Source organism: Anomaloglossus baeobatrachus, chromosome 7 (genome assembly GCF_048569485.1).
Source record: "Anomaloglossus baeobatrachus isolate aAnoBae1 chromosome 7, aAnoBae1.hap1, whole genome shotgun sequence".
Taxonomy (NCBI): domain Eukaryota; kingdom Metazoa; phylum Chordata; class Amphibia; order Anura; family Aromobatidae; genus Anomaloglossus; species Anomaloglossus baeobatrachus.
The window spans coordinates 9,339,607-9,411,695 of NC_134359.1; the positions used below are offsets into that span (position 1 = coordinate 9,339,607).

Consider the following 72,089-nt stretch of genomic DNA (forward strand, 5'->3'; position numbering starts at 1 on the left):
CGAGCCGTACATCACCGAGCCGAGCCGAATATCACCAAGCACAATGCCGAGCCCTACATCACCAAGCACAATGCCGAGCCCTACATCACCAAGCACAATGCCGAGCTGTACATCACCAAGCACAATGGCGAGCCGTACATCACCAAGCACAATGCCGAGCCGTACATCACCAAGCACAATGCCGAGCCCTACATCACCAAGCACAATGCCGAACCGTAGATCACCGAGCACAATGCCGAGCCGTACATCCCCGAGCCGAGCCGAATATCACCAAGCACAATGCCGAGCCCTACATCACCAAGCACAATGCCGAGCCCTACATCACCAAGCACAATGCCGAGCCGTACATCACCAAGCACAATGCCGAGCCCCACATCACCAAGCACAATGCCGAGCCCCACATCACCAAGCACAATGCCGAGCCCTACATCACCAAGCACAATGCCGAGCCGTACATCACCAAGCACAATGCCGAGCCATACATCACCGAGCACAATGCCGAGCTGTACATCACCAAGCACAATGCCGAGCCGTACCTCATCAAGCACAATGCCGAGCCATACATCACCAAGCACAATGCTGAGCCATACATCACCAAGGACAATGCCGAGCTGTACATCACCAAGCACAATGCCGAGCCATACATCACCGAGCACAATGCCGAGCTGTACATCACCAAGCACAATGCCGAGCCGTACATCATCAAGCACAATGCCGAGCCGTACATCACCGAGCCGAATATCACCAAGCACAATGCCGAGCCATACATCACCAAGCACAATGGCGAGCCGTACATCACCAAGCACAATGCCGAGCCGTACATCACCAAGCACAATGCCGAACCGTAGATCACCGAGCACAATGCCGAGCCGTACATCCCCGAGCCGAGCCGAATATCACCAAGCACAATGCCGAGCCCTACATCACCAAGCACAATGCCGAGCCCTACATCACCAAGCACAATGCCGAGCCCTACATCACCAAGCACAATGCCGAGCCCTACATCACCAAGCACAATGCCGAGCCGTACATCACCAAGCACAATGCCGAGCCGTACATCACCAAGCACGATGCCGAGCCGTACATCACCAAGCACGATGCCGAGCCATACATCACCGAGCACAATGCCGAGCTGTACATCATCAAGCACAATGCCGAGCCGTACATCATCAAGCACAATGCCGAGCCGTACAGCACCGAGCCCTACATCACCAAGCACAATGCCGAGCCCTACATCACCAAGCACAATGCCGAGCCCTACATCACCAAGCACAATGCCGAGCCCTACATCACCAAGCACAATGCCGAGCCCTACATCACCAAGCACAATGCCGAGCCCTACATCACCGAGCACAATGCCGAGCCATACATCACCAAGCACAATGCCGAGCCGTACATCACCAAGCATAATGCCGAGGCGTACATCACCGAGCACAATGCCGAGCCGTACATCACTGAGCCGAGGCGAATATCACCAAGCACAATGCCGAGCCCTACATCGCCAAGCACAATGCCGAGCCCTACATCACCAAGCACAATGCCGAGCTGTACATCACCAAGCACAATGCCGAGCCCTACATCACCAAGCACAATGCCGAGCCGCACATAACCAAGCACAATGCCGAGCCGTACATCACCGAGCCGAATATCACCAAGCACAATGCCGAGCCCTACATCACCAAGGACAATGCCGAGCCCTACATCACCAAGCACAATGCCGAGCCGTACATCACACAGCACAATGCCGAGCCGTACATCACCAAGCACAATGCCGAGTAGTACATCACCAAGCACAATGCTAAGTGTCAGATGGAGCAGTGTAAAGCCACCACCATCGGCAGCTGTACATCATCTTAATCTTCAGCACAAGACATTGTGAACAATTTTAGATTCAGCTTTGCGGGACCAGTTTAGGGACCGGCCTTCTCTGTTCCCCATGACTGTGCCCAATGCACGAGGTTCATAAAGACTTGGGGGGGAAACATGACGCCACACAGGGTCTGGACTCCAGCATCATCCAGCACGTTAAGGATTATTATTATAGCATAATTTATTCCATGGCGCTTTGCCTGTGAAAGGGGTGTACATAATAGGGACAAGTACAATAATCATAAACAGTACAAGGCACAGACAGGTACAGGAGGATAGAGGTCCCTGCCCGCGAGGGCTCACAGTCTACAAGGGATGGGTGAGGATACAGTAGGTGAGGGTAAACTAGATAAACTAGACCTACATAGAGAGCGCGGCCCCCCAACATCAGTGTCTGACCTCACAAATGCTGTCCTGGAATCCTTCCTAGAAGATTTGGAGCTGCTATATCTGCAGAGGGGCTGACTCCATATTAATGTCTATGGATGTTGTATTCCAGGTCAGTAAAGCTCCTATAGGAGGAATGTGGTGGGGGCACATACTTTTGTTCAATTATTATACCCCCATAGAACCAGAATTGCTTTATACGGAAGCTTTGTTCATTTGTGTATACCCCTGGAAGTCTGTGAGGGAATACACTGGAAACACGTTCTTCCACATTCCCTCGGGTTCACTTGCGGTGCACTATGTAGCCAGAGTCTATAGAAGGACCGGGGCAGAAGTGACAGCCGCCGGTCAGTAATTCAGCACCAGTGCCAGGCAACAGGAGACAGGACTCCTCCGAGCAAAGCCTCATGGTCAGCCATGTAAACAGAATAGGACATGTCCCCGCTGCCCACTCCAGACTCATCCACTAAGAGGGGTCTCGCCACAGCCGGCCCGACACTGACCAAAAAATGGAGGGAACAGCCGCGTTTTGGGGGTCAGTGGCATCCAGAGAGGTTCGGTGGGATACAGAGGACAAAAAGCAGCACCGTCCCCTCCAATGTAAAGCTCCGCAGTCCTACAGATGCTTCAGACATCTTACTGACATGAGATTGCCTTGCTGTGATGCTTTTTGGATTTTCCAGGTTTCTGCACCCGTTAGACCTGAAATGTTTGTTCCCCTGCCCCGGTCATTGTATCCGGCCCTGTTATCATAGAGCGGCTGCGCCGTGATCGCCACAATATCCCACATAATAAGCCCTCTCTTCAACTAACCACTGTGCAAACAGATCGGGGTGAGAGGAAGCAGCGGCAACCGCGCAGGGTGAGAGGAAGCAGCGGCAACCGCGCAGGGTGAGAGGAAGCAGCGGCAACCGCGCAGGGTGAGAGGAAGCAGCAGCAACCGCGCAGGGTGAGAGGAAGCAGCGGCAACCGCGCAGGGTGAGAGGAAGCAGCGGCAACCGCGCAGGGTGAGAGGAAGCAGCAGCAACCGCGCAGGGTGAGAGGAAGCAGCGGCAACCGCGCAGGGTGAGAGGAAGCAGCGGCAACCGCGCAGGGTGAGAGGAAGCAGCAGCAACCGCGCAGGGTGAGAGGAAGCAGCAGCAACCGCGCAGGGTGAGAGGAAGCAGCGGCCCCAGCAACCACGCAAGGTGAGAGGAAGCAGCAGCAACCGCGCAGGGTGAGAGGAAGCAGCGTCCCTGGCAACCGCTCAGGGTGATAGGAAGCAGCGGAAACCGCGCAGGGTGAGAGGAAGCAGCGTCCCCAGCAACCACGCAAGGTGAGAGGAAGCAGCGGCAACCGCACAGGGTGAGAGGAAGCAGCGGCAACCGCACAGGGTGAGAGGAAGCAGCAGCAACCGCGTAGGGTGAGAGGAAGCAGCAGCAACCGCGCAGGGTGAGAGGAAGCAGCAGCAACCGCGCAGGGTGAGAGGAAGCAGCAGCCCCAGCAACCACGCAAGGTGAGAGGAAGCAGCAGCAACCGCGCAGGGTGAGAGGAAGCAGCGGCCCCAGCAACCACGCAAGGTGAGAGGAAGCAGCAGCAACCGCGCAGGGTGAGAGGAAGCAGCGTCCCTGGCAACCGCTCAGGGTGATAGGAAGCAGCGCAACCGCGCAGGGTGAGAGGAAGCAGCGTCCCCAGCAACCACGCAAGGTGAGAGGAAGCAGCAGCAACCACTCAGGGTGAGAGGAACCAGCGGCCCTGGCAACAGCGCAGGGTGAGAGGAAGCAGCAACAACAGCACAGGGTGAGAAGAAGCAGCGGCAACAGCACAGGGGAGAGGAAGCAGCGGTCCCAGCAACCGCGCAGCGTGAGAGGAAGCAGCAGCAACCACGCAGGCAGGGTGAGAGGAACCAGCGGCCCTGGCAACAGCGCAGGGTGAGAGGAAGCAGCGGCAACCGCTCAGGGTGAGAGGAAGCAGCAGCAACCGCGCAGGGTGAGAGGAAGCAGCAGCAACCGCGCAGGGTGAGAGGAAGCAGCAGCAACCGCGCAGGGTGAGAGGAAGCAGCAGCAACCGCGCAGGGTGAGAGGAAGCAGCGGCCCCAGCACCACGCAAGGTGAGAGGAAGCAGCAGCAACCGCGCAGGATGATAGGAAGCAGCGGCAACAGCACAGGGTGAGAGGAACCAGCGGTCCTGGCAACAGCGCAGGGTGAGAGGAAGCAGCAGCAAGCGTGCAGTGTGAGAGGAACCAGTGGTCCTGGCAACAGCGCAGGGTGAGAGGAAGCAGCGGCCCTGGTAACCGCTCAGGGTGATAGGAAGCAGCGGCAACAGCAGAGGGTGAGAGGAAACAGTGGCCGCGGCAACGGTGCAGGGTGAGAGGAAGCAGTGGCCATGGCAACCGCGCAGGGTGAGAGGAACCAGCGGCCCTGGCAACAGCGCAGGGTGAGAGGAAACAGTGGCCACGGCAACCGCACAGGGTGAGAGGAAACAGTGGCCACGGCAACAGCGCAGGGTGAGAGGAAACAGTGGCCACGGCAACCGCGCAGGGTGAGAGGAAGCAGCGGCCCTGGCAACAGCGCAGGGTGAGAGGAAGCAGCGGCCCCAGCAATTCCGCAGGATGAGAGGAAGCAGCAATCGCGCAGGGTGAGAGGAACCAGCGACCCTGGCAACCGCTCAGGGTGAGAGGAAGCAGCGACAACATCACAGGGTGAGAGGAAGAAGTGACAACGGCGCAGGGTGAGAGGAAGCAGCGGCTGCGGCAATGCCGCAGTGTGAGAGGAGGAAGTGAACCCGGCAACTACGCAGCGTGAGAGAAAGCAAAGGCAACGGCGAAAGGTGTCAGGAAGCAGCGGACATGGCACTGGCACAGGGCAAGAGGAAGCAGCGGCCCCAGCAACGAAGCAATGGGTAAGGAAGCAGCGGCCCCGCCAACGGAGCAAGGGGAGAGGTAGCAGCGGTCCCAGCAACAGCGCAAGGTGAACGGCAAGATAAATATCCATCAGAAAGGCAAATCCTGCCGGAAACTGTCGGAGAGCAACGAGCCGAGAGGGGGAAGGGTTAATACAGGGATGCAGCACATCAGGGGTTACACAGAGGAAAGAAAGGGAAAGTTCATGGACCAACTGATAATATAAGTGTGCAAGTCAGTGATAAGGGGCAGGGCTGACAACCTCACACATGGTAGACAAACTGGTTGTCAGAAGCAGAGATGAGCTTGGACTGAAATTCAGCCCTGGCATCTGAAAGCACAGGGGCTCGTGCGGTCCCTGCCCTGGGCTGGGGGTCTCTATTACTAATATTACCCTGCCTGGAGGAAAGCAAGATTTACTACAAGACTAATATTTCTCATAATACCGCTCTATAGGATTTCATAATAATACTGCAACATAACAAAAATACCACCAGAGCATAACCACATAATGCCAGCTAACACACGTTATAATACCGCCATACTGATGTTAACGCCATACAGTGACCACATCATGATATCACTTCTACCCCAATATACTATACTCGCTGAGTCCTCGCGTTCATTTTCCCTTCCACTCGGCCCAGACTTCTTCCATCCATAACTTGGCACTGTAAGATGAAACACATGTTCAGCTTTACTTTTCCATCTCCCTCCTCACATTCCCACCTCTACACAAACCATATAGTGCTATAACCAGTGACCCAGACCTCCATACAGTATGATGGTCCCCTCACACAGATTTCCACAGTACAGTGGTCCACCACAGCCACCAAACAGTATGATGGACCTCTATAGTCCCATTACAGCATGGTGGTCCCCCCACACAGCCCCAAAACATTATGGAAGTCCCTCACAGTCCCAATACAGTATGAAGGTCTCGCACTCACAACCAGTTTGATAGTCCCCCACACAGCACCAAATACAGTAGGGTGGTCGCCCAGGCGCTCGAGGAGCAGGAGAGGTTGCCCAGGCGCTCGAGGTTCAGGAGAGGTCACCCAGGTGCTCGAAGAGCAGGAAAGGTCGCCCAGGTACTCGAGGAGCAGTAGAGGTCGCCCAGGCGCTCAAAGTAGGAGAGGTCACCCAGGCACTCGAGGAGCAGGAGAGGTCGCCCAGGCGCTCAGGGAGCAGGAGAGGTCGCCCAGGCGCTCAGGGAGCAGGAGAGGTCGCCCAGGTACTCGAGGAGCAGTAGAGGTCGCCCAGGCGCCCAAAGTAGGAGAGGTCACCCAGGCACTCGAGGAGCAGGAGAGGTCGCCCAGGCGCTCGAGGAGCAGGAGAGGTTGCACAGGCGCTCGAAGAGCATGAGAGACCGCCCAGGCGCTAAGGGAGCAGGAGAGGTCGCCCAGGCGCTCAGGGAGCAGGAGAGGTCGCCCAGGCGCTCAGGGAGCAGGAGAGGTCGCCCAGGCGCTCAGGGAGCAGGAGAGGTCGCCCAGGTACTTGAGGAGCAGGAGAGGTCGCCCAGGCGCTCGAAGAGCAGGAGAAGTCACCCAGGCGCTCGAAGAGCAGGAGAGGTCGCCCAGGCGCTCAAGGAGCAGGAGAGGTCGCACAGGCGCTCGAAGAGCAGGAGAGACCGCCCAGGCGCTCGAAGAGCAGGAGAGACCGCCCAGGCGCTCAGGGAGCAGGAGAGGTCGCCCAGGCGCTCAAGGAGTAGGAGAGGTCGCCCAGGCACTCGAGGAGCAGGAGAGGTCGCCCAGGCACTCGAGGAGCAGGAGAGGTCGCCCAGGCACTCGAGGAGCAGGAGAGGTCGCCCAGGCACTCGAGGAGCAGGAGAGGTCGCCCAGGCACTCGAGGAGCAGGAGAGGTCGCCCAGGCACTCGAGGAGCAGGAGAGGTCGCCCAGGCACTCGAGGAGCAGGAGAGGTCGCCCAGGCACTCGAGGAGCAGGAGAGGTCACCCAGGCACTCGAGGAGCAGGAGAGGTCACCCAAGCGCTCGAGGAGCAGGAGAGGTCGCCCAGGCGCTCGAGGAGCAGGAAAGGTCGCCCAGGCGCTCGAAGAGCAGGAGAGGTCGCCCAGGCGATCGAGAAGCAGGAGAGGTCACCCAGGCGCTCAAGGAGCAGGAGAGGTCGCCCAGGCGCTCAAGGAGCAGGAGAGGTCACCCAGGCACTCGAGGAGAAGGAGAGGTCACCCAGGCGCTCGAGGAACATGAGAGGTCATCCAGGCGCTCAAGGAGCATGAGAGGTCGCCCAGGCGCTCGAGGAGTAGGAGAGGTCACCCAGGCACTCGAGGAGCAGGAGAGGTCACCCAGGCGCTCGAGGAGCAGGAGAGGTCACCCAGGCGCTCAAGGAGCATGAGAGGTCGCCCAGGCGCTCGAGGAGCATGAGAGGTCGCCCAGGCGCTCGAAGAGCAGGAGCGGTCACCCAGGCGCTCGAGGAGCAGGAGAGGTCACCCAGGCGCTCAAGGAGCATGAGAGGTCGCCCAGGCGCTCGAGGAGCATGAGAGGTCACCCAGGCGCTCGAAGAGCAGGAGCGGTCACCCAGGCGCTCGAGGAGCAGGAGAGGTCACCCAGGCGCTCGATAAGCAGGAGAGGTCACCCAGGCGCTCAAGGAGCAGGAGAGGTCACCCAGGCGCTCAAGGAGCAGGAGAAGTTGCCCAGGCGCTCAAGGAGTAGGAGGGGTCACCCAGGCGCTCGAGGAGCATGAGAGGTCGCCCAGGTGCTCGAGGAGTAGGAGAGGTCACCCAGGCGCTCGAGGAGCATGAGAGGTCACCCAGGCGCTCGAGGAGCATGAGAGGTCGCCCAGGCGCTCGAAGAGCAGGAGCGGTCACTCAGGCGCTCGAGGAGCAGGAGAGGTCACCCAGGCCCTCGAGGAGCAGGAGAGGTTGCCCAGGCGCTCGAAGAGCAGGAGCGGTCACTCAGGCGCTCGAGGAGCAGGAGAGGTCACCCAGGCCCTCGAGGAGCAGGAGAGGTTGCCCAGGCGCTCAAGGAGTAGGAGCGGTCACCCAGGCACTCGAGGAGCAGGAGCGGTCACCCAGGCACTCAAGGAGTAGGAGAGGTCACCCAGGCGCTCGAAAAGCAGGAGAGGTGTTACGGGGGAACCGGCAGATTAGGACCAGGGGGTATATATCCTAATCGCCAGTCGGGGCCCACCGTGCTCCAGATGACAAAGGAGCTGCTGGCACCTGAGGGTTAGGCGGAGACTATAGAGCTGGATGGCTCTGAGATAACCCTGGAACTCTGGGAACCGGTCACGTGTGTTGGGACACGTCAGACCGGACGACAACCCGATTAGCGTTTTGGTGCACCTAGCGCTACACCAACCACGTGTGCAGGAAACACGTCAGGCCGGGTGGTAACCAGGTAGCGTTGACCGGAAGACCGCCACGAAAGCGCCCTGTCGGCCACGTGTGTAGGACACGTCAGGCCGAGCGGTCCTCCGATTAGCGTTTCTGGCCACCTCTCGACTGGCCACGTGTGTGTAGGACACGTCAGGCCAGATGGGTACACCAGTAGCGTTGACCGGGAAGCCGAGAGGATAAGGAACACCCTGTTAACTCCACAGGGGTCCTGGGGTACGCTGTCCGTGCGCGTAGGGGGCACAACCGGACAGGTGGTGCAGCAGGTGCGTTGTCCGTGTGCGTAAGGGGCACAATCGGACAGGTGGCGCAGCAGGTGCGTTGTCCGTGTGCGTAGGGGGCACAATCGGACAGGAAGCACAGCAGCCGCAGCCCAGTTAACGCCACTGGGCTGCTATAGCAAGACTGGAACGGCAGGAGGGAAGCACGGCGCCTGACCCTGATGTGCCGAGCCACGAATCTTGGCGTGACAGGCACCATTCGCCTAACCCTACCTACCGCTTCCCAACATAGGCTTATGCAGCAATGAGGCTCTAACATGGAGGTGTGCTCTGACTGAGCAAATGTGAAGACTGCGCCCCTCCATGTTGTCTCCAGCCCCTTTTATAACCTGGGTCTGCCCCAAACCCAGGGTGGAACCACCAAGGTCCAATAGCAAAGTGCCATGTCATCAGTGACGTCACATGCGACCTATCCGGAACCGCCACGTCATTGATGACCTCATGGCAGCCACGCCCCAAACACTTCACCAGTCATCGTCTGACGACCAATACTCAGGTGCCAGATCATCGGGGCGGGCCTCTGCGAGCCAGTCCGGAGTTGCCACGTCATCAGGACACCTGACACCCTCTGCCCTATCAGGGCCTGCCACCTCACGGACATGCTCATTGAGGTCCTTACCGGACCTAGCCTCTGGTGCACTAAGTGCCTGAGCATGCCCAGTAGCCTGAGCAACAGGCTCAGAAAGCAGACTATCAGTTTGAGCATGCTCAGTAGGCACATCCCAGAACTTAGACACAGCACGAAGTCCAAGTACCTGTGCAAAGAGGCTGTTAGGGTTAATTGTGGGAGCATGCTCAGTAGCCTGAACTGAGGACTTAGTCTCAGACATAACACAATCAGGCTGAGCATGCTCACTGGGCAAAATACCGGGCTTAAACTCTGGCTGGGGTAAATCGGCGCACGCATGCGCACTAGCCGCCTCTCCACACTTAGACGTGGTGGAAGGAACAGCCAACTGGATGACCCGAGGCACGGCCAAGAACGGCAGCCGGCGCCTGGGCGCAACAGGAACCGCAGCAGGCTGCTTGCGGCTATGGCGGCGCCGGTTCGTAACAAGAGGTCACCAAGGCGCTCAAAGAGCAGGAGAGGTCACCCAGGCACTCGAGGAGCAGGAGAGGTCACGCAGGCCCTCAAGGAGCAGGAGAGGTTGCCCAGGCGCTCAAGGAGTAGGAGAGGTCGCCCAGGTGCTCGAGGAGCAGGAGAGGTCGCCCAGATGCTCGAGGAGCAGGAGAGGTCGCCCAGGCGCTCGAGGAGCAGGAGAGGTCGCCCAAGCGCTCGAGGAGCAGGAGAGGTCGCCCAGGCACTCGAGGAGCAGGAGAGGTCGCCCAGGCGATCGAGAAGCAGGAGAGGTCACCCAGGCGCTCAAGGAGCAGGAGAAGTCGCCCAGGTGCTCAAGGAGCAGGAGAAGTCGCCCAGGAGCTCAAGGAGTAGGAGAGGTCACCCAAGCACTCGAGGAGCAGGAGAGGTCATCCAAGCGCTCGAGGAGCATGAGAGGTGGCCCAGGCGCTCGAGGAGTAGGAGAGGTCACCCAGGCACTCGAGGAGCAGGAGAGGCCACCCAGGCGCTCGAGGAGCAGGAGAGGTCACACAGGCCCTCGAGGAGCAGGAAAGGTCGCCCAGGCGCTCGAGGAGCAGGAGAGGTCACGCAGGCCCTCAAGGAGCAGGAGAGGTCACACAGGCCCTCAAGGAGTAGGAGAGGTCGCCCAGGTGCTCGAGGAGCAGGAGAGGTCGCCCAGGAGCTCGAGGAGCAGGAGAGGTCGCCCAGGCGCTCGAGGAGCATGAGAGGTCGCCCAGGCGCTCGAGGAGCAGGAGAGGTCACCCAGGCGCTCGAGGAGCAGGAGAGGTCGCCCAGGCGCTCGAGGAGCAGGAGAGGTCACCCAGGCGCTCAAGGAGCAGGAGAAGTCGCCCAGGCGCTCAAGGAGTAGGAGGGGTCATCCAGGCACTCGAGGAGCAGGAGAGGTCACCCAGGCGCTCGAGGAGCATGAGAGGTCGCCCAGGTGCTTGAGGAGTAGGAGAGGTCACCCAGGCGCTCGAGGAGCATGAGAGGTCACCCAGGCGCTCGAGGAGCATGAGAGGTCGCCCAGGCGCTCGAAGAGCAGGAGCGGTCACTCAGGCGCTCGAGGAGCAGGAGAGGTCACCCAGGCGCTCGATAAGCAGGAGAGGTCACCCAGGCCCTCGAGGAGCAGGAGAGGTTGCCCAGGCACTCGAGGAGCAGGAGAGGTCACCCAGGCGCTCGAGGAGCAGGAGAGGTCACCCAGGCGCTCGAAGAGCAGGAGCGGTCACCCAGGCGCTCGAGGAGCAGGAGAGGTCAACCAGGCGCTCGATAAGCAGGAGAGGTCACGCAGGCCCTCGAGGAGCAGGAAAGGTCGCCCAGGCACTCGAGGAGCAGGAGAGGTCACGCAGGCCCTCAAGGAGCAGGAGAGGTCACGCAGGCCCTCAAGGAGTAGGAGAGGTCGCCCAGGTGCTTGAGGAGCAGGAGAGGTGGCCAAGGTGCTTGAGGAGCAGGAGAGGTCGCCCAGGAGCTCGAGGAGCAGGAGAGGTCGCCCAGGCGCTCGAGGAGCAGGAGAGGTCACCCAAGCACTCGAGGAGCAGGAGAGGTCATCCAAGCGCTCGAGGAGCATGAGAGGTCGCCCAGGCGCTCAAGGAGCATGCGAGGTTGCCCAGGCTCTCGAAGAGCAGGAGCGGTCACCCAGGCGCTCGAGGAGTAGGAGAGGTCACCCAGGCACTCGAGGAGCAGGAGAGGTCACCCAGGCGCTCGAGGAGCAGGAGAGGTCACCCAGGCGCTCGAAGAGCAGGAGCGGTCACCCAGGCGCTCGAAGAGCAGGAGCGGTCACCCAGGCGCTCGAGGAGCAGGAGAGGTCGCCCAGGTGCTCGAGGAGCAGGAGAGGTCGCCCAGGCGCTCGAGGAGCAGGAGAGGTCGCCCAGGCGCTCTCATGTGCTGTCTGATGCGCTTGGGAAACATGAGACATTCAATGAATTTGTGGAAGTAGGAGCCCCACAATCGGGCATGGCCTGTGCAAGACATCAGTGATAATGCACCTCAAGACCAGGCGGGGAGATGTGTGCACCCTTCTTTCTTTCTCTTGGGCAGGTTAGTTGCAACACAATTGTATAATAAGGCCCATAAGAGAAATGTGGAAACCAGATTGCAACGTGGAGTACAAGGGGACAAAGACCTTACGGCCATTTTATTGCTGCACATAATCCCCAAAACACTGACCACACAACTACTACAGCAGCCGGAGCCCCAGAAAGTCAAAGAAATCCCATACTTCCCTCTGTGTAGTCAGCTATTACCTCCCCAACCAGCGCACACTCACACACATCTCTGCACGCACACTCACACACATCTCTACACGCACACTCACACACATCTCTGCACGCACACTCACACACATATCTCTGCACACACACTCACACACATATCTCTGCACACACACTCACACACATCTCTGCACGCACACTCACACACATCTCTGCACGCACACTCACACACATCTCTGCACGCACATTCACACACATCTCTGCACGCACATTCACACACATCTCTGCACGCACATTCACACACATCTCTGCACGGACATTCACACACATCTCTGCACGCACATTCACACACATCTCTGCACGCACATTCACACACATCTCTGCACGCACATTCACACACATCTCTGCACGCACACTCACACACATCTCTGCACGCACACTCACACACATCTCTGCATGCACACACACATCTCTGCACGCACGCACACACACACATCTCTGCACGCACGCTCACACACATCTCTGCACGTACACTCACACACATCTCTGCACGTACACTCACACACATCTCTGCACGTACACTCACACACATCTCTGCACGTACACTCACACACATCTCTGCACGTACACTCCCACACATCTCTGCATGCACACTCCCACACATCTCTGCACGCACACTCCCCCACATCTCTGCACGCACACTCCCACACATCTCTGCACGCACACTCCCACACATCTCTGCACGTACACTCCCACACATCTCTGCACGAACACTCCCACACATCTCTGCACATACACTCCCACACATCTCTGCACGCACACTCCCACACATCTCTGCACGCACACTCACACTCAAAATATTCAGGTTTTTTTATCTTCAGGGGTGACAGATTCTGGGTTTGTACTTTATTTCTGCGATTCTCACATGGAATTGACCTTGTCTTCTGTTCTCAATGCTAAATGATGGAATTCAAGGCCCCGTGAACTGGTGGAAACCATCCCTGCACACGGGCACAAGCGCTGCTCATCCCTGACAATCCTGTGCAAGTGTCAGTGTTAACTCTTTGTACCTGAATAATCATGACGCCAGGAGGAAACAAGGAGTCACCGTACGTTGCGACCATGGGGATCTTCTGTGGTCAATCCGGTGTTTCCATCCTGCAGAGAGAGCACAGCCATCACTTGGCACTGCGGAGCCTTCCTACAGGTTTATACGGTGTGTGGTGCAGGACTGCACATAAGATCGTTACAGAGCACTCAATGCCAGTCAGCAGCTCCGCAGCATAAAGCCTTTCTCAATTCTCAAATTATTGTAAAGATTTTGTTATTTCCACATATACAGAAAGATATTTTGCTTCTTATATTAAGTAACGACCACTTCTGTAAGGCATAAACATGATCCAATCACTTCCCTTATTACTCCACAAACAAGAAAACCCTGTGCCCCATCCTGACACCAGAAGAGTCACAGATTTCGGGTATTGACACCTGTCCACCCGAGGAAGAGACACTTTGCTCTGTGAATCTGGGAAGATTATTGTGGGACATTTTCTGTTTCTGATGCTCATCAGTGCTTGGTGCACGTCCCCCGCCCCCCAAACATTAGGGATCGATAATTGCATTGGGCAGGTAAGTCTGGCCCTCCATGGCCAGCCCATATCAGATAAAGCAGCTGTGGGGGAGGGGAGCGCGGACCCAGAAAGCTGTCCTTATCCACAGGTTCCTAAAACTGCCCATTGTTAACCCTCAATGTAGCAATTACTAAAGATCAAAGCACAGAATCTCAGACAAAAAAAAGAAAAGCCATAAAAGGAGGATTATCAGCAACCAAGACCCCAATCACCTGTAATAGGGCGGACCCGAGACCCCTGGGGTCAATGATTTATCTGCTGCAGAACAAAGGCAACTGGCAAGTCCACCTTATGTCCCAGGCTGGGTATACACATCAGATACACAGCAGAGGGCGCAGCCTACAGATATACCCCACCCGGACACATGCATGCTCACCTCAGCCAAGTGTGCATGGGTTTTGTATTGACTGTGCCAGACTTCTGTACCCACCAGACACTGTTTTCCCAACCACACCGCTTTTGCTCTGACAATATCCTCCAGACCCTCCGTCCTCCTTCTCATCCAGACTCCTTCTTCCATCTCCTCCTCTAGACCCCTCTCACTCATCTCCTCCAGGCCCCTTTGATCCCTCCAATACCGTCTTCCAAACCATTCTCACCCTCAATCCTTGGGCCACTCTCTTCCCCAACCTCCAGGCCACTCGCACACCCACCTCCGGGCCACTCTCACACCCACCTCCGGGCCACTCTCACACCCACCTCCGGGCCACTCTCACACCCACCTCCGGGCCGCTCGCACACCCACCTCCGGGCCGCTCGCACACCCACCTCCGGGCCGCTCGCACACCCACCTCCGGGCCACTCTCATACCCACCTCCGGGCCACTCTCATACCCACCTCCGGGCCACTCTCATACCCACCTCCGGGCCGCTCGCACACCCACCTCCGGGCCGCTCGCACACCCACCTCCGGGCCACTCTCACACCCACCTCCGGGCCACTCTCACACCCACCTCCGGGCCACTCTCACACCCACCTCCGGGCCACTCTCACACCCACCTCCGGGCCACTCTCACACCCACCTCCGGGCCACTCTCACACCCACCTCCGGGCCACTCTCATACCCACCTCCGGGCCACTCTCACACCCACCTCCGGGCCGCTCGCACACCCACCTCCGGGCCACACGCACACCCACCTCCGGGCCACTCTCACACCCACCTCTGGACCACTCTCACACCCACCTCCTGGCCACTCTCACACCCTTCTACGGGCCGCTCTCACACCCACCTCCGGGCCGCTCGCACACCCACCTCCGGGCCGCTCGCACACCCACCTCCGGGCCACTCTCACACCCACCTCCAGGCCACTCTCACACCCACCTCCGGGTCACTCTCACACCCACCTCCGGGTCACTCTCACACCCACCTCCGGGTCACTCTCACACCCACCTCCGGGCCACTCTCACACCCACCTCCGGGCCACTCTCACACCCACCTCCGGGCCACTCTCACACCCACCTCCGGGCCACTCTCACACCCACCTCCGGGCCACTCTCACACCCACCTCTGGGCCACTCTCACACCCACCGCCGGGCCGCTCTCACACCCACCGCCGGGCCGCTCTCACACCCACCTCCGGGCCGCTCTCATACCCACCTCCGGGCCGCTCTCACACCCACCTCCGGGCCGCTCGCACACCCACCTCCGGGCCACACGCACACCCACCTCCGGGCCACTCTCACACCCACCTCCGGGCCACTCGCACACCCACCTCTGGGCCACTCGCACACCCACCTCTGGGCCACTCGCACACCCACTTCTGGGCCACTCGCACACCCACCTCTGGGCCACTCGCACACCCACCTCTGGGCCACTCGCACACCCACCTCCGGGCCACTCGCACACCCACCTCCGGGCCACTCGCACACCCACCTCCGGGCCACTCTCATACCCACCTCCACCTCCGGGCCACTCGCACACCCACCTCCGGGCCACTCGCACACCCACCTCCGGGCCACTCGCACACCCACCTCCGGGCCACTCTCATACCCACCTCCACCTCCGGGCCACTCGCACACCCACCTCCGGGCCACTCGCACACCCACCTCCGGGCCACTCGCACACCCACCTCCACCTCCGGGCCACTCTCACACCCACCTCAGGGCCACTCTCACACCCACCTCCACCTCCGGGCCACTCTCACACCCACCTCCGGACCACTCTCACACCCACCTCCGGACCACTCTCACACCCACCTCCGGGCCACTCTCACACCCACCTCCGGGCCACTCTCACACCCACCTCCGGGCCACTCTCACACCCACCTCCGGGCCACTCTCACACCCACCTCCGGGCCACTCTCACACCCACCTCCGGGCCACTCTCACACCCACCTCCGGGCCACTCTCACACCCACCTCCGGGCCACTCTCACACCCACCTCCGGGCCACTCTCACACCCACCTCCGGGCCACTCTCACACCCACCTCCGGGCCACTCTCACACCCACCTCCGGGCCACTCGCACACCCACCTCCGGGCCACTCGCACACCCACCTCCGGGCCACTCGCACACCCACCTCCGGGCCACTCTCACACCCACCTCCGGGCCACTCTCACACCCACCTCCGGGTCACTCTCACACCCACCTCCGGGTCACTCTCACACCCACCTCCGGGTCACTCTCACACCCACCTCCGGGCCACTCTCACACCCACCTCTGGGCCACTCTCACACCCACCTCCGGGCCACTCTCACCCACCTCCGGACCACTCTCACACCCACCTCCTGGCCACTCTCACATCCTTCTACGGGCCACTCTCACACCCACCTACGGGCCACTCTCACACCCACCTCCGGGCCACTCTCACACCCACCTCCGGGCCACTCTCACACCCACCTCCGGGCCACTCGCACACCCACCTCCGGGCCACTCGCACACCCACCTCCGGGCCACTCGCACACCCACCTCCGGGCCACTCGCACACCCACCTCCGGGCCACTCTCACACCCACCTCCGGGTCACTCTCACACCCACCTCCGGGTCACTCTCACACCCACCTCCGGGTCACTCTCACACCCACCTCCGGGTCAATCTCACACCCACCTCCGGGTCACTCTCACACCCACCTCCGGGTCACTCTCACACCCACCTCCGGGCCACTCTCACCCCCCCCTCCGGGCCACTCTCACCCACCTCCGGACCACTCTCACACCCACCTCCTGGCCACTCTCACACCCTTCTACGGGCCACTCGCACACCCACCTCCGGGCCACTCGCACACCCACCTCCAGGCCACTCTCACACCCACCTCCAGGCCACTCTCACACCCACCTCCAGGCCACGCTCACACCCACCTGCAGGCCACTATATTTACACTATACTAACACCATCATTATAACCCTGGATTTGAGTCAGCTCATTATACTTGAGTGGAAAACATCTCATAGTTCCTTCCATGTTGAAGGTGGCCTCTGCGGGCTATGGATGCCCCAGTGCTTGTAGGACGGTCAGTCGAGCCCTCAGGGCAGATATTATAATTTATTATTTATGTATTAGGACACATTACAGGGGGACTCCTCTGTATTAGGACACATTACAGGGGGCTCCTCTGTATTAGGACACATTACAGGGGGGCTCCTCTGTATTAGGACACATTACAGGGGGGCTCCTCTGTATTAGGACACATTACAGGGGGGCTCCTCTGTATTAGGACACATTACAGGGGGGCTCCTCTGTATTAGGACACATTACAGGGGGACTCCTCTGTATTAGGACACATTACAGGGGGGCTCCTCTGTATTAGGACACATTACAGGGGGGCTCCTCTGTATTAGGACACATTACAGGGGGACTCCTCTGTATTAGGACACATTACAGGGGGGCTCCTCTGTATTAGGACACATTACAGGGGGGCTCCTCTGTATTAGGACACATTACAGGGGGGCTCCTCTGTATTAGGACACATTACAGGGGGCTCCTCTGTATTAGGACACATTGCAGGGGGACTCCTCTGTATTAGGACACATTACAGGGGGACTCCTCTGTATTAGGACACATTACAGGGGGGCTCCTCTGTATTAGGACACATTACAGGGGAGCTCCTCTGTATTAAGACACATTACAGGGGGGCTCCTCTGTATTAGGACACATTACAGGGGGGCTCCTCTGTATTAGGACACATTACAGGGGGGCTCCTCTGTATTAGGACACATTACAGGGTGGGCTCCTCTGTATTAGGACACATTACAGGGGAGCTCCTCTGTATTAGGACACATTACAGGGGGACTCCTCTGTATTAGGACACATTACAGGGGGACTCCTCTGTATTAGGACACATTACAGGGGGGCTCCTCTGTATTAGGACACATTACAGGGGGGCTCCTCTGTATTAGGACACATTACAGGGTGGGCTCCTCTGTATTAGGACACATTACAGGGGAGCTCCTCTGTATTAGGACACATTACAGGGGGGCTCCTCTGTATTAGGACACATTACAGGGGGGCTCCTCTGTATTAGGACACATTACAGGGGAAGTACCCCTGTGTTATGACTTTACCTCTCCGTGCTCCGCACGCTCCTGTGGTTGCTCTGGTAACGACGTTGTTAGCGCTCTCCCGCACGTCTTACGTGCCGCTTGTGGGCAGGACTTGAGTGATTGACGTTGGATACCAGACCAATCAGCGTTTAGCAGGCGTGTTGCTATATAAGCGCGGTGAGTCGGCGGAGGGGAGCAGTCGCTTGGTGTCCGCGCTCTGGGTCGGTTCTGTGGCTCCCGGGGCGGCAGCGGTGTCCGTGGTGCTGTCCTCGGTATGACCGGCGGGACGGCGCTGCTGTAGGAGACAGTGTCGGGGGGCGGCGGCATGTCCCGGGGTGTCCGCGCCTGGTAGAGGCTCCGTGCTGATCCTGGACCGCAGCTCATCCGCGTCTGCTGAAAATGCTCTTCTGGCACTCGCAGCCTGAACACTACAACCAGCACTCGGGCGGCAGCTACCTGCGGTGAGTGCAGCGGGGGGGGCAGCTACCTGCGGTGAGTGCGGGGGGGGGCAGCTACCTGCGGTGAGAGCAGCGGGGGGGGCAGCTACCTGCGGTGAGTGCGGGGGGGGGGCAGCTACCTGCGGTGAGTGCGGGGGGGGGCAGCTACCTGCGGTGAGTGCGGGGGGGGGGGCAGCTACCTGCGGTGAGTGCGGGGGGGGGCAGCTACCTGCGGTGAGAGCAGCGGGGGGGGGCAGCTACCTGCGGTGAGTGCGGGGGGGGGGCAGCTACCTGCGGGGTGAGTGCGGCGGGGGGGGCAGCTACCTGCGGGGTGAGTGCAGCGGGGGGGGCAGCTACCTGCGGGGTGAGTGCAGCGGGGGGGGCAGCTACCTGCGGGGTGAGTGCAGCGGGGGGGGCAGCTACCTGCGGGGTGAGTGCAGCGGGGGGGGCAGCTACCTGCGGGGTGAGTGCAGCGGGGGGGGCAGCTACCTGCGGGGTGAGTGCAGCGGGGGGGGCAGCTACCTGCGGGGTGAGTGCAGCGGGGGGGGCAGCTACCTGCGGGGTGAGTGCAGCGGGGGGGGCAGCTACCTGCGGGGTGAGTGCAGCGGGGGGGGCAGCTACCTGCGGGGTGAGTGCAGCGGGGGGGGCAGCTACCTGCGGGGTGAGTGCAGCGGGGGGGGCAGCTACCTGCGGGGTGAGTGCAGCGGGGGGGGGCAGCTACCTGCGGGGTGAGTGCAGCGGGGGGGGCAGCTACCTGCGGGGTGAGTGCAGCGGGGGGGGGCAGCTACCTGCGGCGGGGGGGGGCAGCTACCTGCGGGGTGAGTGCAGCGGGGGGGGCAGCTACCTGCGGGGTGAGTGCAGCGGGGGGGGCAGCTACCTGCGGGGTGAGTGCAGCGGGGGGGGGCAGCTACCTGCGGGGTGAGTGCAGCGGGGGGGGCAGCTACCTGCGGGTGAGTGCAGCGGGGGGGGCAGCTACCTGCGGGGTGAGTGCAGCGGGGGGGGGCAGCTACCTGCGGCGGGGGGGGCAGCTACCTGCGGGGTGAGTGCAGCGGGGGGGGCAGCTACCTGCGGGGTGAGTGCAGCGGGGGGGGCAGCTACCTGCGGGGTGAGTGCAGCGGGGGGGGCAGCTACCTGCGGGGTGAGTGCAGCGGGGGGGGCAGCTACCTGCGGGGTGAGTGCAGCGGGGGGGGCAGCTACCTGCGGTGAGTGCAGCGGGGGGGGCAGCTACCTGCGGGGTGAGTGCAGCGGGGGGGGGCAGCTACCTGCGGCGGGGGGGGCAGCTACCTGCGGGGTGAGTGCAGCGGGGGGGGCAGCTACCTGCGGGGTGAGTGCAGCGGGGGGGCAGCTACCTGCGGTGAGTGCAGCGGGGGGGGCAGCTACCTGCGGTGAGTGCAGCGGGGGGGGCAGCTACCTGCGGTGAGTGCAGCGGGGGGGGGCAGCTACCTGCGGGGTGAGTGCGGCTGGGGGGGGCAGCTACCTGCGGGGTGAGTGCGGCTGGGGGGGGCAGCTACCTGCGGGGTGAGTGCGGCTGGGGGGGGCAGCTACCTGCGGGGTGAGTGCGGCTGGGGGGGGCAGCTACCTGCGGGGTGAGTGCGGCGCGGGGGGGCAGCTACCTGCGGGGTGAGTGCGGCGCGGGGGGGCAGCTACCTGCGGGGTGAGTGCGGCGCGGGGGGGCAGCTACCTGCGGGGTGAGTGCGGCGCGGGGGGGCAGCTACCTGCGGGGTGAGTGCGGCGCGGGGGGGCAGCTACCTGCGGGGTGAGTGCGGCGCGGGGGGGCAGCTACCTGCGGGGTGAGTGCGGCGCGGGGGGGCAGCTACCTGCGGGGTGAGTGCGGCGCGGGGGGGGCAGCTACCTGCGGGGTGAGTGCGGCGCGGGGGGGCAGCTACCTGCGGGGTGAGTGCGGCGCGGGGGGGCAGCTACCTGCGGGGTGAGTGCGGCGCGGGGGGGGCAGCTACCTGCGGGGTGAGTGCGGCGCGGGGGGGCAGCTACCTGCGGGGTGAGTGCGGCGCGGGGGGGGCAGCTACCTGCGGGGTGAGTGCGGCGCGGGGGGGCAGCTACCTGCGGGGTGAGTGCGGCGCGGGGGGGGCAGCTACCTGCGGGGTGAGTGCGGCGCGGGGGGGCAGCTACCTGCGGGGTGAGTGCGGCGCGGGGGGGCAGCTACCTGCGGGGTGAGTGCGGCGCGGGGGGGCAGCTACCTGCGGGGTGAGTGCGGCGCGGGGGGGCAGCTACCTGCGGGGTGAGTGCGGCGCGGGGGGGCAGCTACCTGCGGGGTGAGTGCGGCGCGGGGGGGCAGCTACCTGCGGGGTGAGTGCGGCGCGGGGGGGGCAGCTACCTGCGGGGTGAGTGCGGCGCGGGGGGGCAGCTACCTGCGGGGTGAGTGCGGCGCGGGGGGGCAGCTACCTGCGGGGTGAGTGCGGCGCGGGGGGGCAGCTACCTGCGGGGTGAGTGCGGCGCGGGGGGGGCAGCTACCTGCGGGGTGAGTGCGGCGCGGGGGGGGCAGCTACCTGCGGGGTGAGTGCGGCGCGGGGGGGCAGCTACCTGCGGGGTGAGTGCGGCGCGGGGGGGGCAGCTACCTGCGGGGTGAGTGCGGCGCGGGGGGGCAGCTACCTGCGGGGTGAGTGCGGCGCGGGGGGGGCAGCTACCTGCGGGGTGAGTGCGGCGCGGGGGGGCAGCTACCTGCGGGGTGAGTGCGGCGCGGGGGGGCAGCTACCTGCGGGGTGAGTGCGGCGCGGGGGGGCAGCTACCTGCGGGGTGAGTGCGGCGCGGGGGGGGCAGCTACCTGCGGGGTGAGTGCGGCGCGGGGGGGCAGCTACCTGCGGGGTGAGTGCGGCGCGGGGGGGCAGCTACCTGCGGGGTGAGTGCGGCGCGGGGGGGCAGCTACCTGCGGGGTGAGTGCGGCGCGGGGGGGGCAGCTACCTGCGGGGTGAGTGCGGCGCGGGGGGGCAGCTACCTGCGGGGTGAGTGCGGCGCGGGGGGGCAGCTACCTGCGGGGTGAGTGCGGCGCGGGGGGGCAGCTACCTGCGGGGTGAGTGCGGCGCGGGGGGGCAGCTACCTGCGGGGTGAGTGCGGCGCGGGGGGGCAGCTACCTGCGGGGTGAGTGCGGCGCGGGGGGGCAGCTACCTGCGGGGTGAGTGCGGCGCGGGGGGGGCAGCTACCTGCGGGGTGAGTGCGGCGCGGGGGGGGCAGCTACCTGCGGGGTGAGTGCGGCGCGGGGGGGGCAGCTACCTGCGGGGTGAGTGCGGCGCGGGGGGGCAGCTACCTGCGGGGTGAGTGCGGCGCGGGGGGGCAGCTACCTGCGGGGTGAGTGCGGCGCGGGGGGGGCAGCTACCTGCGGGGTGAGTGCGGCGCGGGGGGGCAGCTACCTGCGGGGTGAGTGCGGCGCGGGGGGGCAGCTACCTGCGGGGTGAGTGCGGCGCGGGGGGGGCAGCTACCTGCGGGGTGAGTGCGGCGCGGGGGGGCAGCTACCTGCGGGGTGAGTGCGGCGCGGGGGGGCAGCTACCTGCGGGGTGAGTGCGGCGCGGGGGGGCAGCTACCTGCGGGGTGAGTGCGGCGCGGGGGGGGCAGCTACCTGCGGGGTGAGTGCGGCGCGGGGGGGCAGCTACCTGCGGGGTGAGTGCGGCGCGGGGGGGCAGCGGATCCCGCACACAGCCATTGGGGAAAAAAAAGTTTTGAAAAGACAAGGTTTGTTTTTTTTGTCGGTATTTTTTTACATGGGAGTCTGGAGAACGGATCTGTTACCTGATCGCTATTTAGTTTTTCCTTACTTGATCGTTTCAGATGGAAGATAAATGGCAATCAGTTACGGGATCCGCTCTAGATAGACCCCAATGTTTAAAAAAAAAAAAAAATGGATCCTGCAGAAATCGGTTATTTAAAGGGAATCTGTCACCAGGTTTTTGCCACCTAATCTGAGAGCAGCATAATGTAGAGACCCTGACTCCAGCGATGTGTCACTTACTGGGCTGCTTAGTGTAGGTATGATGAAATCACTGGTTAATCAGCAGTAGATTATCATTACAGGACTACTTGGCGTGCTGCAGGTAGTCCAGCACATTCATGAGCTCTGAATAACTGCTAGATCTGCAGCAGAGGAGACCGCAGACAGCTCTATAAGTGACACATCGCTGGAATCGGGGCCTCTGTCTCTACAAAAGAGCAAAAAAACCTGGTGACAGCGTCCCTTTAATAACGAGTTGTTTGCAGACCTTTTTTGCCAATGGCTGGTTGCAGGATCCCTTCTAACGAAGGATTACAGGACTTGTGAATTCGGCCTTAGGCTAGGAAGCTGTGAACATCTTGTTATAAGGTAAAAACATGTAATTGTTTAATACTTGGCACAGCTGAGGGCGCGTTGCAATGTGTCAGTCCAGATGGTCGGCTCGGACTCCTCGTTCAGCCTCTGGCAGCAGGTAGGGTCCTATTCAATGACTGCAAATAGAGGAAGGAGCGTGCAGAGGCTTGTGACTGCCCCTCTGTGGGTTCTGGACTGGCAGGCTGCCTCTTGCTGGGTTCCTTGACCTCTGCCCCGCTGGAGGGTCTGGGCAGTCAGTCGCCCCCTGCTGGGACCCTCTGGCCTCAGCCCCTCTGTACACTGCTGTCATTATTTCTGTGATTGGCTGCAGTGTTTCTTTTGGTTGTTGCAGTGCAGCACTTGTAGTTTGGTCCATGATGGCAGAAGCACAGGGATAGGACCTGCAGGTTTGGAGTTTTAATAATCGCTTTCTATAGCACCAACATGTTCTGCAGCGCATTACAATTCAGAGGTTCATATACAAACATAAGTAAACTGTTATAGAGGATGCAAAAATAAAGACACCCCTGATCGGAAGAGCTTACAGCCTACAATGAGGTGGGGGTGACGCGGTGCAGGGGCTTATTTACAATGTCAGTTCAGCCATCTCGAAGAAATGTGGGATAGAAAAAGGCTGCATGAGCCGGTCACCAGCCGATCTTTGTATATAATTATTATATTTTTATTTTTTTTTTGGGTCCGGTTAAGTTTAATGGTGAATTATGTTCTAAGAAATAGTGGAGGAGATATATATGAATGGACTTCAATAAGGAGGGTGATTGGCCGCTTTAAAAAGATGATGTGTTTTTTGAGGAGCGTCATAAACTGTAAGTAGTGGTTTGTCCGAATTTTTTGGGGTAGAGCATTCCAGAGGATTGGTGCAGCTCAGGAGACGTCTTGGAGCCAGGAGTGGATGGTTCCAGTTAGTCAAAGGTCGGTCTTAGTTTTGGGGGTTTATGTGCCACAATTAACTTCATGTCGCCCAGTCTTACCGATCATCTGGGGGTTTGAAGCAGATCCTCAAACTGCTTCACAAATTTCTGAAGTGGGAGCCCACTTTGGTGGTCAGAGCTCCAGAGTTTTCAGGGGTTTTTGTGTTTTTTTTTTTTTATCACTTCTGCTTTTGGAAAAACTGTCCGGGGGGGAAAATTCATGATGCTAATTCGAAACAGATCCTGAAGGAAACCTCTCCAAACAGGATTCTGCAAAGAATTCAGGAAAAATCCCCCCCCCCAAAAGGGAGCACTTCTGCTTGAAGAATGTGGTGTCTTTGCCTCAAAACACCTCCATATGCAGCTGTTGCGGGGACTGCCTGGCTGTTGCGGGGACTGCCTGGCTGTTGCGGGGACTGCCTGGCTGTTGCGGGGACTGCCTGGCTGTTGCGGGGACTGCCTGGCTGTTGCGGGGACTGCCAGTCTGTAGATGCTCGGCAGCCCCTAATCATCCTCATTAACAGATGTTGTTTGGTTTTTTTTTTTATTTTTTTTTTTCTTGATGTGACTATAGTGGAAATGGGGACCCTGACCCTCCTAAGCAAACACATAAAGCAGCAGGTAATCAGTGGCCCAGATGTCCAGGGGTCAATGGGGCAAGTTTGTCCAACACACATGGAGTCTGATTACGCTGTGAACATTGCTCCTGGTGGGCTGCAGCAGGTGAATTGGGGCGACCACTGAACTTACCGCAATGCCTCTTCTCATGATCGGCCACAGCGATCACCAGAAATTAGAGTCCGGGACGCTCAGGAGCGACGTTCAGGACCCCACAACCAGAGACGGCCTCTGCGATAACGGAGCCGAAATAAGTCTCCATTAGAGGCCTTTATGTTGGGGTCATTTATCTTGTCAGTGCGGGGTGCTGCAGACACTTGTACAGGGTGAATAAAGACTCCGCTCCCTTCTGTTACTTTTTTCGCCACCAGTTCTATGTTCTCCATCACTATATTACCCACAATGCCATTTGTTGAGACAAGCTTCCGGCCAATGTTAGTTTCTGCCATTAATACAGCTTGTGGTTCGCATATACCCCAGTCAGACTACTCGAACTGCAAAGAACACTTTCCTTTTAGCTGCTTGAATCTCCTTTCCCCAACATGTACTGTAATTCATGCCCCCAGGTCCTTTTGTAAGGTCCTCAGAGGGAATAAATTATGTACCATCCTTTGTATTTATACATGTAAATGAAATCTGAGGTGGTACGCGTGGGGTTTTCCCCTCCCCCAACCTTTCATTATAGGGGAGGCCTTCCATGCCATGTAGTAATCTACTTGCCACCTTTTGACTTTCCAAGTTGACCCATTTCAAATGTAGAGCCCTAACTTGAGTCCAATATTCTAGGAGTGATTTATAAAGGGGTAATTATGAGTGGAATCACAGGATTTTGTGTTTTTTTTTTTTTTTTTTTTTTTTTTTGGTTTTTTTTTTGTTTGGTTTTTGTTTTGTTTGTTTTTTTTTTTTGTTAAATACACCCTAAAATGTTTGCCTTTGCAGGGGCTGCCTGGCATTAGGCTGCTGCTCAGCTTCTAATTTCATACTTATCATGTTTTGTAGTAAATCTGCAATAATCGTGAATTTGCAGTTCGATCCTTTCTGACCCTCGTGGTTTATTTAATTTTGAGGGGCGGGAGGACGGATGTAAAGCATGTACTGCAAATGAGGTGATCTCTTTACAAATTCAGGATTGTATTCTGCAACTTTCAGTCACTGAAATGGAACACACATGAAAAACAGTTCTATCGGTTATTCACAGATCGGGCCCTTTACCCATTATTGTCTATAGGGCCATGTGGTCTGGAAAAAAGATCACGGTGAAATGTCCAGATCAAAATCACTCATGCAAGTCTGGCTGTGAGAACCACGAATAGCGCATGGATGGCATCAGTGGGCAATCAATGGATGCCGTCCAGTAGGAGGCCACAGATTACAGATGTGGCTGTTTGACCAGGCGCTGTGATTCGATCAGTACCAGTTATAATCTCTGTACACTAGGCCTCTTTCACACATCTGTATTGAAAGGGGTTGTCCACTGCTTTTACACTGTTGACCTATCCTAAGGACACACCATCAATGTCTGATCTGTGGTGGTCTGACAGCCGGCACTCCCACCAATCAGCTGACCTTCGGTGCTGGCAGCAGCAGCAAACTGCTGGAAATGCTCCGTTCCAGAGCTGTCCTGTCTTCTGATGGCGGTTGGCTACTGCACAGCTGCCTCCCATTCAGATCCATAAGGGACAGAAGTGCAGTACCCGGCCCTGGCTGCTATCAGAGGATGGGGCAGCTCTGGGAACCGAGCGTTCCCTGCTGCCGGCATTCGCGTGGAGAACAGCTGATCGGGGGTGGTGGGGCATGTGTCAGACCCCAGAAGCATAGGCCATCAATGTAAAAGTAGTGGACAATCTTTGAACATGAACCATACACCTTATTACCCCACTATCACCCCACCTCCCCATCTTCAGATGTGTTTTTACCATGAGTGTTTTTTATTATGGATGGATCAATAAAAGCAAAGCGTTTCTATTCCTATCAATGTGAAACCTGGTCTGTACTGATGCTATCCAGGTGTTTTTCATGGACCCATAGACTTGTATTGGCCCTTGTCATTTGAGCTGCCTGGAAAAAAACATGAATAGCCTCATAATGGGGATGTGTGGTATCTGTGGAAAAACAGGTGCAACACGGACGTGTGAATGAGGCCTTAGCGTACAAGGTGAGTTACAAATGCAAAATTCTAAATCGTCCAATGTTTTATAATGACTTTATTGCAAAAAGCTGTTTGCAGTTGAAAATGCATCCATCTGAGCAAAAAAGGAGGCTTTCCTGTAACAGTCCTGTAGACTTGTCATTGCTGCATCTGTGATTGGTATTCTCCTGAGTAGCAGTACATGGTATTGAGACTTCTATACGGTCACAACTGACGACTTAGTATATGGGGACTGGGTTCCAGAATGAGTCTCAGAAGTGCACATTTCTTCTAGGTCCCTTATACTAAATCAGACACCCAGCCAATGTGAGCTTAATGCCGGGGCCTGGGTGACACGAGCCCTTCACTTTGTGTCTGTCGGTGGTCTCTTTCCAGGGTAGAGGTCTTTATGCTTGCTGTATCCTGCAGTAATCCTTGCGTCCGGCCATATAGATCTGACCCAGTGCTGGTCGCCGCTGATATCTCCTGGTTATTGGCTGGGTAATGGGCCGGTGCAGCTGAAGCCTGACTTTTCCATGCCTATTGCCAGCTCTATTTCTGTCCTTCATCCTCCGTTGATGCTGAGGAGTCCTGCCAGGGTTGTGTGCTGCCAATGTGTGTCCTGATCTAGCACGAGCTGAAATGCATGGTGACCTCCTGTCACCTCCTGCGTCCCGCAGATGAAATCTGGCTCCAACAGAGGCAGATCTGTGTGATAACCGCCCCGTCACCGTGTAATGGTTCTTGTTAATGTTTCCGACATGAAAGGACAATAATAGAACATTGTGGTGAGGAGCTCGTTGAAAGCCGGGGGCTGCGACTATCCCAGATCTGCGGGTGCAGGGATCCCAGAATCTTATTATATGGAAGTCAGCCGTCCTGTGTTCTGCTCAATCTTTGGCTCTTATTCATCTGAGCAATCTCCTGGTCCTGCACGCTTCACCGGGAAGGCTCAGACTTGGCTGTCAATCACACCGTGCATACCGGAGACCCTGTCCATCCTCATTGCAGGTGATGCCCAAAGACCACTGTGCTGTATAGTGACGTTAGTATCATGTAATGTGGGTAGAAAAATCGCATGTATGTGCAGGGTGTCTTTAGGCTATGTGCGCACTGAGCGTTTTTTTGACACTGCCTTTTTGTGCAGTTTTAGCTGCAAAAACACACCGGTAAACGCATGCGTTTTTACAGCGTTTTTGGCTGCATTTTGCTGCGTTTGTGATCACTGCGTTTTATCAATGCATTGCATGGGTGTAAAGTCAGGAAAAAATTGACATCTCCAATTTGTTTGTGGGGGTTTTTTTTTGTGTTAAAAAATGCAGCTAAAAAAAAAAGTTGTGTGCGGACATCAAAAATAAAGTCATACTTAGCTGGGGAAGCAAAGTCATTCAGTTTTGAGCCCAAAAAATCCACCCGAAAAACACTCAGTGCGCACATAGCCTTACTTGTCTTAAGTTTAAGGGACTGTCCATTTTCATACATTAGTGCTACTGATTGCCGCTTCGGCACTGCTTCTCCATTGCTTTGTCTGAGCATTGAGATCTCATCACGCCCTGATGCCCATTGCTGGGGTCATGGATAGCATGTAGGGGGCTTGTGGTGTTGGGGGCATATCTTCTCTACAGCTGCCAACCAAGAACTCTGGGGCACATCTGCAAAGCTGGGAATCTGCACATTTCGACCCATAAAAAGCTAAGTAGTGGCTGTGTTTGAATGCAGACCCACGATGAACACCGGACCATTGCTCTAGAGAACTGTTCTGGAATCACTGGGTGGATTACAGAGAATTGGGCGCGTTATCACCTGTCCGGTCACGTCTCTGGGCATTCTCCCTCTGTCCGGTCACGTCTCTGGGCATTCTCCCTCTGTCCGGTCACGTCTCTGGGCATTCTCCCTCTGTCCGGTCACGTCTCTGGGCATTCTCCCTCTGTCCGGTACTGGTCTTGTTTTGGAGTTTAGTTCCGAATTGTAATTTATTTTCTCAATTCTTTTTGAAATTTTGAATCCTTGAAATGAAACGTTCCTCTGAGTCGGCCGTCTTCCTCATCTTGTGCTCGTCACCTTTAACGCTATGTTGCGTGTTAGACCTTCGTGTGCCGCCCCAGAGTCAGGGAGTGCGTTCCCGCCTGCATTCTGTGTAATATATTCATTTTCAGCTCTTGTTTGAACCGGATTGTTCCTGACAAGCGGAGTCACATTTTGTGAAATGTTTCATTTATACATGGGCAGCCAACATCAATCTTCACAATGCTCTGGATTATACAAGTTATGCGGAAAGTCAACTCTCTGCTAATGTCGCAGACTTCGGAAAGTTAAAGGGGAGAGCAGGAAACGTAAAGCCGGGATTTTCTGCACTTGGATCCAGCAGAGGGATTAATGCTGTGAATGTTTCTTGTAGCATTGGATCTGCATAATTAAGTGGATTAAGGATTTTGCTCCTGGCGTGTTGCTGAGTAAGGTCCTGGCAAAATGAAATTTTGAGAATTTGGGCTGAGCTATGATGTCATTAAGTCTGCAGGTATCTGGGTGTATTGGGTCAGGAGCAGCTTTTTGCCCGATCTGCAGTCTTGGCCCGTTATTCCGCTGTTCTGTTTTTATCACTTATACAATGAATGAAAAATATAAACTTATGTATGTTTGTTTGCTTTTTGTTGTGTTTTTTTTTTTTTTTTTTCCTTCCGTGAGCTGAACTCAAAATTCTAAGGCTTTTCTATGTACAAAAAGCCTTTTCCTCACAAATTTGTGTAAATCTACTAGTGAGCTCTTCGCTGCAAAGATATTCCATTCACCTCACAGGTGCGGCATATCAAGATGCTGATTAGACAGCAGGATTATTGCACAGGTGCGCCTTAGGGGTGCTTCACACATAGTGAGATCGCTACCGAAATCGCTGCTACATCACGGTTTTGGTGACGCAACAGTGACCTTATTAGTGATGTCGCTGTGTGTGACACTGAGCAGTGATCTGGCCCCTGCTGTGAGATCGCTGCTCGTTACACACAGCCCTGGTTCGTTTTCTTCAAAGGCGCTCTCCCGCTGTGAAGCGCACATCGCTGTGTGTGACAGCGAGAGAGCGACGAAATGAAGCGAGCAGAGAGCAGGAGCCGGCGTCTGGCAGCTGCGGTAAGCTGTAACCAAGATAAACATCGGGTAACGAAGGGAAGCCCTTTCCCTGGTTACCCGATATTTACCTTCGTTACCAGCCTCCGCCGCTCTCAGCTGCCAGTGCTGGCTCCTGCTCTCTGCACATGTAGCTGCAGTACGCATCAGGTAATTAACCCGATGTGTACTGTAACTAGGAGAGCAGGGAGCCAGTGCTAAGCAGTGTGCGCGGCTCCCTGCTCTCTGCACATGTAGCGACGTTATGAACGCTGCTGCGTCGCTGTGTTTGACAGCTAAGCAGCGATCATAACAGCGACTTACAAGGTCGCTGTTACGTCACAGAAAATGGTGACGTAACAGCGACGTCGTTGTCGCTAGGTGTGAACCCAGCCTTAGACTGGCCACAATAAAAGACCGCTCTCCAATGTGCAGTTTTATCACACAGCGCAATGCCCCAGATGTCGCAGGTTTTGACGGCTCAATTGTCGTGCTGACTGCAGGAATGTCACCAGAGCTGCTGCTCGTGACTTGAACGTTCATTACTCTACCATAAGTCGTCTCCAAAAGCATTTCAGAGAATTTGGCAGCACATCCACCCGGCCTCACAACCGCAAACCACGTGTAACTGCACCAGCTCAGGATCTCCACATCCAGCATCTTCACCTCCGAGATCATGGGAGACCGGCCACCCGGACAGCAGCTGCAACAAAGGGTTAGAAACCATCTTGGGGAAGATCTGCAGCTCATCCTCCACATCCGGGGTCTCCCCCTGACTGGAGCTTGTCGTCCTCCACATCCGGGGTCTCCCCCTGACTGGAGCTTGTCGTCCTCCATATCCGGGGTCTTCCCCTGACTGGAGCTTGTCGTCCTCCATATCCGGGGTCTCCCCCTGACTGGAGCTTGTCATAACCAACTTGAATGTGTAAATGCTCACATTCGATGGTATCTGGCATGTTGGTAGGGCAGACTGACGAATGGTCAAACCAGAAACTGACTGGCTTTGGCTAGTTTCACACTTGCGTTCAGCGGAGTCCGTCACTATGGAGAATAGCGCAGTCCGTTAACGTACTGCGCTATTCTCCATAGACTTGTATGGATGACTCACTGTAACGCAAGTATCAGCGTTGCATCCGCCGGATGACGCAGCGTCGTTATTTTGACACTGCGTCGGGCGGAAGGAACGCAGCATGTAATGTTTTTTTTGAGCAGCGGAATCCTTTGGATTTCACTGCGCATGCTCTCTCTGGCTCCCTCCACCCGTAACCAGGGTACACATCGGGTAACCAAGGAACCCTGGTTACGTGCGCCGAGACACACACACACACACACACACACACACACACACTGCAGTCCCCGCGGCACTGACGTCCTCTGCCATGGCTCAGCTCCACCCACTTCGCACCCCGCCCCCCGCACACATTGTCGGCGACCGAACGATCGGCTGATCACCCGGTGGCCGGCTACTGTGAGCGATCGGCTGATCGTTCACAGTAGTCTGCCGACGGTAAAACTATAAAAAAACCAAAACTAATTGCGTTGTTTTGCAGCATCCATTGCATCTGTTGTGCCACTATATGTAACACATCCATTGCATCCGTCACACAACGCAATGCAACGGATACCGTTCAACGCAAGTGTGAAACTAGCCTTTCTGAATCCTCCCCTGGGTCACTCAATACTGTAAGGCTAGGACCGCACTTTGCGTTCACCTACTTGCATTTCTAAACGCACGTTTTGGAATTAATGGATTTGGCCAAAGTTGTCTTTTTCTGAAATTTAGCGCTAAAAAACACATGCGTATTAGATGCGGTTTCAGCGCTATTTACCTGCTTTTTCACCTGCGTTTTGACAGATGCAATTTGAACATCTTGACACTGCTAAATAAAGATTAAATAGTGAAACAGAATGGGGGGAAAAAAAGCAAAACATATATAATTTTTGAATTATTTAAGAAAATAGTTATATTTCATGAAAATTATAGCTGTTTTATAATTATTGCTAAAATAGCAAAATCATAACTTACAATAATTTGTCGGACTGTGTGTAAAGGGACATATTATTTCATTATTTTAATGTCTGAAAAGCATGCATTTTTGAAGTAAAAAAAACGCATCATTTCTTCACCTAAAACGCTGGAATTTTGATGTTTTGTTGCTTTTGCGACTTCAATGTTAGCAAAACGCTGCAGAAATGGCAAAAACAATTGACATGCTGCTTCTTTGAACGCATGGTTTTTGCCACAAATTATGCAAATTAAACGCAGCGTTTTAAAACTGAAAGTGCTGTCTAGAAATCTATATTTTCCATAGACTATTATGGAAAATCAAAACGCATGCCTTTTGGCATAAAAACGCTGCTGCTCAAAACGGACCTAAAAAGTAGCTGAAACGCAAAGTGCGGTCATACCCTAAGGCTCTGTGCGCACTAGAAATGTGAAGTTTCTCAAGAAAATTTCTTGAGAAACTTCTGGGAGTGAAAGATTTCCGGACCTCCGGAAAAAATCCGCACCAAATCCGCATGCGGATTAGCCGTGGAATTGCCGCGATTTTCCCGCGGGTGGTTCCCTGCGGATTTTTGCAGGCTGTACTGCCGAAATCCGCAGGGTACCTGCGGAAATAATGGACATGTTCATTTTCTCAAGAAAGTTTCTCGAAATTCTTCTCAAGGAAATTTCTTGAGAAAAATCCGCACAAGTGCGCACAGCGCTTTTTTTTTTTTTTTTTTTTTTTATTTTCCATAGAAATGTCTGCACAAAGATTGCAGACATTTCTCAAGAAATTTCCGCGGCAAATCCGCAGGTAAAATGGTGTAGTGCGCACATAGCCTAAAGCTTCAAATTTTCGAGTGGCCTTTTATTGTGGCCAGCCTAAGGCACACCTGCGCAGTAATTATGGTGTTTAATCAGCATCTTGATAGGCCGTACCTGTGAAGGTGGATGAATTATTTTGGCAGAGAAGTGCTTACAAACACAAATGTAACCAAGTCTGAACAATATTTGTGAGAGTAAGGCCCTTTCTGCACATAGGCTTAGATCTGAGTTCAGCTCATGAAAAATGAGAGCAAAAACAAGTTTGTGGGTTATTTTTGGTTTGTTTTTTTTTTTTTTACTTGTTAAGTATATTAAATGCTGCTGCCATTAAGATAAATAGGACTTATTACGTCTTTCATGTGAAATAAACTTTAATGTGAGGTTCTGAGATTTGACACTTTTCTTTCTTTTCATTAGTGACGTCTTAACTTTACCGATTTTTAAGCAAGAGGATCATCATCCTCACCTCTCCCCGGGCACCGAGGCAAAGCTGCCCCCCTTCCAGTATGTCCTATGTGCAGCGACGTCTCCTGCTGTCAAACTGCATGAAGAGACTTTGACGTATCTCAACCAAGGTAAGTGGCCGGTGTGCCCCCTGCCGTAGGTGCGTGCCGTACAGGACCGTGTTCACTGGATAGAATGTATTGACTTGTGTGAAATTAATAATTTTTATTACACCTCTGCAGGATTTAAGTCTTTTTATTCACGAGTTATTGAAGGAAAAGGATGCTCACACCCTCTAGGGTGGATGGGACAGAAGCCGACCTTCAGGAATTGATCTCCCAGCCTCCCCCTTATTGCAGTAGTATTCATTATAAGGGGGTCTACCAGCCCCTCTGCCATTCCAGCATTTTGTGTGCTCCTATTTTGTGTTAAGAAATAAAGTCCAAATTGTATTTTTTTTTTTTTTTTTATTTATTTTTTTTTTGTTATACGCTCATTCTATTTAACTAATGCACCAACAGGACTGGAGGTGTCTGCGGTTTGTATTTTGGGTGCCTATCTCCTTATCGTCTCCCTTTCAGCAGGTCTCGTGTTAGGATGCATTTCTAAGTGTGGCTCTTGCAAAAAAAAGTATTGTGACTGGAGATGCTCAATGTCTTAAGTTTAACTGTAGTTGTGCTTAAAATCCTTTAACCTTAATATTTCTTCCCTTACCACCATGTAACGCGGCCTATCGTCAGCTTATTGGCTCTTCTCATGCCTACAATCATCCATACTTAATCCTGCCATGAGATACATTGCAGAATCGGTGTGCAATTCTATCAGATGTAGAGACCTCACCTGCCATTGCCCCACATACTGATCATATTGATCCATCCACGCGCAGCCTGTCTTGCATATGTCTCCACTTACACTGTTAGGAGGATTAACTGATCAGATTCACAAGTCTTTGTTCCAGTTCTTGTAAGAAGTAATATTACATTTGTTCAGCAGAACATCAGGGCTGTAATAGTGTCCACATTGTATTGTCCTGAGCGCTTCCCATAACGTGTGGTGTCTGCCTTGTGTGTCCCTCTGCTTTATAAACCGCTTCCATGGCTTTGTATCTTCAGTGTGTGTGAATGCTGCCCACGTTTCCCCTCCAGCTGCTCGTCTGTCTGATGCACCATTGTAACGAAGCTGCTGCAGTGCTGATCCCTAAAGCTACAAGTCAACCTAATGTTCTGCAGAATCTGTCAGTGTTGGAAGCCGCCGCTGACAGACTGAATCTTCATGGTTCATGTGTTTTGTCTTATTGCTTTCTTAACTTTTAGCCAATATCAACATAAACTAACTTGTAACCGGTGAAGATCTTTCCAGACTTCAGTCATGAACATCCTGTATTAAATATCAATACTTGTGTTGGGCCGAGGAGACAGACACAATACTAAGTGCAGTCATCACATGATACAAGCAGGGCTGCCCTTTAGGACGCCGCGGACGATAGAGGGATTTTATTTTTTTCTTTAGGTCTATCCCTAGATGAAGCGTTTCCCACTTTGTGTGGAGCTTAATTGTCACATTATGTAGCATAGAGCGTTCTACAGGTCCACATGCTACATCATAGGGATGGGATGGAGAGTGACCGATACAGAGGGTATGGAAAGTATTCACACCCCTTTAAATTTTTCACTCTTTGTTTCATTGCAGCCATTTGGTAAATTCTCATTAATGTGCACTCTGCACCCCATCCCCCATTTTGACAGGAAAAAAAAAACAAATGTAGAAATATTTGCAAATTTATTAAACAAGAAAAACTGAAATATCCCATTATTATTATTTATTTATAGAGCACTATTAGTTCCATGGTGCTGTACATAAGGGGGTTACATACAAAATACATATACAAGTTACAGTAGACAGACTAGTACAGAGGGAAGAGGGCCCTGCCCTTGCGGGCTTACATTCTATAAGATTATGGGGAGGAGACAGTAGGTGGTCATAAGTATTCAGCCCCTTTGCTCAGTATATTCCATGGTGATAAGTATTCAGCCCCTTTTCTCACACACTCATGTAGGTCCCATGCTGTCCATTTCCTTGTGATCCTCCTTGATATGGTTCTCCTCCTTCATTGGGGTCCAGCTGTGTGTAATTAAACTGATAGGACGTGATTTGGAAAGGCGCACACCTGTCTATATAAGACCTCAAAGCTCACACTGCATGTCACACCAAATGAGAATCATGAGGTCAAAGGAACTGCCCAAGGAGCTCAGAGACAGAATTGTGGCAAGGCACAGATCTGGCCAAGGTTACAAAAGAATTTCTGCAGGACTCAAGATTAGTGTTGAGCGGACCCGGATTTGAAAAATCCGGATCCGCGCAGTTTCAGCGGAAATCCGGGTGCACGATCTGGATTCGATGTTGGTTTTTTCTCCTCTTCTCTCCTCTCCAAATGGAAAAAGTTTGGGACCAGTAGAACTCTTCCTAGACCTGGCCGTCCAGCCAAACTGAGCAATCATGGGAGAAGAGCCTTGGTGAAAGAGGTAAAGAAGGGCCCCAAGATCACTGCGGCTGAGCTCCAGAGATGCAGTAGGGACATGGGAGAAAGTTCCACAAAGTCACCTATCACTGCAGCCTCCACCAGTCGGGCCTTTATGGCAGCGTGGCCGGACAGAAGCCTCTCCTCAGTGCAAGACATATGACAGCCGCATAGAGTTTGCAAAAAAAAAAACAAAACAACACATGAAGGACTCAGACTTGGCCAAAGGTTCACCTTCCAACAAGACAATGACCCAAAGCACACAGCTAAAATAACAAAGGAGCGGCATCACAACAACTCTGTGGCCATTTTGACCGGCCCAGCCAGAGCCCTGACCTAAACCCAATAGAGCATCTCTGGAGAGACCTCAAAATGGCGTCCACCAACATTCACCATCCAACCTGATGGAACTGGAGAGGATCTGCAAGGAAGAATGGCCGAGGATCCCCAAATCCAGGATCCCAAGAAGACTCATGGCTGTACTAGCTCAAAAGGGAGGGAGCTTCTACTCAATACTGAGCAAAGGGGCTGAATACTTATCACCATGTGATATTTCAGTTTTTCTGGTTTAATAAATTTGCAAAACTTTCTACATTTGTTTTTTTGGGGGGATGGGGAGCAGAGTGTTTATTAATGAGAATAAAAATGAACTTTTTTGAATTTACTAAATGGCTGCAATGAAACAAAGAGTGAAAAATTTAAAAGGGTCTGAATACTTTCTGTACCCACTGTATTTTCTGAATAGGAGCTTCAAGTCTTCAGCAGCTCCTGGAGGTCTCGCTATAAAGATGGAGCGGGATCACATGTTATGGGGGAGGGGAGGATCCTTTTTAAGTGTTCAGAACGTTTGTTTTCTGTGGTTTTCACAGTTAAATTCTGAGCTGCCAAGTAGTTGAGATCTTCCATGGTGGAGACGACTGACGGATTTCTCCGGCCTCCTTATCACTGCCCAGAAACTAGCTGCCATCTTGGTTGCTGCTTTCCAGTATGCATCGGAAGCTTCTGCCTCATAAGGCTCCATGTATGACATCTACATCGACTTCCATATCACCAATGAAGCCATTCTGTCTGTGAACACTTGACTTATAGTTAATAAGGCTGAAGAAAATGCGTGTTCATTAAATCCAATATCACAATCTTAGTGTTGATCCAGTGATGGGCAACAACCTCTGAGAAAGGTGTTAATTGCCCCATATTAGTGCAAAACATTCCTTCCTGACTTCACATTTGCCAATTAAAATAGATCCCAGGAACCACGTCCCATCTTCAGACATATCGTGACCGTAACTTGTGCTATGCCTCTTGTAGAAACTCCCTGGTGAATAACCGTGTGCCGTGAATTAACCATTGGCGATGGGTGTTGCAGAATTGCCTCTGCGGCTAGCCGTTGCATTCTGTACCCCACTAAAGATGCGGGGAGTCCTGGGCCGTCTGCTTGTTCTACTTCTCGGAGTGTAACCCAATCGTTTCTTGCAGAGTTCCTCATGAGATGGAGCGGATGTGCACGAGTTGGTGATGAGGTGAAGACAATCCTTGTTGTTTCCTGCTCTGAGGTTTATATGCAGGAGATTCCATCTTAACACCAAGTTGTCACATCCCGTTCTGGCATTCCTGATTGTACTGCGCCTGTCGGTAACAAGTACAGTATATCACAAAAGTGAGTACACCCCTCACATTTGTGTAAATATTTTATTATCTCTTCTCCTGGGACAGTACTGCGGATCTGACCCTGTGATACAATGTGCAGTGTCAGTGTGCGGCTTGTATAACAGTGTAAATAACTCATAGACATGAATGTCTAAACCGCTGCAACAAAAGTGAGTACACCCTTAAGTGAGGATGGCCACATTGTGCCCTTGGTGTGAATATTTTGCCTGGCCGCCATTATTTCCAGCACGGCCTTACCTCTCTTGGGCCTGGAGGTCACTAGATCTTCACAGGAGCCGCTGGATCCTCTTCATCCTCCATGACAACATCCCAGAGCTGATGGATGTTACCGACCTTGCACTCCTCCACGTTCCATGTGAGGAGGCCCCACAGATGCTCCATAGGGTTTAGGTCTGGAGACACTCGGCCGGTCCAGCAGCTTTACCCTCAGTTTCTTTAGCGAGGCAGTGGTGGTCTTTGAGGTGTTTGGGGTCATTATCATGTTGGTATATGAAGGGAGGGGATTCTGCTCTGCTTCAGTGTCACAAGACATGTCGGCATTCATGGTTTCCTCAATGACCTGTAGCCCTCACAGCCAGCAGCACTCCCGTAGCCCCCAAATCGTGACCCTCCACCACCATGCCTGACTGTAGGCAGGACACATTTGTCTTTGTGCTCGTCACCTGGTTGCCTCCACATGCGCTTGACACAATCTGAACCAAATAAGTGTATCTTTGTCTCCTCAGACCCCAAGACAGTTCCAGTAGTCCATGTCCTTAGTCTGCTTGTCTTCAGCAAACGTTTTGTCTTTCTTGTGCATCATCTTTAGAAGAGGGACTAAAGAGATGCAGAGCAATGTGACACAGTGGGCGGTGTATGGTCTGAGCACTGACATGCGAACCCCTCCCCACCACTGTAACCGCTACAGTGTGCGCAACGAATGGTCTCAGCACTAACAGGCGGACTCCCTCCACCCCTGTAACCTCTGCAGTGTTCGACATATGGTCTGCGCACTGATAGACTAACCCCCCACCCCTTTAACCTCTGCAGTGTGTGGTGTATGGTCTGAGCACTGACATGCGAACCCCTCCCCACCACTGTAACCGCTGCAGTGTGCAACGATATGGTCTGAGCACTAACAGACGGACTCCCTCCACCCCTGTAACCTCTGCAGTGTTCGACATATGGTCTGAGCACTGATAGACTAACCCCCCACCCCTTTAACCTCTGCAGTGTGTGGTGTATGGTCTGAGCACTGACTGGCGGACCCTCCACCCCTGTAACCTCTGCAGTGTGTGGTGTATGGTCTGAGCACTGACTGGCGGACCCTCCACCCCTGTAACCTCTGCAGTGTGTGGTGTATGGTTTGAGCACTGACAGGCGTACCCCCATCCCTGTAACCTCTGCAGTGTAGGTGGATCCCCCCCATCCCTGTAACCTCTGCAGTGTAGGTGGATCCCCCCATCCCTGTAACCTCTGCAGTGTGCGGTGTATGGTCTGAGCACTGGCAGGCGGACCCTTGTAACCTCTGCAGCAATGCTGGCCACACTCATACGTCTATTTTGAAAAGACGACCTTTGGATATAATGCTGAGCATGTGCACTCGGCTTCTCTAGTCGGCCATGGCGAGGTGTGTGCTGAGTGGAATCTCATTGGTTATACCGCTGTATGGTCTTGGCCACGTGCTGCAGCTTAGGTTCAGGCTGGTGACAATCTACTTATAGCCTCGGCCATCTTTATGTAGAGCAATGACTTTATTTTTTTTTTTCAGCTCCTTAGAGAATTATTTCCCATGAGGAGCCATGTTGAACTTCCAGTGACCAGTATGAGAGTGTGGGAGCGATTTAACACCGAATGTAACACACCGGATTGTACCGGAACACCGAATGTAACACCCCATTCACACCGGAGACCTTGTAACACTAATGAGTCACCTGACACCGGGGAGGGAAAATGGCTAATTGGGAACAAATTGGTCATTTTCACTTAGTGGTGTATTCACTTTTGTTGCCAGCGGTTTAGACATTAATGGCTGTGATGAGTTATTTACACTGTTATACAAGCTGCACACTGACACTGTACATTGTATACAAGCTGCACACTGACACTGCACATTGTATACAAGCTGCACACTGACACGGTACATTGTATACAAGCTGCACACTGACACGGTACATTGTATCACAGGGTCAGATCTGCAGAGTTGTCCCAGGAAAATATATAATAATATATTTACAAAAATGTGAGGGGTGTCCTCACTTTTGTCATATAGTGTATTCAATTCCCCAGCAATGACTGTCTCCATGGGATCATGAAGTCTTTTACAGCAGCTCCACAAGCCAAGGGAACTTCAATATTATGACTTGTGGCTCCAAAACTGGTGGAAGGCCACAGGCGGGCAGCTGTGCGTGAGGTTGAGAAGCTTTTCCCCACCATTGTATCTTCTAAAAGTACATTTATCTAAACCAGAGTTTCTTCAGGGTTCTAAGTAACAACAGATTTTCAATTTTTCTATCTGACCAAGTACAATATTTGTCAGGATATGGCTGGCTCCAAAAAATCTTAACAAAACCAAATGGTAGAATCTAAAATGAGCAAAACCTTCTCCTCTCCCTGCGGCTCCTGGCTTAGCGCTGAGGGGACTAGTGCCGTGAATGTTTGGCCTTCAGTGGGCTCTGAAGAAACGGACATGTGGCCTTTCTTGGGGATTAGACTTCCAGAGACTTGCCAATTGCTACAATGCAGTCATTCCTGGGGATGGCGTGTAATGTGTATGACCTGACCACGTCTCTCTGCAGGACCGTTCTCCATCGTCCGCTCTTTATGATTTGTGTCTAGTTGTGTTCGCATATCTGAGGGAGTCTTTTGTTTTCCCAGTTCTGACCTGTTTTCTTTCACCTGTTTCCCTGTGGAGAAAAGCTTGTACTTGAGAAAGAATTGGCCTGCTTGAGTGATACTCAGAAACCTGCACCCTACTACCTTTGTGTAGGTGGGTGGGTAGAGAAAGTCCTGATGTACAACATATGGAGGTGGTGCTAAAATTACTCCCTTCTCACAGGTATCTATTTTGCTTTTCTCCCTCTATTTGCATTGAGACATTTACCGGAGGAGGGTCCATTCTCATGTACCAGCTCGTAGGATCCAGAGCTATATGATTATCCCTCCCATGCTATGGGAATAGATCATGAGTAGAAATCAGTAACTTTGTATATATTTTTTTTTTTTCTTTTAATGTGTTTGTATGTCCAGCTGATTGGAGAATCATGGTTGCAGTGTGGGTGAGATGAATGTCGTAACGGAGCCCCTCCAGCCCGGGAAGGGGGGATCTAGTTCGGCCTGATTAGTGATTGGACGTGTGACTAAATCCTGATGTGATTGCTTTTGCTGTGTGATTCCTGGCTCTGTCATGTAATTAGTCCAGTGCTTTGTAACGTCCTTTATCCATGTAGATGACACTGTTCTGTGTCTGCCACCTGAGAAGTGATTGTTACAATGTATCACAGCAGTCAGATTGTCAGACAGGACCGGCTGCTCTCTGCGGATGGCCGGTGTGAAGCCCCCGGGTTGCAGGCCCCATCCCAGGTCACTGTATAAATTTAGGTGGAGATTCTCTAAGAATGATCTGGTACTTCTGAGAATTTCCTCTGTCCCGTGCCATCCTTCTGGCTCCCGAGGTGAGGTTCTACCACGCAGGTACTAGTATTACGCTACTGCCACATTGTCTTGATTACAACACTTGGCAAAAAACTTGCCTCCTGATCTGGAAACACAGTAATTGCACAGTACTAGTTTAATTACTAGGCATCGAGCATTTTATAGCCAACTGCTTTGTCATTGATGGGTGGAATAGCCTGTTACCTGGAACACTGTGATCCGCAGGCTATTTACTGCTGAGTGATGAAGGGTCACACGTGTGCCCTGGCCCGGGCTGCACCCGCTATGTGTGGAGGATCTGACTAGCGCCCTCTCATAAATAAACCATTTCCTGGCTGGTTGGGTGATTTGACGTTGTGTGTACAGCATCAGTCTGAGGAAATGTGTGTCCTCGTCCGTGGCCCCTGCAGCCCTGTGTAAGATACTTTATCCATGAATCCGCCTATAATGGATGAGTTGGTGGCTGTGTCATGTCTGAGCTGATGAATGGAGAACACTTGTATTGTCCACGATTGGTGGGCAGAATGTGTGGCATTTACCAGCTGTCTTCTGCTGCTGCGCTCTTGAGGTCCATGGGCTGTATGTTTGCGGTGTGCTGCGTGCCTGCAGATGTGCTTCATCAGCCGTCCTGTGTATCTTGCATACCATTAATATCCATATTTTATACTCTCTTGATGCATAGTAGAAGCAGCTGTGACATTTCAGGGAATGTGACCTAGCAAACCTGTCTTGTAAATCAGTAACAGCATTTCTAATGAAGGCTGAACCAGGTTTTGTCTCATTTGTTCCAGGACAGTCTTACGAAATTCGCCTCCTGGACAATAGAAAATTGGGAGAATACCAAGAGCCGAATAACAAACCTATCAAGGTAGGAGGGTGGGGGTGATTGTTCGCGGTTCTCTGCGTCCGATTACCAGATGACCGGTTCCTATTTCTCATATTTTAGAGCATCATACGAGTAGTTTTCCATGATCGGCGCCTGCAATATACGGAGCATCAGCAGCTCGAAGGTTGGCGATGGAGCAGACCTGGCGATCGCATTCTTGACCTAGGTCGGTAAAATCTGCATAGTTTCCCTATATTGTGTCCATCGTGCTCCAGAAACCCCTTCTTACTCTGCAAGAAGCTCGTTACTATATATTCATGCAAAATTTACACAGTTGATTATGATTGTGTTCCCTGCACAGATGTTCCTCTGTCTGTTGGTATATTGGAACCCAAAGTGAGCCCGACACAACTGAATACTGTGGAATTCTTGTGGGATCCCAGCAAGCGAGCCTCTGGGTTCATTCAGGTAGCGGGACTTATTATTTGGGTCATAAAATTAGGTAAAATTGTACATTCACCTCTAGTCTTTGTTTCCATAAAGAATGTACATAAAGTATGTATCCACCAGCAGAACAGTGAGTGCAGCTCTGGAGTATAACACAGGAGGTAACTCAGGATCAGTAATGTAATGTATGTACACAGTGACTGCACCAGCAAAATAGTGAGTGCAGCTCTGGAGTATAACACAGGAGGTAACTCAGGATCAGTAATGTAATGTATGTACACAGTGACTGCACCAGCAGAATAGTGAGTGCAGCTCTGGAGTATAATACAGGATCAGTAATGTAATGTATGTATACAGTGACTGCACCAGCAGAATAGTGAGTGCAGCTCTGGAGTATAACACAGGAGGTAACTCAGGATCAGTAATGTAATGTATGTACACAGTGACTGCACCAGCAGAACAGTGAGTGCAGCTCTGGAGTATAATACAGGAGGTAACTCAAGATCAGTAATGTAATGTATGTAGACAGTGACTGCACCAGCAAAATAGTGAGTGCAGCTCTGGAGTATAATACAGGAAGTAACTCAAGATCAGTAATGTATGTACACCGTGACCGAACCAGAAGAATAGTGAGTGCAGCTCTGGAGTATAATACAGGAGGTAACTCAGGATCAGTACAGGATCAGTAATGTATATACACAGTAACTGCACCAGCAGAATAGTGAGTGCAGCTCTGGAGTACAATACAGGATGTCCCACAGGATAAATAATATAGTGAATTCACCTGTCTAGTTTTAGTTTTCCTATCCTGTAGATTTATAAATCTAATGTGAGCCATTCCGTATTTCTTCTGATAATAGACTTGCTCTTCTATATTAAGGTGCATTGCATTAGCACAGAGTTCACACCTAGAAAGCACGGAGGAGAGAAGGGCGTTCCATTTAGGATCCAGATTGACACGTTTAAACAGAACGAGAATGGAGAGCACACAGAACATTTGCACTCGGCCAGCTGCCAGATCAAGGTCTTCAAGGTAACTGCTAGAATGCAAACACTGTCTGAAGCGAGAGATGATGCATTTATCATTCTGCGTTCAGAGAGTGACATTATATATGTATTTCCACCTTCAAGTGGCTCGATGCTGTCACAATTCTGCAGGCTTACAAGATGAAATCTCTGCTTGTTCATTGTCCCCCATGGACCATATTCTGGTGATTTCTGTTCTGTAAAGTGTTATGTTCACCCCTGACCCAAACACAATCCCCTCCCCCGATAAGCAGCATAATATTTTGTTCACTTTCCTGTGCATCCTGGTGGCAATTACAGTGGAACCTTGGATTAAGAGCATTAATATAGGTTTTAGGAATGTGCTTGTAAACCAAGTTACTCGTATAGCAAAGCAGATTTTCCCATAGGAGATAATTGAAACTCAGACAATTTGTTCCACAGCCCGCACACACATGCAATGTCCCATCCTGGTGCGACACGCACGCACACACAAGCAATGTCCCATCCTGGTGCGACACGCACGCACACACAAGCAATGTCCCATCCTGGTCCGACACGCACGCACACACAAGCAATGTCCCATCCTGGTCCGACACGCACGCACACACAAGCAATGTCCCATCCTGGTCCGATATTGTGCCATCCTTCACATACACACAAAAAACAAAAACATTCTCACCTGTCCTCCGTTCCCTCGGCGATCTCCCCCCTGCTTCTTACAGTCCGCAGGCTTGTGGACCCGGTAACGATCGCGGCCGTGCAGGACCTGCCGCTGTCAGCGCTTTAGCAGCTGACGTCATACGCTGCTTGTCTCTGATTGGCCAGTGCGCTGCCTTTGGGAATACAGTAGCTGTGCTGTGCATAGCGCCTGCAAAACCATAAACTGAAATAATGCAAAGATGGCAGCAGCAACCCCTGCCTCGGCTGCAACGTTCTCGGATCCACGTGCCTGCAGGCCAGAAGCAGCCAGAGCGGGTCAGATTGCGGTATGAAACCGGAAGTGTGTGTGGTATTTGCTCGTCTTGCAAAATGCTCATAAACTGGGTTATTGTAATCCAAGATTCCACTGTATTTATTCATCGATTTAATATGAAAAGCAAAGCTGTGACTTTAGCAGCCTTATTAACATTCATAAAAATATAGCTGTGTGTCAGCGCTAATATACATTGTATATAACAGAGATATGTATGTATGAGAATATGATCTGTATTATTGTAGATTTCACAGATATTGTGTTAAACATCAGCTTGTCTGATCTGCAACAAATCCTAAACTATTGTTAAATAAGTGCTATCATTTTCCTGTAGCCCAAAGGAGCAGACCGAAAACAGAAAACGGATCGGGAGAAGATCGAAAAACGGACCATTCAGGAGAGGGAAAAATACCAGGCGTCCTACGATACCACCATATTGACTGAGGTGAGGGCTCTCTGAACACACAAGCTTTGCAGTAAAGCTGCATCTTGTGTTCTGCTCTGTTCACATCCAGAGCTGTGTTCACTAATCTGCAGATTACTGTTGATTGTAGCAGTTCATTGATAGAAACTCAACTTAGCAGAATTTTGTACCAGCCTCAAGAGATAACTAGAGGAAAACTTATCAGAATAGAAAACATTTTATCATTCAAAAGGTGGAAATAAAAATGTGTCCCAGTTCTTAGTCGTGCATGATATATCAATGTTAGTGTCCCCGTCCCCTGTGAGCGAAGCTCTGAAGCATTATGTCCTTATTCCAGACTGACAGCTTAAATTGACCAACCTCTGTCCAATTAGCCCAATGTTATGGTATATGGCCAAATGATCTGATATAAAATGTGTCCTGGCTGATGAAACCATTCACACACATTTTTTGTGCATAAGCTGTAAACTTTGCAGCAATGTCTTAATCTGTGAGATCAGTCTGGTCAGATGTCTGTGCAGGCTTCACCTTGGAGTGACGCTGTGTCAGTAGGACTTGGTCAAGGCAGGTTTTTAGATATTGTGATGTATTCACTGATGGCCGAGGACTTGGTGAGTAATCGTAAGGCTCCTTTGCCAACTGTCTTGTGAAAACTTCTGCAACTTTACAAACTTTCCTTGTAAAATAGCGTCTCCGCACCAGACGAGAGTTTGACGCTGTGTAACGTCTGTTTCAGTGTTCGCCTTGGCCAGATCTGCCTTATCAGTCCAACAGCTCCTCTTCTCCTGGATACAACAGCTCACCAAACAGCTTCAGCATCGGCGACGGGTATGGGTTCATTTTTTTTTCTTCTAGTATTTGTATTTTGGTATAATAACACTTGTGGAGAGCGGCTGCTTTCACTAGTCAGTAGGACGCATCGGCCTGTGTTATTCTTCCGTCTGAGCAGGTGCTGGGCTCCGGCTGAGTCAGCAGGTTTTCAGCACCGCTCCTGTGGACAGCAGCATGTATCTGCTTACTTGTATTTTACTTCTGCTCTTCAGTCTGGATACGATTTGATTATACTGTGCTTTTTTTTTTTGCCCCTTTTTTTTTTAGCAACTGTTCTCCAACGCCTCAGGTGGAAACTCCTACACTGCGAAACAATGTAAGTATGTAAAATATGTGTAACCTTTAGCATAGAAAGGAACATTGTATCACGCTGGATCCTGGCTTTCTGCTGTTGCGGATACTTCTCAGTAGAGAGTAGGTTTAATGTTGGCTGCAGTTTTCGTGCAATATTGCTGTGTTGTGAGAGCGATCACATCAGTTGATATCACAATTCTAAGGCTATGTGCACACGTTGAGCATTTGGCTCCCGAAATTTCTGCACCATTTTTGCATCTCTTAGCAGTAAAAACGCTCCAATTTTTTTTGCATGCGTTTTCTATGCTTTCTATAGTGGACAATCGCTGAAAGAATTGATATGCGGCAGATATATTTCTGCACCAAATCTGCAAGTGGAAAAAAAAAGCAACATGTGCACAAAACTTCAGGATTATCATTGACTTTGCTGGCATATGCATTTGCATGCAGTATTGTGACAAAATGCTCTCAAAAGCGGAACAAACACAATAAAAACAGAGTGTGTGCACACAGCCTTACACTTCAAAGTCCCAAAACTTCACACCACCAGCAAAAAGCAGAAAAGCTTCGTCATTCTGCCTAAATAGCTTTAAAGAGGACCTCTCACAAAGTAAGTAACAAGCTTTTCCTCTCATGTAATTTCATTCTACCTCCCAAAGATTGCAGTACAGCGCGGTTCATATTTATCCTGTGCTCTAGGTTGAGCGCTTACACTGGGGATTATGTGTAAATCTCTGAAAAAACATGATTCAGACAAAATTTCCAGCAGAATATCTACTGTAATGAGGCAGAGGGAGACACTTTGACCTCACATCTGGCCTGTTTTTCCTGTGGTGTCCATCTTTTTGCATGTCTTTTTAAAGGTGCACAAAAGTGCGGTCATCAACAGTTTTGTTCATCTTGGAAAAGATGGACACCGCTGAACAGAGGCCAAACTGAGTTCGGAGTAACTGCTGCTTCATTATAGTGAATGGATCCATCGAGGGATTCACCTGAATGACATATTTCGGAGATGTAGATGGAAACCCCAATGTAAGCACTCAGTATAGAGAATGATAAATGTGAACTGATGCAAAATGTTCTATACCCCAAATAGTATTCAACTCAACCCACAAAAACACAAGTCCCCACTCAGGTCCGTCATCTGTTAACGGAAATATAGGGGGCTTCCACGTTACTGGTAGCACAAAGGCTCTGGAAAAACGCTATTTCCCCTTCCCAAAAAAAGAAGACATCCAGCAAAGTCTGCTCTCCAAAATCCAAATGCCCCCTCCTTTCTGCACCCCACAATGTGCCTAAACCACAGTTTGTGTCCACATGTTTGGCCTTATTGCAGTGAGGAGAACCCACTTGTCTACTGGGTGCAGGTCTCCAGAAGCATGAGCACAAAGTATGGGTGCACTACAATGTACTGGGCACCACAAGGGCTTATTTGCAATGTTTAATTGTGCAACATTCCCTGCAATTGACACCATGGGTGTTTTCCTGAGACTAAATTGTCACTACACCCGTAGATGAATTCCCAGAGGCGTAATTTCCAAAATGTCCCTTGAAGGGATTTTTTTTTGTTTTGGCACTTGGGGGCTCTGCAAATGGAGTCCACAAACTATTCTAGGAAAATTTGTGCTCCAAAAATTAAATGACGCTCCTTCCCTCCCAAGCCTTGGGGTGTAGCCAAACAGTACTGCACAGTCACATGTGGGGTATTGCCACGTTCAGGGGAAATTGGGAAACACATTATGGGGTCTTTTTTTTTCTTTTTTTTTTTTTTTTCTTAATCCCCTTGTGAAAATTGTTAATCTGGGGTTAAAAGAACATTTTAGTGGTAAAAAATTTAATTTATTTTTCATCACCCATTAGTATAAAATTTTGTGACACACCTGTGGTGTCTATTTACATAGTTACATAGTTACTTAGGTTGAAAAACAGACCTAGGTCCATCTAGTTCAACCTTCCTCCACCAGTTCTACATTTGGTCACTAAGTCATTTTTAACGAACAATGTTTTATGTACTATAATCACTGCAACCCTAGATGAATTCAATGAGTGGTGTAGTTTGTAAAATGGGGTCACTTGTGGGGGTTTCTGCTGCTCGGACACCCTAGGGGCTCTGCCAATGTGACATGGCACCTGCAAATCATTTCAGCTAAATCTGCACTCTAATATGGCGCTCATTCCCGTCTTCATTTTGTACTGTGCCTCAAAAGTAGTTGCAATTGCACAACAAATTTTATGGCCCATTATGTCCTTTTTACCCTAGTGAATTTGAAAAATTGGCAGTTAAATCAACATTTTTGTGGTTAAAAATGTATTTTTACATTTTCACAGCTCAACGTTATAAAATTCTGTGAAGCATCTGGAGCTTCAAGGTTCTCAGCAAACTTCTAGTTAAATTCCTTGAGGGGTCTAGTTTCCAAAACAGGGTCACTTGTGGGGGAGCTCCACTGTTTAGGCTCATCAGGGGCTCTACAAACGCAACATAGCGTCTGCTATATATTCCAGATAATTTTGCGTTCTGAAATTCATATGGCGCTCCATTCCTTCCAAGATCTACCGTGTGCCCAAACAGTAGATTTCCACCACATGTGGGGTACCTGCGCACTCAGGAGAAATTGCACAGCAACATGTATGTGCATTTTCTCTTGTTACAGAAAATGTAAAGTTGGGGCTAAAATAACATTTATTATTTTTTTTTGTGGGGGGGGGGAAGTAAAATTTTCACTTTATTCCTTCCCTATTGCTTTAGTTCTTGTGAAGCTCCTAAAGGTTAATACTCTTCTTGAATGTGGTTTTGAGCAGTGTGAGGGGTGCAGTTTTTAGATTGGTGTCACTTTTGGGTATTTTCTGACATGTAGGCCGATCAGTCTATTCAAACGTCATTTGGTCCCTAAAAAAAAAAAGTTAGAAAAATGAGAAATTGCTGATAAACTATGAACCCTTCTAACTTCCTAACAAAGAAAAAATGGATTAAAAAAAATTGCGCTGATGTAACGTAGACAAGTGGGAAATGTAATTTATTAACTATTTTGTGTGACGTAACTATGGTTTAAGGGCAGAAAAATACAGTTTAAAAACTGCGATATTTTCATAAATAAACAAAAAAAAATATTGTCCTAAATCTATCACTGTTATAAAGTACAATATGTCATGAAAAAAAACGTTTCAGAATCACTGGGATCCGTTGAAGCTCCCGAGTTATTACCTGTCAAAGTGACAGTGGTCAGGAGCGAACAAATGGTCCGATCATGAAGGTGAAAACAGCCTGGGGATGAAGAGGTTAACCTTTTAATCCGCCATGCAGTTTCCAAGATGTGGCCTTTTTTTTATTTAGTGCAAATATTCTCTGGCGGCATTTATTTAGTCTTCTCGGTATGACTATCCTGTGAGCACCAACCCTTGGTAAGGACCATAAAAATTAGCATTCAACATAAAGGCCTATGTATCAGGAACCATATGGTGGTTTAAAAAAAATCCTAGGGGCAACATCAGGAATAACAGCAAAATCTGGCCACTTTTGATCTGGTGATATTTGATCTGGTGATATTTGATCTGGTGGGATCCTTTCATAGTTGTACCTCTGAACCCAGTATTTATCCAGCGCAGGAGTGGCGATTGTGTAAGTGTCCGTAGTAGAGGGGATCTGGTAGCCCCCTGTATCCGCTGCAGAGCCTCTTTAATATAGTGCGGCCTGTTATACATAGTCAAGTTTTGTTACATTTTTGCCTTGAACAATGTTTCTCTTCTGTAGAAACCAGTTCCAGGATTTCACAATGAGACGTGGAACCCAGAGGAAAAAGGAAAGGTAATTTTCCAGCTCTCTATTTCTGTGGGGGAGGGGTTTGTTTTTGTTTTTTTTTGGTGGAAACATCACTTATTGTCTGTGCTCCTAACAGCATCTTCTGCCTTCGGCGACCATCCAAGACGTTCAGCAGTGGCTTCAGCGCAATAGATTCCCCCAGTACTGCCGGCTGCTGTCCAGCTTCTGTGGTAGGTGCAGTCTCTCCGGAGTCTCGTTGTGTAGGTGCTATAATATTATGGGGTTACCCACCTTTTAACTTTCCCTGCGCTGTTTTGTTGCTTTTCAGCAATTACACAGTTATTTCATGGGTAAAACCACATTTCTAAACGGTTAAGTGTTAGGCCTGTCTGCAATTTTACTGACGGTCTTCAATAACTGGCAGACTTGTGTGTACAGCCCTAGATTAAAAATTCTTTATTTTACAAAATATATTGTGCATTGGTGTTCAGAGGTGAACTTGGGCTTTTAGCGGATGTATTATCTTATGGAAACCCAACTATGGATACATTTTTAGGGCCACTTATGTTTAAGATGATTTAACTGTGCGTCTCCAATGTTGTATTGCTTTGGGCTGGTGATGGACAAGTCTGATAAGTCGGAGGTGTGAGGAGCAGCCAAACCCTGATAATCACACGACATCTACGTCAGGGGTCTCAAACACGCGGCCCGCGGGCCGCATGCGGCCCCTGAGGCTGTTTGTTGCGGCCCGCAGACCCCGTGACAAATCGCGGCTCTATGCTGAGGGTCGGCGCCGGCAGGAACTTGCATTTGAATCCATCTGCGGTGCCGCGCAAGGAGCTGTCAGTTCTATCCCAGTTGCTGCTGCTGCCTGCCAATCAGATGCAAGGAGGTGACGTCATACAGCGACGTCACTTCCTTGCATCTGATTGGCAGGCAGCAGCCATTGGTCCAGACACAGCTCCTCTGCGCTGCACCGCAAATGGATTCAAATGCAGTGAAGTTTCTGCCGGCGCCGACCCTCAGCACAGAGCCGCGATCATCACGGGCCGCGACAAGCAGGTAAGGTACGTGCTCAAGATTAGGAGACCGCAGCTGCCCGTGCCTGCGATCAGGGGTTCGGGCCGCTGCGGTCTCCTCGCTGTGCTCTGCCTAGGGAGGACGCTTCAGACGCCGCAGCATAAATTCACATGCTGCGGCCTCTGGACGCCACACCGCAGTTCCGTTTTCACTGCGGGCCGTACACACACAGTGGGCATGGGATTTTTAGAAATCCCATGCCCACTGTGCTTTTACCATACATAGCAGGGTTTTGGACGCAGCTGAAGCATGCTGCATCCAAAACTCTGCAAGTACTGATCGTGGGCACACAGGGAACGGAGGAAAGGTGAGGAGAATTTTTTTTTTGTTTGCGTATTACTAAAGGATGGGCAGAATACTACAGGGATGGCCACAATACTACAAGGGTGGGCAGAATACTACAGGGATGGCCACAATACTACAGGGATGGCCACAATACTACAAGGGTGGGCAGAATACTACAGGGATGGCCACAATACTACAGGGATGGCCACAATACTACAAGGGTGGGCAGAATACTACAGGGATGGCCACAATACTACAGGGATGGCCACAATACTACAGGGATGGCCACAATACTACAGGGATGGCCACAATACTACAGGGATGGGCAGAATACTACAGGGATGGCCACAATACTACAGGGATGGCCACAATACTACAAGGGTGGGCAGAATACTACAGGGATGGCCACAATACTACAGGGATGGCCACAATACTACAGGGATGGGCAGAATACTACAGGGATGGGCTGAATACTACAGGGATGGGCAAAATACTACAGGGATGGGCAAAATACTACAGGGATGGGCAAAATACTACAGGGATGGCCACAATACTACAGGGATGGCCACAATACTACAGGGATGGCCACAATACTACAGGGATGGCCACAATACTACAGGGATGGGCTGAATACTACAGGGATGGGCAGAATACTACAGGGATGGCCACAATACTACAGGGATGGCCACAATACTACAAGGGTGGGCAGAATACTACAGGGATGGCCACAATACTACAGGGATGGCCACAATACTACAGGGATGGGCAGAATACTACAGGGATGGGCAGAATACTACAGGGATGGGCTGAATACTACAGGGATGGGCAAAATACTACAGGGATGGGCAAAATACTACAGGGATGGGCAAAATACTACAGGGATGGCCACAATACTACAGGGATGGCCACAATACTACAGGGATGGCCACAATACTACAGGGATGGCCACAATACTACAGGGATGGGCTGAATACTACAGGGATGGGCACAATACTACAGGGATGGGCACAATACTACAGGGATGGGCACAATACTACAGGGATGGGCACAATACTACAGGGATGGCCACAATACTACAGGGATGGCCACAATACTACAGGGATGGCCACAATACTACAGGGATGGGCACAATACTACAGGGATGGCCACAATACTACGGGAATTGGCAGAATACTACAGAGCACAATACTACAAGGATGAGCACAATACTACAAGGATTGGAACAATATTACTGGGCACAATACTACAGGGCACAAGGATGGGCACTATACTACTGGGCACAATACCACAAGGATGAGCACCTTACTACAGGGCACACGGATGGGCACATTACTACAAGATTTTGGCTAAGATTACTATATGATGCTGCTAATTGTAAAACAATTACAAGAAGGTGATAAAATGTAAAAAAAAAAAAAAAATCCTAAAGCATGACTTTTTTTATTTACATTAAAAATGCTTTTCTGTATATAAACTTAACAAAAAAAGTACACGTTTGTTATAATAAACAAGCGAAAAATGTTTACAAAAGTGATCCAAGATGTATAGAAAAAAAACATGGATTCATTAAAAATGTTCACTTTGTCCTGCAAATAATGCGGCCCCCCTCATTTTTTTTTTTCTATATGCGGCCCATACACCCAGCTGAGTTTGAGACCCCTGATCTACGTGATGCGTGTCTGCTGCATGTTGTTAGTGTGAAGCTTTCCCATTCCTCTGAAGTCTCTCTTATTAGCGGAATAGGAGTGTTCCTGGCAGAACATCCCTGGCATCTGGAGAAGCCTCTGAAAACTCGCATGTATTTATGGTTCAGGTTCCTCAACATTTGGGTAGACAGGTGGAACAAGACTGCTGGAGAGGATTGCAGGACCGCACCTTCCCATACATTATAATAACGATCATCTAGTGATTAGATTTCCATCTATTAACGGATTACATGAGCTTACTGCATAGCTGACATTTTACCGTCAATCTCCAGGTGCTGACTTACTAAAGATGACCAAAGAAGATTTCATGCAAGTGTGTGGCCCGGCTGATGGCATCCGGCTCTTTAATGCGGTGAAGGGAAGGTTGGTACAAGTCTCCTGTAACCTGGAATTCAGCGATCAGCAGGATTTATAGCTGCAGGTGATGAATATCATGTGTCTTTCTGCAGGAATGTGAGGCCCAGGCTCACCATATACGTCTGCCATGAATCTGAGCAGAACAGAACTGTCCAGCAGCACAAGCGAGAAGCCAGCGACTCTGCCGTGTGCGGTACGTGGCTGCTTCATACTCACTTCTTAGTGGATTGTTTTATAAAGCATTTTAGCAAAAAAAATGTTTGTTTTTGTATTCTTTCCATGTGCTGGTTTTATTTGTGAGGCTCATTTCTAACAGAGTCCTCCTTGATCATGTGTAGCAAATAGTCATAATTAGTAACAATTGATGCGAGGGAAAACATTCTAGAAGTGTGATGGCGATGTCTATATGGAGTTGATCCGTCTTGGTGCCGTCCATATTGTAACTTTTCCCTGCGGTCTGAGCCGTGTCAGCCCAGTGTGGCTCGTGTCGAGACATCTTCAGAACTTGCACCTAGTGACTGATCTGTCACCGGGGAATGTGAAACAAGTTCATCAGACATCTTATCTCCTGATTCTAGGGGTGTTGTTTCAGGGTCTGTTTTTCCTGCCAAACCTGTTTTTCTGAGCATATAGCACATGCCTAATTCCCCAAAAAGTCTTGTATCTGCAGTACGAGACTTGTGTATTGCGCAGACAGAAATTGTCAATTTCCACTAGAAGCTTTTTGTTTTTTTACATTTGTTGGTTGTTTTTTGTTTTGTGTTTTTTTTAAGTCTGTTTTATAATCGCCTGCCATGTCACTTTTGTCTGCTGGCAAGCCCAGCTAACCCTGAGCTCTCCCTGCAGTGTACCATGCATTATTCTTGGAAGATCTGACAGCCTTGGAATTATTGGAGAAGATAGCAAACCTGTATACAATCTCCCCCCAGCAAATCAATCAGATTTATAGACAGGGACCAACTGGAATCCATGTGGTTGTAAGCACAGAGGTGAGCATTTGTGATCTGGATTTCTGTGATCCTACACACCCAGATCATGTAAATTGCAAAATGATGTCTAAAGGGAAATTCAGCTTTAAAAATCTGAGCCTTCTACTTTTGACTTGTGACCTGTGACAGTATGCCAGGAATGTCCCCCACAGTCAGCCGCATGAAGTTCATATGATGAATGACACCGTAATGGATGCTGAGTTGTATGTCAGGCAGTGGGTGACGGTGAGAATGACGCCGGAGGGCCTGAGGTGCGGTTGTACAAGATGAAACTATATACTCGTGCACTATGAGCTCGAAACACAAAGTTCAATAGACTTTAACTTCTTAAGGACAAAGGCAGGGTTTTTTTGTTGTTTTCTTTTGTTTGTGCTTTCTTTTTCTTTTTATTTTTTTGTTTTGTGTTTGCAAGGAGTTGTAGGTTTTGAATGACCCCTCTCGTTTTACAACTTTAGTTTTTTGGGGTTTTTTTGTTTTGTTTTTTTTATACTTTGGATTTGCCATGTTATTATTATCATAAATTTCCAGATTTGTACCAAACCTGTATGGGATTTTCTTTTGATCACTGACATCATTGTGAAGTGTGAAACTGCATTTCTGGCATAATATATTTATTATATATATATATATATATATATATATATATATATATATATATATATATATATATATATATATAATATATTATGCCAGAAATACAGTTTCCAGCACCGCAGAGACACCATCACGTGTTTCTCAACGCAGTGATTCTAGAGCAATGCCCCCTGGGACATATTCAAAACAAGAAAGCCTGCGGAGACACCGTCACATGTTTCTCAACCCTGGCAGGAAACCATGTTTGGCATAGGTGGTCTCCTTGACTGGAGACTGCCCTTCCCATGGTTGTTCCTTCCCGGTGAAAGACCTGGCTAGTTTCCTGCCAGCGTTGAGAAACATGTGATGGTGTCTCCGCAGGCTTTCTTGTAGGTGATAATACTTTTATATTAGTTTTGGTATTAATGGTGTGTAGAAATGCGGCACTCCAACAAAATGATGGTGCCTGGATAGGGTCCAACCCCTGTGTCAAAAAATTCCAGAAATCCAGCACTCAATTTTGGTTGAATATAGAAGAAATTCTTTATTTGAACAAGCAATTGTGTAAAAATAATATTTGACGTTTCGGTCAAACGACCTTCATCAGATTACACAGCGCTGTGAAGATAGTGAGAATCAATGGTTAAGATAGAAAACTGCCTCTCCGGGTCCGTGGTGCCTATGTAACAATGTAACATAGAAAACTGCCTCTCCGGGCCCGTTGTGCCTATGTAACAATGTAACATAGAAAACTGCCTCTCCGGGTCCGTGGTGCCTATGTAACAATGTAACATAGAAAACTGCCTCTCCGGGTCCGTGGTGCCTATGTTACATAGGCACCACGGAGCCGGAGAGGCAGTTTTCTATGTTACATTGTTACATAGAAAACTGCCTCTCCGGGTCCGTGGTGCCTATGTAACAATGTAACATAGAAAACTGCCTCTCCGGGTCCGTGGTGCCTATGTAACAATGTAACATAGAAAACTGCCTCTCCGGGTCCGTGGTGCCTATGTAACAATGTAACATAGAAAACTGCCTCTCCGGGTCCGTGGTGCCTATGTTACATAGGCACCACGGACCCGGAGAGGCAGTTTTCTATGTTACATTGTTACATAGGCACCACGGACCCGGAGAGGCAGTTTTCTATCTTAACCATTGATTCTCACTATCTTCACAGCGCTGTGTAATCTGATGAAGGTCGTTTGACCGAAACGTCAAATATTATTTTTACACAATTGCTTGTTCAAATAAAGAATTTCTTCTATATTCAATCAAAATTGAGTGCTGGATTTCTGTAAAGTTCTGGTATTAATACATCCATAAAATCCAAATATATGGTTGAAAATATTTAAAAATGATGGTGTTTGGAAATTTAATTTAGAAACCTTTTATTATTTAGTAATATTCTGGAACATGAATTGTGATGCTTTGCTTGTTGTATGCACTGTATTGCAGAATGTAGTGTAATTGGTGGTCTCCTTCAGCGGGGCCCTGGATTGATCTCGGTGGTGTGAAGGGTTTGGGGGAGGGGGCGATGAGCTCGTGTGCATTCGCGATTACTTCTTTTTCAATAATTGTCTGTCAGTGATTGACAGCAGTAATCAATGCTCGCTCTGGTGGTTGCTGTTACGGGCAGGTGCCAGCTGTGTAACATCGCTCCTGAGCCCACTCCATCCATGAAGTCCCCGGCACAGAAGTAGTTTTTGTCCGAGGTGTGCCAAGGGGTTTAATGTCTGAGATTCTGGGGTGAGCGGTTTACATGGCAGCATTAATATTTCACATCCAAACTCTTGCTTCACGTCTACCATCAACCATCAGATCATGCGTTTTACTGACTGAACCAGCAGGAAGATCAGACCATCTTAAGGGATTCATTGTGTTCCGATAGGACATGGAAAATATTTATAAAGTTTCTTTGTAGGCTCATATAATACATGAAATAACTTTGTACATAAGCCCTGCTCCCTAATAGTGGGGGTAGGGTTTCCCTACAGACTATTTGTGGGGTTTAAATTTTGAAAATGGGAATTTTTATAATTGCCCTCACATTTCTCTTTAGATGGTGCAGAACTTCCCAGATGAATCCTGCTTTATCCTCAGCACTCTGAAAGGTAAGTCCTCTGAGCTATTGGCGGTGGCCATTGTAGGTCCTCTTAGTCCCAGGTGGTGGACGTTGTGGGTCCTCAGAGCCATGAGTGATGGTCATTGTAGGTCCCCTGAGCCCTGGTTGGTGGACGTTGTGGGTCCTCTGAGCCAGGGGTGGCAGATGTCGTGGGTCCTTTGAGCCATGGGTGGTGGTCATGGTAGGTCCTCTGAGCCACAGATGGTGGTCGTTTGTAGGTCCTCGGAGCCCCAGATGGTGGTCGTTGTAGGTCCTCTGAGCCATGGATAGTGATCGTGGTAGGTCCCCTGAGCTACAGATGATGGTCGTTTGTAGGTCCTCTGAGGCCCTGATTGTTGTGTTAGGTCCTTTGAGCCCCAGATGGTGGTTGTTGTGCGTCCTCTGAGCCCCTGACGGTGGACATTATGGGTCCTCTGAGCCATGGATGGTAATCTTTTTATATCCTCTGAACCACGGGTAGTGGTCGTGGTAGGTCTTCTTAACCCCGGGCGGTGGTTATTGTAGGACCTCTGAGCCCCTGATGATTGTTGTAGGTCCTCTGAGCCCCTGATGATCGTCGTTGTAGGTCCTCTGAGCCCCCTAATGATGGTCGTTGTAGGTCCTCTGAGCCCCCTAATAATGGTCGTTGTAGGTCCTCTGAGCCCCCTAATGATGGTCGTTTTGTAGGTCCTCTGAGCCCCCTAATGATGGTCGTTGTAGGTCCTCTGAGCCCCCTAATAATGGTCGTTGTAGGTCCTCTGAGCCCCCTAATGATGGTCGTTTTGTAGGTCCTCTGAGCCCCCTAATGATGGTCGTTGTAGGTCCTCTGAGCCCTGCGGGGGTGGTGTCTGTTCTAGGTCTTCTGAGCCCTGGGTGATGTTCATTGTAGGTCCTCCATAGTTGCTTTTGTTAATTGTTGGGTATGTTTCCTGTTTTGCAGCAGAGAATGATGTCGGTTATCACGTCATCCTCAAGTGAAATCCCACAATTTGTCAGGATGAAGACTGAGCCTTATTGCCATCCGATCGGAGTCTTAACCAGCCGCTGCACAAACTAAGTGCCCTTGTCGATTATGTAGCAACATAAAACAGCAATGCAGAATTTGTATAGGAAAATCCTTAGGATTTTAGACCCAGTGCCCGAGGGGCGTCTTGTGGACTCCTCATGGCTGCACTGTGAATTGTACAGATGTAAATATGTGAACCTCTACTTGCATTCATATCTACGACCTGTGATGTAAATACCTGAAACTTTCCAAACACTGGACCCATGTATATGGATCGGTCTCCATGTCATTCTATGTAAAACACTCAGGATCCTTTGCTGACAATGAACTGTACTTGTATAGGATTTATGGTGCCATCCAGGTTGGCTCCACAGCCCAGTCATGTCCGCTGTAGGACGCCGTCCCTCTGCCGGTGTCGCTGTATGTTGGGTGCGGTCAGGATGACGTCAACATATAGATCCACTATAAACACTTGATTGTAAAGACCACAAATAAATGTAATGTTCATGCCAGTGCTGTATATACATGACATGGGAATTATTTCATTGCTGTGTAATATTTTTCTTCCCATTTTTGTAGCCGCTTTGTACCTTTTGCAGAGTCTGTCGCACAATTATTCCTCTTGGTACTGGACACTACACAGGTCGGGGTTCTTGTAGCTCAGTGGTCATTGATTTACACTGTATAATATGATGTACTACACTGACATCTCTTACACTTGAGTCTTATACCTGGCGCGGCTCTTTTCTTGATTTCATTGATTGGTAAAGGCTTGCTGCCACCGTCAGTAAAAATAAAAAAAATAAAAAAAGAAAAGTAAAATTTCCGCTTGAGGTTTTACAAACTGCTGGTAGCTTGCAGAATGTAGCTTTGGGATTTTTGCCTTGCAGAATCGCCCCCATTGCCATCCTCCCCCATTTTGATGCTGACTGAAGCTGGTGGTGTGTAATAGTCAGACAGGGCAGGTGGCAAGAAACATGGATGCTGCAGATGTGTAATAGTTTTATTATTTTATGTTGCATTACTGCTACAGTTACGATCATTTAGAAATGTGAGCTTTTTGGTGGTAAGGTTTTTCCACCACTGCACATTATACCTTGGCCTTTAGAATTGGCTCAAGATGGTGAGACACCAGTCACATTACCAAAGCGTGTACATCATGGTGGGTTCATGGCTGGTGTTGTGGCCTCACTGGGCATCACGACATCGGTGCCACAAATACCCTGTGATGTGCTGGACCTAATTGCACCCGGGTGGCATATAATCCTCAGTACTATTTATTGTGTGTCTAGAATGGAAACTTCCATGAAAGATTCTGTTTCATTTTTTTCCCCTGTATGAATGATTTTCTGAGATGTAGCATTCGCTTTATATCGCTTTGTTTGGAACTTGTATGTTGGAATTGGATGTATCCCATAACATCTATTGACAGTCTGTGACACGGAGCAAGCGCCTGAACCAGCCGCGCATTCACATGCTACAACAGAGACGCGGGATCCTCCTTTAACAATGTCCTTCATTATAGTTTAAATTTGGATGGGACAAGACTTAAAGGGATAGTTTCATAGGTGAGACAGGAGCTGGGAAAACGACTGATCGATGATTTAAATATTGCTTCATATCCAAAGAGCCAAAAAAAGGCAATAAATCTGCTGCAAAAGAGAAATGACGGGCAAAATATAATTCCAGGAATGTAACTGCTAAAAGTGGATCAAGGTGTTGCTTGTTTTTTCTTTTCTCCTTTTAGGATGTGGGAGGGCCTCAGCTGGTCTGAGCATTGATCTGCGGGTGGAGGGGGTGACTTGGGGCTGGATCTTGATGGTCTGTGCCTTGTCTCATTTAGTCCTTTTTTTCTGTGTGGGACGAGAGGTGAAGGTGATTGGCCGTTGTAATGATTGATTTTTGTCTTGTGAGTCTTTCCTAGTGACACATGTTTTGTATTACGGTGCCTGGGGGGTAGGGTTTCTAAAGCTATTTGCTTAGGAGCTTCTTGTGTATTAAATCAGAACTTTCTATGCAATGAGATTGGAGTGTCTGAACTGCTGAATGGACCGATGACTGAACCATTACTGCCAATTTGTAATCCTATTTTTCTTTTTTTCCCCATATCTTTTCTTTTTTTGTACATGTAATGGATGAAGCATATTTTGCACTGGCTACTGATCTTGTACAAGAACATACTACAACTGGAATCTGTATTAAATGCAAATAAACCTCTTTGTACAAAAGAAAAAACCGTCTGAGCCTTTTATTGTGCAGTGCAAAAACTAGACTGAAATGTGAAACCTGTGTATTAGGAAGGTTGAAAGCGTAAGCGCTTGTAAAGTGCTGAAGGCTGCGGCGCCCATATACTCAGCGTTGGCCTCATTGGCTGAATGCTCCTGGATATTTGCTCGCTGACACTTCTCATGACTCTACAATATAAAAGATTTTATACTCTGAATGTTGTAAATGAATTTTCCTGTAAAATCTGACGTGAAAAGGAACATGATGCCGCTGCAGCCAGAGTCCATGGCTGGTGATAAAACTTCATACACAACTTTCTGAGAAAGGAGCGGGGACTTTGACGAAAACCCATAAAGCCGATGAGGTGTGCGCAGTGGTGATTAGCAGATTTTACATTTATCGAATGGCTGAGCGCCCCTTCATCAATGTAGACACTTAACCAACACATCTAAAGCACATGTGCGGTATTATGGCCACATCCACCGTCCCATTACTTTTCATGATGGGGTTAACTGCTGTATATCAGCCCCAATCGCGTTTATTCCAGACCCATTCTGGTTTTGTAATGTAATTTTCAGATGTCTTTTTTGCTGCATTTTACTTTGAAAACTTTTTGCAAGAATTTCCAGACTGAAAATCTGCTGCACTTTACAGCAGTGCTGCAAATGGCCCCCAAAACAGCTGCTATTGCCCATGCATATAAAACCCTTACTTAGACTGGAGAGGCTGAAATGAGAGCTGACCCCTCGGGAGAACCTGATGCCCATTATTGCCTCTTGACCGCAGCAAGTTCCTCCCGGTAGGGGAATAATACAGCAGATACCCATGATAACAGCTGGTGCTCGTCCTGTGTAACCCCAGGATTACATCAAAGGAAAATCTGTAAGATATCTGGTATATTGCTATCGGCTCATTCACTTTATTAGAGAGCAGAGAGTAAGCCCTCACCAGGCAGGGTGCAAGCAGCAATCTCTAGTACTCCACAGTGGGGCTGTTCCAATAAATACCAAAGTGAGAGTGCTGTTCAGTTTGCAGTCACAATACGATTTGTGTTGTGTTATACTGAGTTTTGTGTACGGTCTTTACTACTTCTAGGGAACCACCAATGTGGATTTTATAAAAGACGCCCCTTTTCATTGCAGTAGAATAAGGCTGAGTTCACACGTCCTGTAATCTTCCATTAGGTTATGTGCGCATGTTGTGCAATTTCATACATTTACGCTGCATAGTGCACTGCAGCATAACTGCATGCGTCCTGCGTCCCCAGCACAATCTATGAAGATTGTGCATAATCCATCCGCACGTTGCGGTTGAGAGCGCAGTGATTTGCATGCTGAAATTTTGATCCAAATCGCTGCGCTCAAAAAAGTAACATGTCACTTCTTTGGTGCGCTTTGGATGCTGCTCCCGCTCTGACAATGGGAGAGGCGGCATCCAGAGCCCATGAAATCGGCATCTATTCTGCAGACACTGCATCCAATACACAACGTTTCTGCAGCGATTTGAAGCACACATGAGCTGCCAAATCGCTGCAGATTTTTCAGTATGGACACTACGCAACGTGCGCACATTGCCTTAGAACAGATCCTGCAGAGATCTGTTGGGAATAGGATTTCTGCCAGAACCGTGGCAAAAAACAGATCAGTTACAAATGCAAGAATAACAGATGCCTAAAAAGCAATCTATTACCAGATCTGTCCTCTATAAACTCCAATGTTAAAAAAAAAAAAACTGCTCCAGCAGACATCCGTTATTTAACAACGGACAAGAAAGTGGTGTTTGCAGAACGTTTTTCAAAACTGATCTCTGCAGGATCCGATCCAACAGATGATTACTGGATATGAGAACTCAGCCTAAGACTTTATAATGTACTTGTACATTGGGGAGTTCCACAAATCAAGCCAGGCATGTCACTGGAAGAAGGGATCACCAAGCTACAACTCGTCTACACATATGAAGAGCAATCACTGGAAAAGGACATCATCGTCGGGAGAATAGAAGGAACAAGGTGAAGCGAAAGACCAGCAACACGATGGCTTCAAACAATCAAGATAACATCAGAAAAGACCCTGTGGAGCTATCCAGGCAGAGAAGACCCTGTGGAGCTATCCAGGCAGAGAAGACCCTGTGGTCCTATCCAGGCAGAGAAGACCCTGTGGTCCTATCCAGGCAGAGAAGACCCTGTGGAGCTATCCAGGCAGAGAAGACCCTGTGGACCTATCCAGGCAGAGAAGACCCTGTGGACCTATCCAGGCAGAGAAGACCCTGTGGAGCTATCCAGGCAGAGAGGACCCTGTGGTCCTATCCAGGCAGAGAAGACCCTATGGAGCTATCCAGGCAGAGAAGACCCTGTGGTCCTATCCAGGCAGAGAAGACCCTGTGGTCCTATCCAGGCAGAGAAGACCCTGTGGTCCTATCCAGGCAGAGAAGACCCTGTGGAGCTATCCAGACAGAGAAGACCCTGTGGTCCTATCCAGGCAGAGAAGACCCTGTGGACCTATCCAGGCAGAGAAGACCCTGTGGTCCTATCCAGGCAGAGAAGACCCTGTGAAGCTATCCAGGCAGAGAAGACCCTGTGGACCTATCTAGGATGCACAGCATCGATCTTCCTGCAGCGCGGTCATCCAAGTCGCCATGGCTTGAGATGGAGCTGAAGACCATTAATTAATAAATACGTATTTTGAGTAGTCATGCTTCAGTTCTGGCTGGTGATGTCCCTCAGGTCCTGGCACCACCACGCACAATGAAGGGCATAGCGTCCCTCCTGCACTGATGGGGGCATATAAATCCAGTATAATGTTGTTGTGGAGAGTTTGATTAGGAAAATGTGTCCGGCTTCCCTGCAACAAAGGTTTGAGGATGGAGTAGATGCATAGGACATCACGCTGGGCATCGGGCCTTACGGATCTTTTATCCTACATATCAATGTCATGGTCGGAAAACCCCATGTTACATTGTAACATGATAACTTGTCATTGTGTATATTGCTGCATGTTTGTGTTTTCTTGTGTAATATTATATGCCCCAGGTGTGAACTCTTCTGAGCCCATTCTCACTTGTTACTGCTGATTGGATTTTATGTTGGATCTCGGCCTCATTTTGCTGCATTAAAACATTTACTTAGCATTTTAACCTTTTAAAGAGCAGAGTCCTGAAGCCAATGTTAATGAGCAGTGGATGTTGGATTATTGCTGTGTGCAGATGGGATGGTTAATGGTCCAGGAAATGACTTTATAAAACCCAGAACAGCGCGTCCCAGTGCTACTAGTAACAGGCTAAGAATAGCTGCTTCGGGCGGAGGCTGAAGATCAGGGGGTGGCCACTTTCCATTACCTTGGAAGTTTGATGTGTGCTGTTCTGCTGACCAGGTGATGGATGACGGCAACACTGCCTGCAAAAAAGAGAGGAAGGGGATCTACGGGAGCCGGCAATGCTGCCTGCAAAAAAGAGAGGAAGGGGATCTACGGGAGCCGGCAATGCTGCCTGCAAAAAAGAGAGGAAGGGGATCTACGGGAGCCGGCAATGCTGCCTGCAAAAAAGAGAGGAAGGGGATCTACGGGAGCCGTGCTTATATAAAGCGCAATGCTCGATTACTAGAAGTGACCATAATGTGACATCTCAGCAGAGGCGCTCATCTTGTGGGAGAAAGTCTCCAGCAGCACAGAGTGTTTCAGAAGATGTTTTGACCTTTGATAGTGGATTACATTGTGGAAAGAAGTGTGGGGTACTGGGAAGTGTGGGTTACACCGCAGCACAGAGTATTTCAGTGTTCTTGATCTCCCTGGTCCAGTGATGGGGAGGTGTGGGCTACACAGCAGCACAGAGTATTTCAGTGTTCTTTATCTCCCTGGTGCAGTGATGGGGAGGTGTCGGGTACACAGCAGCACAGAGTATTTCAGTGTTCTTGATCTCCCTGGTGCAGTGATGGGGAGGTGTCGGGTACACAGCAGAACAGAGTATTTTAGAGTTCTAATCTTGCTGGGGCAGTGATGGGAAGGTGTGGGCTACACAGCGGCACAGAGTATTTCCATGTTGTGATCTTGTAGGGGCAGTGACTGGGAGGTGTGGGGTACACAGCAGCACAAAGTATTTCAGAGGAGCATTCTGATCTTGCTGGTGCAGTGATGGGAAGGTGTGGGGTACACAGCAGCACAGAGTATTTCAGTGTTCTTGATCTCCCTGGTGCAGTGATGGGGAGGTGTGGGGTACACAGCAGCACAAAGTATTTCAGAGGAGCATTCTGATCTTGCTGGGGCAGTGATGGGGAGGTGTGGGGTACACAGCAGCACACAGTATTTCAGTGTTCTTGATCTCCATGGCACAGTGATGGGGAGGTGTGGGGTACACAGCAGCGCAGAGTATTTCATTGATGGGGAGGTGTGGGGTACACAGCAGCACAGAGTATTTCAGTGTTCTTGATCTCCATGGCACAGTGATGGGGAGGTGTGGGGTACACAGCAGCGCAGAGTATTTCAGTGATGGGGAGGTGTGGGGTACACAGCAGCGCAGAGTATTTCAGTGTTCTGATCTTGTAGGGGCCCCTGCATGGTATGTCTGTGTCCTCTCCGGTTGTCCCCTCAGGGGTCCCCACCTCTCATGTTCCGCTTTCATGGCCCATTATTAAGGGCTAATGATAATGTCTTTTTCCAGGAGTTGTACATTAATGGTGAAGGTTATATATTAACAGGCCGTGTTCCCGCCGCCGCCGCCTCCGGGACGTCACTTTCCCTCTGCTCTGCCTGATCCTTTGCAGTTTCCATGTCCCTTGTGATATTTAACATGAGGAAGATTCAAAAAATCAAAGAAAACATTTCCTAAAACGCTACCACAAAGGCTGATGTAAATGGGGAATGTGCACACGAGGTCTTTTTGAGTGTTTTTGCAGAGGTTTTCTTCAGGGAAAAAAAACACCAGAGAAATTGCTTCAAAAACACTCAAGACTCTTCCTATTCACTTCATTGTAAAACTGCTTGTGCTGTTTGTGTTCAGACTTTTTTTTTTTTCTTCTTCTTGGTGTGAAAGTTTCCTGATGTGAAGGGAAAAAAGTACAAGCGACTTCTAAGACGCAAAGTGCAGTCGCCGTCCAATCAGGAGGCTGCGAAAATGCTCGAGAAAAAAACCGTCCAAAAAGTCCCCAAAGAAGGAGCGATTCTTAACTGTCATTTGTGTGACTGCTGCAGAAAAGCGCCGTGTGCACGCAGCCCTATCACTATCGCATGTGCGGCACTGCATAGGCACCGCATGATCTGCACCCGCAGAGCATCACTACAACTCCCAGCATGTCCTGCAGCTCCCACATATTAAAAGTAACGGCAGTCACGTCCACGCTCTGTTGACATTCTGTCCACGTTCCGCCGGCCGCCCTCTGTCACGTCCACGCTCTGTTGACATTCTGTCCACGTTCCGCCGGCACAGTGCCACAGGAGTATACGGCACAGTGCCACAGGAGTATACGGCACAGTGCCACAGGAGTATACAGCACAATGCCACAGGAGTATACAGCACAATGCCACAGGAGTATACAGCACAATGCTACAGGAGTATACGGCACAGTGCCACAGGAGTATACGGCACAGTGCCACAGGAGTATACGGCACAGTGCCACAGGAGTATACGGCACAGTGCCACAGGAGTATACGGCACAGTGCCACAGGAGTATACGGCACAGTGCCACAGGAGTATACAGCACAATGCCACAGGAGTATAAGTATACGGCACAATGCCACAGGAGTATACAGCACAATGCTACAGGAGTATACGGCACAATGCCACAGAGTATACAGCACAATGCCACAGAGTATACGGCACAGTGCCACAGAGTATACGGCACAGTGCCACAGAGTATACGGCACAGTGCCACAGGAGTATACGGCACAGTGCCACAGGAGTATACGGCACAATGCCACAGGAGTATACGGCACAATGGCACAGGAGTATACGGCACAGTGCCACAGGAGTATACGGCACAATGCCACAGGAGTATACGGCACAGTGCCACAGGAGTATACGATACAGTGCACGCAGCCCTATCACTATCGCATGTGCGGCACTGCATAGGCACCGCATGATCTGCACCCGCAGAGCATCACTACAACTCCCAGCATGTCCTGCAGCTCCCACATATTAAAAGTAACGGCAGTACAACTTTTGGATATTATCACATTCAGAGGGAACAGCGGACTACGACCACCTACTGACCGAAGGTAAAAAGTAATGGTGTACTGACCTGTTCTAAGACGCTGGCAGTTCACCGCCCGTCCTCCGTCATATCCAAGCTTTGATGCCCATCCTCTGTCACGTCCACGCTCTGCACATGCTCTGCCGCCTATCCTCAGTCACGTCCACGCTCTGTTTACCTTCCGGCCACGCTGTGCTGACCACCCTCCGTCACGTCCACACTCCGCACATGACCGACTGCCCGCCTCTGTCACATCCACGCTCCGCCACCTATTCTCAGTCATAGCCACGCTCTGTTGACATTCTGTCCACGTTCCGCCGGCCGCCCTCCGTCACGTCCACGCTCTGTTGACATTCTGTCCACGTTCCGCCGGCCGCCCTCTGTCACGTCCACGCTCTGTTGACATTCTGTCCACGTTCCGCCGGCCGTCCTCTGTCACGTCCACGCTCTGCCACCCGTCCTCTGTCACGTCCACAATCCGCCCTCCACCACGCCCACGCTCCGCCCTCCACCACGTCCACGCTCCGCCATCCACGCTCCGTTACGTCCACGCTCTGATGTCGGTCCTCCACCAGGTCCACATGCCACTGAATGTTCGGCTTCTTTAACCCCCACACTGCTGGCACTCCGGGGTCAGGTGATTTATGTACATGGCGGCGGTGTTCTGCAGACTCTTGGCTGCTGCAGTCATTGGCACTGAGATTTCCTTGAGCTTCTCATCGTCCGCTCCAGTACGGGGTCCGGACACACGGTGTGTACTCTGTATATTACTTATTCTGCCAGTGGATGCCATGTTTCATCACTTCCACTTATAGGGCTTATTACTGGAGCTGGAATGTGTGAACACTGCCCAGCAGAACGGTCCGGTGTGTACATCGTCCCTCACTATCACAATACGCCATGTTGGATGCAAACCTCCCTCCACAAATCCCTCCTGACAGGAATCCAGCGACGGCTGCAGTCCTCTCGCACACTGCTGAGGTAACACGAAAGCTGAGCTGCGATTGGCTGTTCTACTGTTGTACAATGAAAAGTGAGCTCTGATTGGTTGCTTCTTTTAAAATAAGAACTGAGCTCTGATTGGGCAAAATGAAAGTTGATCTGATTGGCTGCTCTGCTTGGTTGCTATGGGTCACCCCATATCTCTGTATCATGGCCGCCCTGTGTATTATATAGCTATATACATGTATATACACAGTATACGGCTCCTTCTGGTGAGTGCCTTGTCACCAGTGTCACATTGCTGTAGTCTATACACTGCCATGTCTTCTGAGGTGACTGGAGATTCATCACACATTCCTTCTCTTTCCATCTTAAAAGTAAAATGTCGGTGCCACCGAGTATATACGGCACAATGCCACAGGAGTATACGGCACAGTGCCACCAAGTATACGGCACAATGCTACAGGAGTATACGGCACAATGCCACAGGAGTATACGGCACAGTGCCACCAAGTATACGGCACAATGCTACAGGAGTATACGGCACAGTGCCACAGGAGTATACGGCACAGTGTCACAGGAGTATACGGCACAGTGCCACCAAGTATACGGCACAATGCCACAGGAGTATACGGCACAGTGCCACAGGAGTATACGGCACAGTGCCACCGGAGTATACGGCACAGTGCCACAGGAGTATACGGCACAGTGCCACAGGAGTATACGGCACAGTGCCACCGGAGTATACGGCACAGTGCCACAGGAGTATACGGCACAGTGCCACAGGAGTATACGGCACAGTGCCACAGGAGTATACGGCACAATGCCACAGGAGTATACGGCACAGTGCCACAGGAGTATACGGCAAAGTGCCACAGGAGTATACGGCACAGTGCCACAGGAGTATACGGCACAGTGCCACAGGAGTACACGGCACAATTCTACAGGAGTACACGGCACAATGCCACAGGAGTATACGGCACAGTGCCACAGGAGTATACGGCACAATTCTACAGGAGTATACGGCACAGTGCCACAGGAGTATACGGCACAGTGCCACAGGAGTATACGGCACAGTGCCACCAAGTATACAGCACAATGCTACAGGAGTATGCAGCACAGTGCCACAGGAGTATACGGCACAATGCCACAGAGTATACGGCACAATGCCACAGGAGTATACGGCACAATGCCACAGGAGTATACAGTACAATGCTACAGGAGTATAAGTATACGGCACAATGCTACAGGAGTATACAGCACAATGCCACAGAGTATACGGCACCGTGCCACAGAGTATACGGCACAGTGCCACAGAGTATACGGCACAGTGCCACAGAGTATACGGCACAGTGCCACAGAGTATACGGCACAGTGCCACAGGAGTATACGGCACAGTGCCACAGGAGTATACGGCACAGTGCCACAGGAGTATACGGCACAATGCCACAGGAGTATACGGCACAGTGCCACAGAGTATACAGCACAATGCCACAGAGTATACAGCACAATGCCACAGAGTATACGGCACAATGCCACAGAGTATACAGCACAGTGCCACAGAGTATACGGCACAGTGCCACAGGAGTATACGGCACAGTGCCACAGGAGTATACGGCACAGTGCCACAGGAGTATACGGCACAGTGCCACAGGAGTATACGGCACAGTGCCACAGGAGTATACGGCACAGTGCCACAGGAGTATACGGCACAGTGTCACAGGAGTATACAGCACAATGCCACAGGAGTATAAGTATACGGCACAATGCCACAGGAGTATACAGCACAATGCTACAGGAGTATACGGCACAATGCCACAGAGTATACAGCACAATGCCACAGAGTATACGGCACAATGCCACAGGAGTATACGGCACAGTGCCACAGGAGTACACGGCACAATTCTACAGGAGTATACGGCACAGTGCCACAGGAGTATACGGCACAGTGCCACAGGAGTATACGGCACAATTCTACAGGAGTATACGGCACAGTGCCACAGGAGTATACGGCACAGTGCCACAGGAGTATACGGCACAGTGCCACCAAGTATACAGCACAATGCTACAGGAGTATGCAGCACAGTGCCACAGGAGTATACGGCACAATGCCACAGAGTATACGGCACAATGCCACAGGAGTATACGGCACAATGCCACAGGAGTATACAGTACAATGCTACAGGAGTATAAGTATACGGCACAATGCCACAGAGTATACGGCACCGTGCCACAGAGTATACGGCACAGTGCCACAGGAGTATACGGCACAGTGCCACAGGAGTATACGGCACAGTGCCACAGGAGTATACAGCACAGTGCCACAGGAGTATACAGCACAATGCCACAGGAGTATAAGTATACGGCACAATGCCACAGGAGTATACAGCACAATGCTACAGGAGTAAACGGCACAATGCCACAGAGTATACGGCACAATGCCACAGAGTATACGGCACAGTGCCACAGAGTATACGGCACAGTGCCACAGGAGTATACGGCACAGTGCCACAGGAGTATACGGCACAGTGCCACAGGAGTATACGGCACAATGCCACAGGAGTATACGGCACAGTGCCACAGGAGTATACGGCACAATGCCACAGAGTATACGGCACAGTGCCACAGAGTATACGGCACAGTGCCACAGAGTATACGGCACAGTGCCACAGGAGTATACGGCACAGTGCCACAGGAGTATACGGCACAATGCCACAGGAGTATACGGCACAGTGCCACAGGAGTATACGATACAGTGCCGCAGGAGTATACAGCACAATGCTGCAGGAGTATACAGCACAATTCTACAGGAGTATACGGCACAATGCCACAGGAGTATACGGCACAGTGCCACCAAGTATACGGCACAATGCCACAGGAGTATAAGTATACGGCACAATGCTACAGGAGTATACGGCACAGTGCCACAGAGTATACGGCACAGTGCCACAGGAGTATACGGCACAGTGCCACAGGAGTATACGGCACAGTGCCACAGGAGTATACGGCACAGTGTCACAGGAGTATACAGCACAATGCCACAGGAGTATAAGTATACGGCACAATGCCACAGGAGTATACAGCACAATGCTACAGGAGTATACGGCACAATGCCACAGAGTATACGGCACAATGCCACAGAGTATACGGCACAGTGCCACAGAGTATACGGCACAGTGCCACAGGAGTATACGGCACAGTGCCACAGGAGTATACGGCACAATGCCACAGGAGTATACGGCACAGTGCCACAGGAGTATACGATAGAGTGCCACAGGAGTATACAGCACAATGCTGCAGGAGTATACAGCACAATTCTACAGGAGTATACGGCACAATGCCACAGGAGTATACGGCACAATGCCACAGGCGTATACGGCACAGTGCCACCAAGTATACGGCACAATGCTACAGGAGTATGCAGCACAGTGCCACAGGAGTATACGGCACAATGCCACAGAGTATACGGCACAGTGCCACAGGAGTATACGGCACAATGCCACAGGAGTATACGGCACAATGCTACAGGAGTATACGGCACAATGCCACAGAGTATATGGCACAGTGCCACAGGAGTATACGGCACAGTGCTACAGGAGTATACGGCACAGTGCCACAGGAGTATACGGCACAGTGCCACAGGAGTATGCAGCACAGTGCCACAGGAGTATACGGCACAATGCCACAGGAGTATACGGCACAATGCCACAGGAGTATACGGCACAGTGCCACCGGAGTATACGGCACAGTGCCACAGGAGTATACGGCACAATTCTACAGGAGTATACGGCACAGTGCCACAGGAGTATACGGCACAATGCTACAGGAGTATACGGCACAATGCCACAGGAGTATACGGCACAATTCCACAGGAGTATACAGTACAATGCTACAGGAGTATACGGCACAGTGCCACAGGAGTATGCAGCACAGTGCCACAGGAGTATACAGCACAATGCTACAGGAGTATACAGCACAATGCTACAGGAGTATACAGCACAATGCCACAGAAGTATACAGCACAATGCCACAGGAGTATACAGCACAATGCCACAGAAGTATACGCCGCAATGCCACAGGAGTATGCGGCACAGTGCAACCGAGTATACAACATAGTGCCACTGAGTATACAGCACAATGCCACAGGAGTATAGAACGCAGTGCCACGGAGTATACGGCGCAGTGCCACAGGAGTATACGGCACAGTGCCACAGGAGTATACGGCGCAGTGCCACAGTAGTATACGGCGCAGTGCCACAGGAGTATACGGCGCAGTGCCACAGGAGTATACAGCACAATGCCATAAGAGTATACGGAACAATGCCACAGGAGTATACAGCACACTGCTACAGGAGTATACAGCACAGTGCCACAGAGTATAGTCAGTTATTTTAATTTATATCATTGTACTGTCTGTAGTGTTTTCTGCTTGGGGTTGATGATTTTTTTTAATTTATTATTTTGTATTATATAGCAAACTTGTTATCATTTACTTTATTATGTATGTATCATTTATTATCAATTAATATTCCTGTTATATTTACTTTTTTTTTTCCAATAATTTTTAATAGACTTTTTTTTATACATTTTATTCATTATTTATAATTACTTTTTCACTTTTTTCACTATTCTTTATCTTATTATTTTTTGTTTTTTTTCTTATAAAAAATGTTTTCTTTTTAGAGCACCATTGATTTAATTGATTATGTATTATTTATTAGTAATTATTTGTAAGTTATTACTGTTATTTTTTTTATTAGGTATTATAAACCATTGTCTTATTTTTATTTTTTCTAGTAGTACTTATTATATTTTTTATAACTTATATAATTTATTAGGTATAACATTTACTATTTATTTATTTTTTACTCTCATTTATTGTATTATTTTTTTATTATTTATTGTAGAATGTATTATTTTTCCTACCATTTATATTATTATTTTTATTATCTTTTTTTTAGTTATTTTTATATTATTTTTTTTTTACAGTAATTTTATTATTTATTGTGTAATGTATTATTTTTACAATTTTTTTATTGTTGTGTATTGTATTATTAATTTTTACTATTGAATTATTGTGTAATTTATTGTTTACTGTTAATTATTTTTTAGCATTTTTTTATTTATTGTGTAAAGTATTATTTTTACTACCATTTATTTTGTTATTGTTTATTATAATTATTTATTTTATTAGTTATTTTTTTTTTTTTACAATCATTTATTTTATTATTTATTGTGTAATGTATTATTTTTATAATCCTTTATTTTATAATTATTATAATTGCTTTATTTTTATTATTTTTATACTATCATATTATTGTGTAATATACTATTTTTATAATCCTTTATTTTATAATTTATTATT

The 72,089-nt window shown here is 50.6% G+C and overlaps 1 protein-coding gene across 1 annotated transcript; it reads left to right on the forward strand.

Moving 5' to 3' along the window:
* The first annotated feature begins 18,348 nt into the window (after positions 1-18,348).
* Positions 18,349-59,613, forward strand: TFCP2L1 (transcription factor CP2 like 1). Its single transcript, XM_075317019.1, has 16 exons — positions 18,349-18,602; positions 32,876-33,033; positions 41,513-41,589; positions 41,668-41,773; positions 41,909-42,015; positions 42,875-43,027; positions 44,310-44,420; positions 45,136-45,227; positions 45,498-45,546; positions 49,273-49,326; positions 49,418-49,511; positions 52,625-52,715; positions 52,802-52,902; positions 53,556-53,698; positions 56,331-56,382; positions 57,313-59,613. The coding sequence occupies exons 1-16, from the start codon at positions 18,541-18,543 to the stop codon at positions 57,348-57,350; spliced, it is 1,488 nt and encodes a 495-aa protein (XP_075173134.1). The 5' UTR covers positions 18,349-18,540; the 3' UTR covers positions 57,351-59,613.
* Positions 59,614-72,089: the final 12,476 nt, after the last annotated feature.

Bases quoted from the DNA above. Each gene is read 5' to 3' on its own strand.
- TFCP2L1 (XM_075317019.1), top strand. From the start codon at position 18,541: ATGCTCTTCTGGCACTCGCAGCCTGAACACTACAACCAGCACTCGGGC. The intron at 33,034-41,512 runs GTAAGTGGCCGG...CATTTGTTCCAG, and splicing joins TTTGACGTATCTCAACCAAG to GACAGTCTTACGAAATTCGC. The intron at 45,547-49,272 runs GTAAGTATGTAA...TCTCTTCTGTAG, and splicing joins CTCCTACACTGCGAAACAAT to AAACCAGTTCCAGGATTTCA.